The 72,089-nt window shown below is 51.3% G+C and overlaps 2 protein-coding genes across 2 annotated transcripts; both read right to left on the bottom strand.

Annotated features, from left to right (window-relative positions):
• Window positions 1-13,238: 13,238 nt before the first annotated feature.
• LOC133356487 (glycine, alanine and asparagine-rich protein-like) lies at window positions 13,239-24,228 on the bottom strand. The gene is made up of 4 exons (XM_061574018.1): window positions 24,154-24,228; window positions 20,621-23,083; window positions 14,587-14,675; window positions 13,239-13,305 (listed from the first exon to the last, which is right to left on the bottom strand). The coding sequence occupies exons 2-4, from the start codon at window positions 22,661-22,663 to the stop codon at window positions 13,239-13,241; spliced, it is 2,199 nt and encodes a 732-aa protein (XP_061430002.1). The 5' UTR covers window positions 22,664-23,083; window positions 24,154-24,228.
• On the bottom strand, window positions 22,708-41,675 carry LOC133356488 (synaptoporin-like). Its single transcript, XM_061574019.1, has 6 exons — window positions 41,664-41,675; window positions 34,365-34,489; window positions 26,421-26,676; window positions 24,253-24,468; window positions 22,773-23,083; window positions 22,708-22,741 (listed from the first exon to the last, which is right to left on the bottom strand). Exons 1-6 carry the CDS (start codon window positions 41,673-41,675, stop codon window positions 22,708-22,710), a joined length of 954 nt encoding a protein of 317 aa, XP_061430003.1.
• Between the last annotated feature and the right edge of the window lie 30,414 nt (window positions 41,676-72,089).

Raw genomic sequence — 72,089 nt, forward strand, 5'->3', positions numbered from 1 at the left:
CTTTTGAGTTGCTTTGTTAAAATCCGTCTCTCTGACCCATACACCTAAGAGACTACCGCCTCAAACATCCATATCTTAAAACTGACCTCGATGGAACATTTTCCTTATCGAGGGTTGAATAGGACTTTCATATATCGTTTGTTAGTGTCACACACCTCGGTGTTATCCAATAATAATGTGATTTTATTAGGGCTCAAATTTTCTGGTTGACTTGAGTGTGTTAATATTTGAAACAGTGTTGCCAAGTTGAAAATATTCCCCTCCGATACCAGATGAGTGTGGTTATAGTGCAGCTAAGGTGCTTGCAGCGATGGAAAAATATCGTTTGTGGGCCATTTCAAAGTGGTAGGCGCCATGTGGCAGTGGACCGGACGAAACTAAGTCATGGATCATAGGTTCCCCCATCCTGGTATCACCATCATGCGTGTTCAATCCACTGCTGGGTTTTAGGGCTCCAAGTCGCCGCTATCTCTCACGATTCCACGGTGTAATAATCCACGCAGCACCTGCCAATGAGCCGATTTCACCGTTCCATTTCGTTGATGATGTCCTTAGGTTCCATTCCTTTATCTCCACACTAATGACACTTGACCATCCGCCTTCATTCCTACGAGTGACATGTCCTTCCCTAGCTCACTGGACATCTGTGTGAAACTACAAGACATCTGTGAAAGAGCTTTATAATAGCGCATCGGATTCATCCATTATACATATTTTGACTAGGATTCACTTACTGTTCTTAAACGCCTCAACAATGAGGTCATTATTCCCGCATATGTTCTCGAATCCACGTGTCTCTTCATGTATCTCAATTCAATGGATGCTTCTTTGATGTAGATCAAACAAACTTGCACCAATCAGGGTTTTACTTGAAAGATGCTAAGGGATATGTCTCTCCTACGTACAGATCATTAATAATTGCCGACAATGGACCTCTACAACTTGAGTACGTACTCAGTGGTCCCTTTTGCCCAGCCTTGGCCTTTAGCTCCTCCAGTTTCTTCTGCTCCTTTCTTCTTCTGCTTGAATTCAGCATCATTCTGCAAAGGGGTTATAAATTGAACACACAGTGCACATTACACAATTACCTCTCACCAGAAGCCATTATCCATCCACCGCTGGATGATCCACTCCCCCACAAACTACGCCATCCCTCATTGTCGAGCGATGCCACAATCCATCTCGCGACTTCGCACGAGCATATTTCATCGCGACATCTCCATGGTGGTCATCCTCTTGCGAGTGTTCTTTCCCTTGACTGCCATTCTGTAACCGGTCTCGTCATCGACCACCGTCCAGTGAAGTGTCCTGCCCAAGCCCAATTTACTTTCCTCAAGTCAATAAATTGTGTTAGGTTAGCATATGTTCCACGATCAATGTATTCCTCCATCTATCAGTGCAATCTTAACATTAATCTCCCCTTGCTTCTTGCATTCGTCTTAAGCCTGTGCTCCACTAACAGTATCCGTGTTTTGATCTGTACGTTTAAACAGTTAATAAATACACGGATTGAAAACTTTATATTCCAGAATATTATTCCTAAATCTAGTTTTTGGAAAACATCTTAGGTCGCTGTGAATCGTTCTGATCAGAGCATTTCTTTGCCCAACGTTTATATGCAGATCTCAGTCGCAAAACATTACAAATACCCATGGCAACAAACGTCAGACGAAAAGGAGGACATTCTAGACATCATACACTGCCCTTCACAGTATTAAAGCAGGGAAAACGCAAGGCCTCTATGGGATAACTGCGGACATCATCAACGACGTAGGACCGGATTTAATAAACGTTTACAGATAAATGAGAACGTTCAACAGTGGACTGACGCCTCATTCTTCAACGTAACAAAACCGATTTAAGACTTGCAGACCTCGTAGCTTGTCATCACCTAAACAAATTGCTCAAAAGGAATTATTGGACAACAACAAACCACACACGTTGTTCACCACGAGCTACAAATGTAAAACAACAAAATGGCAAAAATAATCTACAGTATCAGTACGTAAAGCTTGCTTTTTGGACAAAGACAAGGGTTTTTTATTAAGGGAAACGGATTAATGATTCAAGTTATCGCAAACATTGTTCATGTTAACAGCTACTTGGCTCTATTACCAAGAAACTGGCAGTGCCTAAACCCGCAGGCCTCAGCTTGCTGGATATTCCATATTCGTATGCCGAGGGAAAAGTCCATCCAAAGGAAACCACTGCTGATAGTCTACGAAACCAATATCCACAGTTGTACTCAGTTACTGAAGAAAATCTTTCATTAAAAAATGTTAAGCCTCTTTATTTGCTACGTACGATGCATCATTCAAGGGGCCTTGCTGCAGAGAAAACATTTCCTAATACGGATAAGAGTCGAAGGCAACAGCCGCCGCACCCCATTGGCCGGATCCCCACGTCACGTGGCCGCAATGCGCCAATCACAAGAGTGGACGGTGCACGTTTCGCCAATGCACCGTACGAAATGTAATCTGTCCCGTGGTACTAGACTGCCATAATCGCGAGTTATCTTCATAATCTTCGACGTCTGAGTACTCGCCTCATCCTCCTCTTTCGCTTGCTTCTTGGGCGCCTTCAGAGGCTTCTTTTTGCCGCCTGTGGGGAACAAAGCGTTAAAAACATTAACCTTCAATGGCCGATTCTATCATCCTTAAAACACCACGTTTCTCCCCCCCCCTCTCTCTCCCCATCTGTTAAACGAATTAAAACAATTAAAATACATTTCACCAACAAACGGCAGGACGCACCCACGGCAAGCGAGTGTTGTAAAACGAATGAAACGCGGTAAACTAAAAGGCATTTAACGCTCATACCTTCTCTTCCAGACATGTCAGAGCAGGGCAGTGCGCGCGAAGAACAGAAGATTATGGCAGAGGCGTGCGAATTAATGACTCCTTATATGGGCAACGTGGGCGGGAACCTTGCGGGACGGTCGCATAAATTATGTTAATTTTCAAAGAGGCGCGGCCTCCCCGCATAAATTATTCCTTATATGGGCAACGTGGGCGGGAACCTTGCGGGACGGTCGCATAAATTATGTTAATTTTTCAAAGAGGCGCGGCCTCCCCGCATAAATTATTCCTTATATGGGCAACGTGGGCGGGAATCTTGCGGGACGGTCGCATAAATTATGTTAATTTTTCAAAGAGGCGCGGCCTCCCCGCATAAATTATTCCTTATATGGGCAACGTGGGCGGGAATCTTGCGGGACGGTCGCATAAATTATGTTAATTTTTCAAAGAGGCGCGGCCTCCCCGCATAAATTATTTCTTATATGGGCAACGTGGGCGGGAATCTTGCGGGACGGTCGCATAAATTATGTTAATTTTTCAAAGAGGCGCGGCTTCAACGGTTTGCGGCTCGAGATCATCCCGCATAAATTATTCCTTATATGGGCAACGTGGGAGGGGAGCGTGCGACACTGGGGCATAAATATGTTAAATTGAAAAGGTGCGCGTGTTCCCACCAATGTGGTTCGAGACCATCGTCGCGTAAATTATGTTAATTTATAAGAGGCGCGTTGTAACAGATACAATTAGTTTAACACGTAGCAGGCTTTCGCCACCAATATTATTCATAATAAACGTTTTTGGGTTAGATCGCGTTATTTATAAATGTGTCGTAACCCTCCACCACCCGACACGGCCAATCAGATCAAATTAATCCGCGTCCGAACGCATTATAAATTATGTTAATGCAGAGGAAAGCCAATTAGCGTCAAGGGGCAGTTGAATGTGGGCTTTTTTGAGCCACAAATTAAGTCTTTAGATCCACAAATCGTCGATTTCGCTCCAGAAATCACGTGACAGTAATCACCATGCTTGATCCGTGCTCGATGAAGCTCGATTTCCGTTTAATCGAGCATTGAATTATTAAAACACGCGGATTCCCGTTCCAGAATTCCTTATATGGTCAAAGCCACGCCCCATGACTTTACCGAAAGACCCAACGAATATTAATTCCTGCAGTCAGGAAAGCTTTAAGATCATTTCATCTTGTTACAGCGCCATATGGCTCGAAGCATCCGCACATGAATTATTCCTAATATGGGCAACGTGGGTGCTTCATGCACGGTTGCATAAATTATGTAATTGTTCTATAAGCTACATCGCTTACGGATTGAGATGATCCGCGCATAAATTATTCCTTATATGGGCAACGTGAGTGCTTCATACACGGTTGCATAAATTATGTCAATTTTCTATAGGCTTCATAGTTATGGATTGAGATCATCCGCGCATTAACTATTCTTTATATGGGGAACGCCGGAAACGTCGTTTTCATACCTGAGGCAGGCTGGGCTTGGTCACGTTGGGAGACTTCATCAGAATATTTATTTATACCGGAGAAATTCAGTAAGGGAAAGGTCAGAATGTTACAACAGCAAACAGTATAAAAACGCGATAGTGCAAAGTATAGGAAATGTCAAACAAATCACTTAAAAATATACAAATAAAACGAAACCATGCTACATCTTACTGGATGAAGCCCAATAAGCTATTAGATTTGTTTTTGTTAGATTGCCGGACCCAGGATATTGAATATTTTTAATGCAAATTTTCTAATTAAGTCCAAAGTAAAAATAGATTTCGATGAACGTTTTTTTTTTAATCAGATAAGGCCCACTGAGCTATTGAGCTCTTTTTCACAAGCGGCCTGGCCACAAATGATAGCTCAATGAAGTGGAAAAGTCACGGAGGTATAAAATGACATAAATTAAATCACGACATAAAGCTTTCGTGACTGCAGGGATTCATCTTCTTGTTTCTTTCGGTAAAGTCACGTAGAAGGGAAGTAATAAAATAATAAAAATAAAACATAATAAAACAATTCTCACGACGTTTCGGCTACAACGCAAGCAGCCGTCTTCAGGTGAAGAATGAGACACTACCAAACTAGGAGCTTATATATAAGCTGCATTGGGGGTTGAAGAGCGCCTTAACAAAAAGAATGTGCATGTGAAGAGGAATTTAGCATATTCATGGAAAATGCGTAGGCGTTGGGCGGGGGGGTGTCAAAGTCATATTATGCCCATGCATTATGCAGGATCAGCAGCAACCAAGGGGGGTGCAGGGATTAGCAGTAACAAAGGAAAGGAATGTTAATGATATGTAGCTGCAGTTACTCAACAACCACGTAGAAAACTAAAGTATAAACTACATAAAAAACTAAAGTATAAACTGCATCGCACCATCAGTATACTTACTATACTCTATAATAAGCTGAGTTACTAACAGCAAGTAATACATTACAATTCTACCTCGTAAAAATTCTATAATATGCTTCCATCTAAACCTTATTCTCTTATATCACACGAGCATATACCGTACTATATACTGCCATAGATAAACCCAACATTAAATTATATACTGTATTGCTGTAAACCAACCTATATCTTATACATTTAATATAACACTATGTATTATTCTACACACCCTAATGTGTATCGAAATGGTTTATTACGTCCTTCCAATGATTGCTGAGCCAGAATCCATCTTCTCGGTTAAAATTGTCTCTGTGTTTGTATATGTGGATCGCCTCATGAACGAATCTCTCATGATAGCCAGATGGCTTGCAGAGAACCTCTGTCTTGGAGAAGTCGATATCATGTGAGCCCACTGAGTTGTAACAGTGATCTGCCACGGCTGAGGTGTTGTCCTACCGTGTTTCAGGTCAGCTTTATGTTCACGGATGCGGTCCGAGACATGTCGTTTGGTTTCCCCAATGTAACTGCTACCACAGAGGCAACTAAGAGGCAACTAAGTTGCCTCTGTGGTAGCAGTTACATTGGGGAAACCAAACGACATGTCTCGGACCGCATCCGTGAACATAAAGCTGACCTGAAACACGGTAGGACAAACACCTCAGCCGTGGCAGATCACTGTTACAACTCAGTGGGCTCACATGATATCGACTTCTCCAATACAGAGGTTCTCTGCAAGCCATCTGGCTATCATGAGAGATTCGTTCATGAGGCGATCCACATATACAAACACAGAGACAATTTTAACCGAGGAAGATGGATTCTGGCTCAGCAATCATTGGAAGGACGTAATAAACCATTTCGATACACATTAGGTGTGTAGAATAATACATAGTGTTATATTAAATGTATAAGATATAGGTTGGTTTACAGCAATACAGTATATAATTTAATGTTGGGTTTATCTATGGCAGTATATAGTACGGTATATGCTCGTGTGATATAAGAGAATAAGGTTTAGATGGAAGCATATTATAGAATTTTTACGAGGTAGAATTGTAATGTATTACTTGCTGTTAGTAACTCAGCTTATTATAGAGTATAGTAAGTATACTGATGGTGCGATGCAGTTTATACTTTAGTTTTTATGTAGTTTATACTTTAGTTTTCTACGTGGTTGTTGAGTAACTGCAGCTACATATCATTAACATTCCTTTCCTTTGTTACTGCTAATCCCTGCACCCCCCTTGGTTGCTGCTGATCCTGCATAATGCATGGGCATAATATGACTTTGACACCCCCCCGCCCAACGCCTACGCATTTCCCATGAATATGCTAAATTCCTCTTCACATGCACATTCTTTTTGTTAAGGCGCTCTTCAACCCCCAATGCAGCTTATATATAAGCTCCTAGTTTGGTAGTGTCTCATTCTTCACCTGAAGACGGCTGCTTGCGTTGTAGCCGAAACGTCGTGAGAATTGTTTTATTATGTTTTATTTTTATTATTTTATTACTTCCCTTCTACGTGACTTTACCGAAAGAAACAAGAAGATAAATCACGACATTTCGGGCGCAACACAAGCGTCCGTCATCAGGTGGGACAACCACAGCAAGAAACAATTGCTGACTTTACCGAAAGAACCAAAGAGTATGGATCCCTGCAGTCACGAAAACTTCAAATTTAAAGTGGCTTATAGTGTGGAAATTTATAGCAGCCAAATACTCTAAACGAGTGTTTCTAAACGTGGAGGGAAAATCAGAGGACCCGGAGAAAAATCCACACGACCGCGGGGGAGAGAGAACAATAAAAACTCCTAATTTGCAGCAGGCGTTAGGGTCGGAAGTGTCATGTCCTGCCCAAGCTCACTGGACATCTGTGAAACTACTAGACATCTTTGAAAAAGAGCTTTATATTTTGATTTAAAGCTTTCGTGACTGCAGGGATTCATATTCTTGGTTCTTTCGGTAAAGTCACGTAGATGGGAAATTCGTTCATGAGGCTACCCACATATACAAACACAGAGACAATTTCAACCGAGAAGATGGATTCTGGCTTAGCAATCATTGGAAGGATTTGATCAACCATTTCGGGTCTTAATTGATTGTGTTCACGCTTACGGTGACTTTCAGACCGCATTCCATTCTCTTCCTCTCCCCCCTCCTCTTTTCCGAACATAGATGGACTCGTCCATCTGACCAACTGCCAAATCGCCAATTTTTTCAAATTTTCTTGCTGTGGATTTCACACCTGATGATGATAGCTTGTGTTGTAGTCGAAACGTCATGATAATTTTATTGTTATATTTTTATTTTATTATTTCCCTTCTACGTGACTTTACCGAAAGAACCAAGAATAAGAACTTTATAGTTAATCGGATTCCTCCAATACAATTACAGATGTTGATTCTAATGTTATAAAAGTGTTATGTATTATGGGTTGACTAAGTACGGTGCAAAAGAAGGTCAAAATACATGCTTTTATTAGGAAGTTCCTGCAAAGTTTTCGAAGTTATGGGGGCGGGGGATTGCTAAGTTTGCCGAGCATAAATATAATCTTATAAAATTCAGAATCAGAATATTTATTTATACTAGAGGAATCCGACGAGTAATGAAGCTCTTTTTTCACAGATGTCCAGTATTTGTACCTTGACGCCCTCAACGTCAACCGTTAATACCGCAGCATTGACCAGGGTGGCCGAATCGAACCGTGAACCGTCCAGGCTCCGAACCCGCGTGGTGTCGCAGGTCTCATGCGGTCGACCTGGCGCGTTCCAGATGCGACATCGGTGGCGGGTTTAACGACGCATTGATATTTACGCGATCTAAGCCAAAACAACCCCCACCATTTCTTATGGATGATATTGGTCGCGAAAGCCTACGAATATGAACGCCTACGTGTTCAACTGGTCATGTACATTATTGATGAATGGGAGTTGTATCTTTCCAGTGACGCACACTCAACAACAACACACTCGCAGGACGCTCTTTCTTCGGCCCGTGAGCTTTCGACAAACACCCCTTATCTCTCTCTCTCTCTCACTCCCCCGCATCTTCTGGAACTTTCCACAAGCGGGTTTCTTGCCATCTCCCTACCTCGTTGTCCGCGCCTTCGTCAACCGCGTCCTCTTTAATTTACTTGCCTTGGTCATGGTCCCGTGTCCCTACGTGGCCCTTACATCATCTTGGCTGTGGTGTCTTGTTCCAACGCCTAACCTCAGCGTGACCCTGCACGACCTTAACACACACGATTTTAGTCGTGTAATCGCTCTACTGCATCTTGAATGAATCGTGTGAAGACTGCAGTTCACACAAGTTTACAGCAGACGGCGCTATTGCCTCAATTATAACGTGGCGATGGTTGTGGTCAAGGAATGCAGAATAATGATTGTTATTCTTTTTACAATTGGAGCTGGGGTATCCAATTATTTCAGCACGTAATTCATTGCTATAATTTCTCCAGAATTGGTAAAAGCATGGGTCGGCAACCAAAATGACAAAAAGAGCCATTTTTTTAAAAATTTGGTTAAACCTCCCCCCTCAATATTGCAAGAGCCGCTCCTGAACAAATCGGGGTCACGACGCAGCCCTTGAGGAGCCGCATGCTACTCCGGAGCGGCAGGTTGCCCCCCCCCCCCCACCTGTGTTAAGGCAATGCTGACGAGGCACTGAATTTCAACACCGGGCGAGCGTTTGCTGGTGTGCCACCAATGCGGCTGGGATTATACACACTTTTTCTGGCATAAGGTATTCCAATGGTTATAATGTAATTTTGGGGTGCTGATTCGAAATCTGGTATCAGTTTTTGTCTATCACATCAGGTTTGTGAGATATCAAATATTGCATTTTCAATAAAAACTGCAGAAAAAAAATATAAAATAAATGTGGATATCTACATAAAATGATATTATAAACACACTATCCTAAAAATACAGCACCATATTTTAACACTAAATCAGTTACGGACTCGCAACAACTTGCAATCATAAGTGACAGAGTTAATTTCGGGTAAAATCAATGAAAATGGGGTATGCCGATAGCATAAAAATGAGATGTGATAGAGCAAATCTGAGATCAGATTTGGAATCAGCACCCTGAAATTAGTCTAAAGCAGCTGCAAAAGTCCAGGCCAGAAAAAAATGTTTTTTTTTTGTTGACCAGTGTTATTTCACGCCTAAAATGCCGCGACGAGTCACTCCCTCTTCCCCAACCAGGAGTTCAACTCGCAGCCTTCCGAATTCAAGCCAGCTCGCTCTCCCCATCGAGCCATCTGGCTGCGGATTATTTTATATTTTGGGCGGTGACGCGGCCTAAGTGAGCAGGCAATTTTCAGCTGGCGTCAAGGTTCACATTTGCCAATTAAAAAAAAAATTACCCACAAATTACTCAAATTGTAATTTATACCCCGACCAATGCTCCGGGCCACTCTTGTAAATGAGTGTCATCCTGGTCTCTTGAGCTCTCACCTGGCGAAACAAAGTAAAATGTAAACCTATACTATTTTTATATTTTTGGGTTCTTTCGGTAAAGTCACGTAGATATAAAAAAAATAAAAAAATGTAAGTGAATAAAAATAATACTGTAGCCTGGTTCTTAATCGAAGTGAGTGTACTGGCAGTCTATAATGTTGACTGTAGCTTGGTTATTAAGTTTGGTGAGTGTTCTTCTGGCAGTCTAAAATGTAGACTGTAGCAATGGTTATTAAGTTGGGTGAGTGTACTGACAGTCTATAATGTGGACTGCAGCCTGAATTTTTTTTTAAACAAAAAAAGCCACGACGTTTCAATCGCAACACAAGCGGTCGTCATCAGGAAAAGGAGGGTTAGCCTCCAAAGGCAAACTGTTTATAAAGGTTTGGAGATGGGCGTGGCCCAAGTGTCTCAGCAGCACCAGCAGCAGCGTGGGTGGCGCAGCCAATGCCAATGCAGGAGACAACATCTTGTGTTTGTTCATAATTTTGGAAATATTTTTGGTTACCCGTGCTATGTATGGAAAGGTGATGGTTTGATTGGATCCTCAGATGGCTCCTTCCTCACGGTTGGGGTGATGGCTTTGCGGATTGTGTAGTCAGAATATCCATTCGCCTTGAGAGCCTGGTGTACGTATTTGAGTTCACTGGTCAGGTGTTCATGGCCGGAGATACATTGAGCTCTAAGGTGTAGCGTTTTCATGAGGGAATTTTTCTGGGACGGATGGTGGTGAGAATCAGGTTTTAGGTAGTCGTCAGTATGGGTTACTTTCCTGTCGACATAATGGTTCATTGAGCCATCTGGTCTCTTTTTGATTAGGATAATTCCCTCATCAAAACGCTACACCATAGAGCTCAATGTATCTTCGACCATGAACACCTAACCAGTGAACTCAAACTTATGAATTCCTGCAGTCACGAACTTTTAAAGTCAAAATTCTACACAATTTATTTCAGCTATTTGTCAACCCACTGTTGAATGAAGGCCTCCTAGTGCCTTGTCACTCATGGGGGAGGGGGGGGGGGTTAACCAATTACTTGGTTAGTGAAGGGGGTGTGCCCAGAAATGGTTGGGATTATCACTCATCGCTGGCATTCAGTGTGACGTGGATTCGGACTCGGGTTACCTTGGGCTCGACGCGTGGCGCGCGAAGGCACTTGTGCCACCTTCCTCCGTATGGGAAACTTCGCTACGGCATACTTTACGTCGTAGCTAGAAGAACTCGAATTGTAGATGTTGTGGGTTTACTCTCCAACACACCGGTGTGCTGAGCTAGCAATGCATTGGCATGTTTAGGTTTACGTGACGAACCTTGCTAATTTGCTCTGTCGGGTGGTGGCGGGTTTAACGACACATAATTTGCGCGATCTAACCCAAAAAACCTCTATTATGTACATACTTGGCATGAAATAATATATTCACGCCGCAAAAGCGTTGAGGTTTTGCCTCGTGGCCTAAAGGTAAAAGCGCAGCCCTGCAATAGCTTGCTCGTGCCAACGGTGGCAGATTATCCTCCACTGCAGGGAGCTCTGGAGAGCCCCCTCGTGAGGGTGCTCAGCCTAATTCCGTGCTGGTCAGAAATCATGGAAGAGATGAGAGTACCTACACTTCATCTCACCACGTGCGGCCCGCTGATCGCCCGTGATGCACCCATTTAAACTGCTGGGTGGACAGAGGTGGTCCGATAGGCCACTGTGCCATAAATTATTTACTATTTGACAAACCGCCACGAGGCCAAAACTCACGGTGATGATCGATGAGTGAGTGAATGAATGACAGCTTGATTTTTTTGTTTCTTATTTTGAATGCTAGCCTCGATTGCGGCCAACTTTCTCCTCCTGACCTATTGATTCAACCCCACTTTTTTGCGCCGAATTTGAGACTACAATCTTGCAAAATGACCTTCCAAGGTTGGAGCCATGAAACTCCCACTTCAAGGCACAATTTTTAAGAACTGTCTTCTTTTTTTTTTAAAGAAAAAACCACCCACGTTGATGATAAGACGCTCCAGATAGTAATATACACCACGAACTGGTGACCAGTGTCTGTTACGCACACACAGATATATTGGATTATAAGACGCATCCCCGTTTCCTTTAACATACAATGGGGGAAAAATATGTTTTATAATTGCAGAATACGGTTTTATTAATTTAGAAATCATAAGAGCCAACACCACGGATATATATTAAAATTTTACAAGCTAATTGCTATGCAGCCCCCAGTATCTCTACGACGTAACAAGGAGGACGGAAACGCAATATTGCCGCACAGTAAACCGGCCTCTCTTTACAAGTAAGCGACAGGAAAAATATAAATGTATATTTTAAAATACAGTACCAAGATTTGCCTTTGACCAAATCACCCGCGTCGGATATCGTCGGCTCTCCGAAAGCTAAGCAAGCTTGAGGCTGGAGTGTGCTTTGATGGGGGTGTTAAAAGCTGACAGGTAGTACGCATGACCCGGCGTTATAGGCAGAGGAGGCACACAGTGGGCAGTGCGGTAAAAATCGATTGTCGTACCATACATATGTGCGCCCACGTCTATGCCAGTGTCTGATTATCCCGGTAGCAAAAGTAGCTACACATGTTGCTACGGGCCCCGCACTTTCAAGGGCCCCGCGCTAAATGCTTTCAAGTTATAAATTCCGGTTCAGTGATTCTGCACTTGCTCAATTACTATAGTACTATACTGCCTTCAACTTTTACGAACGACTGGGTGTTTAAGGTTAGCGATCTGTCGTATTATCTGGCTGTATATCAAATGAACAAATACAGTTGCTTTTCTATGCAAGTAAAAAATGTATGTTTTAATATTTACGTGTTTTAAAAAAATGTATGGCCCCTTTATAAAATATGCTGCAGGCCCCGTACTCGCTTAATCCTTCAAAGGTCTCTGCTCTCCCCACCTTCCGCCTGCACTGACCGGTGCGGCGTAGAACGGTCGTGAAAAAGCCACCAACCGCGACAACACCTGGAGGCCCTCAGCTCGCACCGGACTGACCAAAGAGCTGTACACATGCACACCGTGGCCAGGATAAAACCCTCGGCTGGCGAGACTGCAGAGCCGGATTTAAACACGGATGAATGAGTCTTCCACTTGGTTGAATGCAATGCGTATTGGTGCTGTAGGTTGCCGTATGCCTTGCGTTACAATTGAATAGAAATCTGGATGAGTTATGCAATGTGATGATTCATGCAGTGGCTTACCTTTGCAGCACAGGCATCACCAGTTTCACCATTGCCAAAACTACCCGATAAATATCATCACCATTGCCATAACCATCGCCAACACCACCCCGAGGTACAGCACTAAACCAAGCACGTTGCTGCATGACGTTTGAGGCTTATCCACTTGTTTGCGTGGGTTTTCTCCACGAGCACAGAGCATGAACCATCACCACGCGTTCTCCGCTCATCCTCGCAGCAGCGGCTTTTGGCTGCTGGCCATCGAACAAAGACGGCCACTGCAACGCGTGGCGCTTTCGGATGCGCTTCTGCGGCCGTCTGGAACGCTCTTGCAGCGATGTACTTTTAAATCTAGATTTGAAAACGAATTTCTTCAGAGCTGCTTCTTGAATTTGAGTTTGTTGCCCTTCCCCCCGCACCTCTCGATGAGCACGGCTGTGCTGCATACGTACGGTGCGAAAGAAGTCCAACATAATACGTGTTTTTAAAACAATCAAAACAAGCAATTGAGACCCAGTGAGGCTTTTCCTGAGTCATTAGGATCGCCGCTGTAGAGTTAAACGACAGAGAAGACAGAGACACCGATCACAGTTTTTTTTAGTTTTTTAATCATGACACAAATCCATCGCAGACATTTCCGACTTTCTGAGCGCTTGAAATCCGCGATTTTCGTTGCCACGAGGTTCAGTTGCCGTATGGGAAATTCACACCGAGCTGAACGCACACTGGTACAACGACTGTGCAACATCGTCTTAATCGCTACTACAGCATTGCACGTTTACATTTTTTTAAGACCACAATTTCCACAAGAAACTCATCAATTTCTCACTCGGTTGTACCCGCGACCTATCGGAAAAGCGGTTGTTTGGCTGGTAGCGGCGCTGAGCAGTAGCTAATCCTTCTCACCAGTGTCTGCGGAGTTACCGTCACTACTGGAGACCCATCTTGTCTTTGGTGACGCTATGATTACCCAGGGTCCCACTACCCCGGGGGAGACGCTATGATTACCCAGGGTCTAATTATCGTCGCTGCTGTGGTGAGGTCTCCACTCCACTCAGCTGGCCTTGCGTACACGTACCGCATTCTCTGGATTGTAAGACGTAGCCAAAAACACACTCGTTCCCGGTGTCAACAGAGCTTTACAAATCTGTCAGCGCGCACGCACCCATCAGATTGTGAAACGCAGCCCCAACTGTTTGATTTGAAATATATGGGGGAGGGGGGGTGGGGGAGGGGGGTGCAAACTAATCTGGAGAATGCGGTAGCAGGTTCGACATTCAAGAGTTGGTCCCAAAACACTTAGCCAGAGCCCCTTCAGGCGCACCTATGTGCTGCACTTTGGAATCAGGGGTTGGGGAATCGTGCTAATTCGTGAAACTACCAAACCCACTCGATGTGGGTGGTGGTCAGGAGATCTAAACTATTTTTAATCAACCAGGTAAGGCCCATGAGCTATATGGCTCGTGCTCAGAAACGACCTGGCCACAATGATAGCTCAACGAAGTGACTCATCATGTGGACATTTATAGCAGCCAAATACTCTAAACCAGTGGCTCTTAACCTTTACTGTAGCAGCCTTGCACCCCGTTTGGTTCTCAATCGTTACATTTGTTACAACGTTAACAAATACACGGGGTTCATTAATCCAAAATAGTTGTACTTTCGTGCCCGTGCTTAATTTGTGTTTTCGATGATTTACCTTCGAACAAAAATCTGGCCACGTCTCGGCACCCCCAGCAAGGGCATCCCGCACCTTCAGAGGGTGCAGCGTGCACTCCAAGTGAAGCACCACTGCTCTGCACGCACCTTCCTACGTGTGGATGGACCCAGATAAATTCCCACGCGACCACGGGCAGAGAGAACACGCAGGCGAGGGGAGTGGACGTCTCGCCACCGTGGCAGTACACAGAGCCGATTCTTGAATTCGTCTGTGCGGAGCTTCTTTGAGTATTGTACCCTAGTAGTAGTGGATTGTCTCCAGGTACCGTAGTTTATTCCCACAAGCCAAATCGTTCTGAATGGAATGGGTCAAACAGCCCCACGCAGCACCCTCCTGAAGAAGTTTTGAGACTCAGTAAACTTTTCCTGGATTCATATTTTAATTTCTAGATATTTGATTCTGGGTCCCATTGGCATTGGCCATCACTCAATTAATATACAGAGCAAGAACACTCCTGGGAAAAATATATAGATATTCATAACCCGTATAAGTTATTTCTGCAGAATGTAGACTTTTGCTGCATAGGGGAGATTAAGTGGATGAATCAAGTGAAATATTAAAATGCTTGTTTTGCGGCCAAGTGTGGGAAGATAATTTAATGAAGAAAAAACCCCCTTGCAAAAGTGGATAGTTGTTAAAGTGTTCTAATGAAAAAAAACTCTGCACATTCCTCATTAACACATTGGCCGTAAATTGAAAAATATATCACGTGACATTTCAGGCCATGGCCCATGATATCACTTATTCATAGCACACAAGGGTGTATATATTATGAGCACGTGCTATTATTGATTAGTATTATTATGAAGAACCATTGCTTGTGCACCACTGGCAATGCAACATCGCGAACTAATGCGTCTGGCGACTCTCGCATGGTTGATCTTAAAACACGTGGGTCGTCAGGTCCATGTACACGGTAAGTCCTCGCTTAACGCGTGATGTCCACACTATAACGGGTTGTCGTTGCAACGCGGTTCTTCCATCAGGTAATACTTTTCGCACAACGCGGATTGCGCGCACTGTTTTAACGCGGAGTGCGTGCACCGTAATGAGGTGGAACGTGCGCTCCGTTATAACGCGGTTTCTGAGCGGACGATGACGAACTACTTTCTTGAGCTGGGCGACTGAGCGGTGCGGTGCAGTACGCGGAATGATACAGCAACGCGACGGTGTTCCCTCATGTATTTGTCCCGCCAGCTCACCATGTGTGCGTAGTGGCACATTATAACACGCGGCGCTTTTCAGGAACGCATTTACCGCGTTAAACGAGGACTGTATTCGTGGGTTATCAAGTTGTTTTTTTCCCCCAGGCCACGCCTGATGTCTCTTTTCTGGACGTACTGACAACAATGGATGCAATCACGCAGGGCTGGTGGCTCATCCAGCGAGACTATCAGCCTTGCGGGAGCATGAGATGGCCGTACAGCAATGGCAGGTTGCTGGAGTGACCGCGACGTATTCGTTCGTTTGCTCTGAGGACGTGTTACGGGTTTCTCTGCTCGGTTTCCTCGCACGCAAATGAAACGTGCGCGCCAATGGAACTTTGCCCAAATATTCCGACGAAGGACTCTCCTGCAGAAATAAAAGAGTCCTGAGATTCAGCGAGGCTTTTTCTTTGATTAACAAAAAAAAAACACAATTTTTTTTTTTAGAAACGAACTTAAGATCCAATCCAGACCCCCCTCTGTAGGGAGCAGAGCCTCATTATGTCACCACGCATCGTGCCAGGGCATTCACCGACTCTCTTCGAGGGCCTCTATGGTTACCCAGCCGCAAGATGGCATTCCCTGTAGCCGCAATTTGCTCTGCTCCCCAGCTCGTAAATAAATCATCATAAACGGCCTTAACCAATACGGGCACAAAATCAATGGTTTACTTATTTTAATGACGGTTTTTTTTAAAGCAGTCATTGATAACTGGGCTAAGACCGTCATCAAACCGGCTACACTTGAACTGGTTTAATCACAGATGGGAGCGTGGGATTTGAAAGGATCTACAGCGGGCACTTGCTCGGTGCTCTGACACGGCCATTATGAGTCCCCTGAGCCGTTCACCCATCTCCATCATCAGTTTATTTATTTATTTATAACAATTGTTTTTTTTATTGGCAAAAACGTTACGATCCGAGGCAACGTCATTTTTTTTAAATACAGAACTCTCACGGGCAAGCGGTGCACCGAACTGTTGTTCCCCGTGTCAGAAACTCTCCCCCTGGAAGTAGATGCCACAGAATTACTTCTGAATCCACTTCATGGGGCCTCTTATCCACACTGGCCAGGGCACCCTTAAACCCCCCCTGCATAATATTGCGTTTGTCGCATGGCAATCAAACCGAAAAGAACCGTGCCAAATTAAGCAACAACAAAAAATAATCAAATTTACAGGATTATTGTTAAGTGTGGTCATTGCTAACCGGCTTGAGACATGTGGCGGTATGAAATTGAGCTCACGATCTATCGGCTGTGCGCGCTGACACGGCCATCGTGAGCCCCGAGCCACCAAGACACCTCCCAGTCGCCCGTCTTTTATTTTCAAATTCAAAGCACAAACAGCCATGCACAAATCACAGTTGGGGGGAGGGAGAGCAGGCAAAGTGCCTGCAATGATAATTATTACCTTTCAAAAAATCAAACATTCAATTTAGCCAATCACTGGTGAAAGCTGCATGCGTTTATCTCAAGTAATCAAACAGATATCATTAATAACCAATTACTGACCATGGTAATCAAACACAAACACTACATTTCTTTTTTTTTAGTAATCTTTAAACCAACGTAGATACTAATTATTGGCCAAAAACAATAAAATTTACAGCACTTCACCTGATTAATGGCAGTGGTTTTTATCTTTCATTACGGCCATATTGCCCGGCGTGTCTGTACAACTACTCCCAGAATGCATTGCCGCAAGAATGTTTTAGTTAGATTTGCAATCCTTAACTCAAAGCGGAGCCTGCTTAGATCTTTATCGAGTCCTGGGCCACTTGTGAAGTATTCTACAGTTTTTTTTATGATTAGTGCCAGTTTTTGCCACAGGATGACGATGGATATCTTTGCACAAAGCGATAATCTTGGTAGAGGTGAAAATACACACACTTTGCCCCACCATACGCGACCTGCCGATCAACTGACTGCAGACTACCTATTCATACTGCTGGGAGGGCAGAGGCGAGGGAAGGCAATCTTTTTTTTGGAGTGGATATTATGAATTCAGCTCACAAAACAAATTAGTGTCTGCGTCTTTTCTTTGGACTTTAAATTAAATTCAAAAGGGCAATTTTTTTTATCAGCTATCAAGTATTAGCAGCATGCCTAAAGTGTCCACTAAGCCCCATTCTTTTCAAATGAGGGAAATTGCTCATACCCAGGCGAGCAGATGGGCAACAGCAGGTCAAGACTTAGTGGCACGCTAATCCCGCGGAAACGCCAGGCGGATACAAACTTTTAATAAAGTTGTTGCAACACAGTGTGGCTGACAACAGGGAGGACTAATTTTTTTATTCTTTTCTTTTAAATCTCAATGGTAATGGCATCCTGTGTCGCATCCCTGTTACGATGTCCCTGCATAAAACATTTGCGATTAGCTTTTATAACCCACAGCGAGTGCCTAAGCCTGCCCCGATGCACGTGCATTATCTGCCAATTTGCGAGTCGTAGTAGTATACATTCAACTTCCATGCTAACTAAACTCTACTAGGAATATTGATCCGGCACACATTCCTATGGCGGGTAGCCAGAATGTCCATAGGACAGCCTCCATCGACGTCCCACCAGTCATTGCGTAAGGTGTTGGATCTAAAGGGACAATGGGCCGAGTCACCCCCTGATCGGAAATTGAATTCGCAACCGTCCAATTGTGAGCCTTGTACGTCACGCAGGACAACAACATGACAACAGCGCATGAGGGATGCATGCGATGCCACTGCCCTCGGTTACAAGGGTGATGCTTAACCCTTTCCCGTTCCGCTAACATACGTATGTGTACGTCATCAATTGTTCTTCCAAGGGCGCTACGCCCCTACAAATACAATGAACGCTGAGCCGCTTACGCGTTACGGGATTCAGCGGTGAACGGGATACCACCACCCACCCTGCAATTTGCAGATGTCTCGGAATGCGAAAGGGTTAATGTAAAGAGACACCATTTCTGGGAGGCTCAACATGGACACGCGGTGAGCTGGAAGTCCCCACCTTCCCCTCTTTCGGCCCCACCTACTTTTACATAGCCACGCCCACTCGATCACTCGGCCACTCAGCCACGTGACATGTCTCTGCCAATAGGGTGCACGTGATTTGGATCGCGTGATTGCCTTTTGACTGCCGTTGGGTGATTCTGCAGGTGGCGTGGCTGCAAGCAGGCATTTACGATAAATAAATAAGATTACTATGATTCACTAAGCTACGTAAGTTGCTTATCATCACATATATTATTTGCCTCTCTTATCGAACATTTCCATAGAATAGAGAGAATGCCTTTGTGCCACATGCATGACATTTTTTCCCTTGCCATGTTGGATTTAGCATCGCCACGTGCTGACCACGTGACCACGACCAGCCAATCAGAACGTTGTGTTACGTATGGGGGGGGGGGGGCAACACATTTCAAAGCTTGGTTCCAACAAAGTTGCAGAGCAGCGTGCAACTTCATGTCACAACGGTGTTTCCGTCGATTGTTGGATCGAACAAAAGGTCATCGACATTAGTTTAAGGTAATAACACCTTAAAATCTTGACTTAAAGCTTTCGTGACTGCAGGAATTCCTATTCTTTGGGTCTTTCGGTAAAGTCGCGTAGATAGGTTCAAATAAAAAAAACTACGACGTTTCGATCGCAACACAAGCGGTCGTCATCATGAAAAAGGGGGGGGGGGACCGCTTGTGTTGCGATCGAAACGTCGTAGTTTTTTGGTTATTTTTATTTGAACCTATCTACGTGACTTTACCGAAAGACCCAAAGAATATAATAACAACTTTGTTGTTGTTGTTGTTTTACTGTTGGATTAAGATGCCATCCCGTTTGCAAGCAGGGGAATAAAAAACCGCATGCATTCATTGCGTGCACGTTGTTTCTTTGTCATGCTGTGTCGCAAACGTTCTGCTGTGCCACTTTAAAAACATGTTCAAAGCCTTGTTGCTACGTTATATTGGAAAAAAAATGGAAAAAATAAGGGGATACAAAACTTTTGTTGTTGTAGAGTACTAGCAACAGTATAGTAGTGATTGGATGAAGTCGTGGAGAGTTTTAATTAGACAACTGGATGAGTAAATATTATTTAAGGTAAATAACATGCCCAACTTATTTCTTTTTGACACATTTCCTCGTGTAAACTTGATTATCCTAAATACCTTAACACTGTTTTAGTTTGATGCGCTGAGCAGGCAATATTACCTCGCCTACATTTCTGCCTGGTTCCATTTAGTGTGAAAACAAAAGCGACACAAGTGAGGCGGGTTGTGTGCAATTTAAAAGGATTTTGCATAACATTTGGAAAAAGCAACGGTCCAGAAATATGGCACCATTCGACTTCATCTGAACCAGGCTTTGACATCAAACCACAGGGTCACTGTAACGTAACCCCTGTCGTTACGCGAGGTGAATGCACGCAGCCTCGCTTCCTTTGCGTATTTAAACGTGTTCAAACAAAACATACTTGCAGCGAATGAACCGTGGGAGTTTCATGTGCAAATCCTGACCCCGCCCCCTGACATCGCACCCACACAAGCCAGCACACTCAACTCTGTACACGCGTTGTTTTTTGTTGTTGTTGTTGTTGCCATCTTTACAAATTCTCAATTCTGGTGGACGGCCTCCGTTTGGCAGCGTACACGTATTGTTCATTGCCGACTCTGCCGCCATCGTCGTCGCTGTCGCCCTCGCTGCTGTCATCGCCGTGCCGCTCGCTTTGGACATCGTTCGGCCCGCCGCGCCACCACCCGTGCCGGCGCCACCTCTCGGGGTCGGGCAGCAGCGTGTCGACCCCCCATGTCTCCGTCGCGTCGGCCGCCGCCCGCCGCCACCACCACTGCTTCTCCGCCGCCGTCGCCGCCGCCGTCGCCGTAGCCGTGGCCGCCGTCGACCCCTCCCCCCGCGCCTCTCGGCCGACGGGCCGTGCCGCTTCGTCGTCCTCGGCGTGCCGCGGGGCCCCCTCCACCGTGGCGCTGCGTCGCTTCCTCCGCGGGGCGGCGGTGCGGCCGCGCTCGCGGCTGCGCTCGCGGCTGCGTCTCCGCCGCGCCGGTCCCGTCGTTTCGTCCGAGTCCCTCCTGCTCCACGACGACGCCGTGGCCGACGCCGTGGCCGACGCCGTGGCCGACGTGACCGCACCGCTGGCCATGTTCCTCTGGTCACCCGCGCTGGCCGACGTTCTTATCGCGGCCGTGCCCGCCGTGGCCCACGTGGCGTAGCCGCTGGACGCGGCGTTCCGCGGTCCGCCGCCGCCGCCGCCGTTCGTCACGATCAGGTTCCTGCTCTCGCTGCGTGCCGAGATTCTGCTCGTGCTGTTGCGTCTCTCGAACATGTAGTCACTCGTCCTGTTCAAGTTCAGCCGGTTGCCAAGTTGGTCACCGCCCCTGACTTCGTTGCAACCGCTGCTGTCTTTACCGCGGCCGTCCATCGATCTCCCCCTGTCGACGACGACGTCGACGCTGTTTTTCCTTCTCCCGTCCATCGACCGTCCCCTATCAACGCCGCCGCCGTCGGCGCCGGCGCCGGCGCCGCCCTCTCTTCCCCGCCCGTCTGTCGACCTTCCCCGGCTGCGCACGCCCCCACCCTCGCCCCTGGCGTCCCTGGCGTCCCCGCCGGCCTCGCCTTTAAAACGCTCCGTCCCGGCGCCGGCCGCCGCGTGGTGGTGACGCACGGAGCTTGCCCGACGCTCACCCCAGGCTCGCTCGGGGCTTTTGAGCCTCATGGACCCGCCTGACGAGCCCGCGCACGTGGCCGCGTCCACCCTGAGCGTGTCGGTTGAGTTGCAGCTGCGGCTCTCGGCCCAGCGCGGCCGAGACAGAGTCGCGCTGGACCTCCGCGTCGGAGACGCCGGCCGCACCGCCTTCACGACCGCGACGCCGCCACCGCCGCCACCGATGCCGGAGCCGCCGCCACCGCCGATGCCGGAGCCGCCGCCACCGCCGATGCCGGAGCCGCCGCCGCGCCGTGAGCCCCAACCGCAGGATACCATGATCTCCTCGGCGCTGCTGACGCCGCCCCCGGCGTCGCCCCCGTAGGAGCCGACCTCCCGGCTGCCCTCGTCGTCGAAGTCGACGTCGTTGAGGCTGCGCGCGCCCGTCGAGCGGCGCCGCTGCACGCTCACGTGAATTTTCCTGGCCCGCGCTTCGTGCGGGTCGGCTAGGCCGCCGTCGCCGTCGTCGCAGTAGAACCTGCTGCCGCCGGCGTCCAGGCTCTGGCGGCCCAGCGCGGACCTCTGGCTCCCGCCGCTCGCGTACTTCCTCTTGGCGATGGGGTGCTGTCTCCGCAGGCGGGTTTGGCGACCTCCCGCGCCATCGTCGTCGTCGCCGCCGCTCTTGCCGCACCCGTCGTTTTGCACGATGAGGTAGCCCTTCTTGATGAGGTCGTCGATGATAGCGGCATCGCGTTTGCTCGCCTCCTCCGCGCCGTCCGCCTTCCGGACGGCGCTAGGGTGGACGATCTTCGGTCGGGCGCGTTTTCCGCCGCTGCCACCGCTCCCGTGCCCGTCGACGTCTTCGTCGTCATCGTCATCGTCGTCGTGGCACTCCAGCTTGGGGATGCTCACGTACACCTTCTTGGGGCGCTGCGTGCCGTCGATGTCTTTGCCATCGTCACCGCCGTCGTCCTCGTCGTCTTCGTCTTCGTCGTCGGCCGAGAAGCTGTGTCCCGTTGAGAGGCGCGCGCCCCGAGCCCGCGGGGGGCGCCCGGTGGCCTGCGCCAGCCCGGCCGCCCCCGTGCCCTCCCCCCCCGCCGCCGCCGGCGTCCAGAAAGTCGTCGAGAAGAACGACAGGACGACCGAGGAGGGCGACAGCGAGGCGAGCGTCGCGACCGTCTCTGCCGGCAGAGCCGCCACGCCCAGCCGCCGGTACAGGACCTCCTGCACCTCCTCGGCCAGCATCATCCGCGCGTCGCCCTTGCGTTCCGCCGGGCCCGCCGCCGCCGCCGTCACCGCCGCCCTGGCCTCCGCGAGCGGGGGGTCCTCGCCGTGCGTGTAGCACGGGTTGTCGTACTCGTGGTACGACACCTGCGGCTGCAGGAGCCGCGCCTTGGGGCTCGTGCCCAGCTGCCCGCCCAGGTCGATCAGCACGTGGTCGCCGGCGGCCCGCTCGAAGTCGCGGTCGCCGATCGCCGAGGATGCCGCGGCTCCGCCGCCGCCGCCGCGGTCGCCCCTCCGGGTGGACGCGGCGAGGTCCGGCTCGGAGGCGCAGAACGCGGAGCCGTGGCGCAGCAGGGGCCGCAGGGACGGCGCGCGCCAGCCCGTCTCCTTGTAGACGAACCACACGTTGCCCGTCCAGAGCAGCCAGTTGATGAAGCCGAACACCTGCGGGCGACGGCGGCGGGGGAAGCGTTTCGTTATGGACTCGGCGCGGCGCTTCCCGCGTCTCCGCCACGTGGTCACGATGGTGCCACCCGAAGCCCGGAGCTCCACGACTCGTATTTGCCGATCTCATCGGGAATCTTACAGGCCAAGAGGACTGTCTGTAAAAAACAGCTTCATATAGCTTATTGGATTCCTTCAGTATAAATGTATTAAATGCTTACCCCGAGTCCTCAATACTCTGATAGTGCGCTGTTTTTGAGTTGTACGCCTTTTGGCGTCATCTGGTCCAACACCAATGGAGACTAGGCTCTAAGAAAAGCTGTCTCGGGTGTGGACCAATCAACTTCAAGGACAGTGCATATCATTACCATTATCAGAGTTGTTTCTTTTTTTTGCATTTTGACTGCTTGTGTTGTGGTTGTTGCAAACATGATGCCTTGTATAAAGGTGTCAGTTGTGTACCAGTTGAAAGGGTAAAAACCTACTACTATTACTAAATTGATTATGATTCTTCTGGACTTAAAGCCTCGCGTAGTGCTTGGATGGGTGAACGCCATGGACAAAGCAGGTCGCCTCAATCTTTATTTTATTCAGAATGTTTATTTATCTCTGAGGAATCCGATGAGCTGTGAAGCTCTTTTTCACAGATGTCCAGGAGTCACAGGCCTTACGGGGCTATGTGGTGGGCAGTAATTGTGATAATAATTTATAGCATTTATAAAGTACTGTTCACCACTATAAACAAATAAAACGTTGGCCAATGGGAGGACAAACTAAAAAGTAGCGGAGCGACTTTGAAACCCAAAAGAGAAATTTAGCGAATTTTGAGGAGGGGTTTTAACAAGTGGAGAGCAGTACAGCCAAATCTAGCGTTGTATTGTACTTCTTTGCTTCTACGTCCATGCTCCCCCCTGCCTCCAGCCCGACCCCAGCTGCCCCCACCAAACCGCGGTCAAACGAGCCCCGCCCGGGCCGCTGGCGGCACGGAGAAAGAGAAGGGGGGGGGGCGGAGAGAGAGAGAGGGGGGCCGGGCCCCCCCTGAGGAGGAATCGCCGCGTTGCCCGACTCACCGCCGCCACCACGAGGGAGGAGAGCGTCGGCGCCGACCTCCACTCGCACCGCGAGCGCCCCACGCCTCCCCCTCCTCCCCCTCCTCCTGCCCCCCTCGCCGCCGCCATCCCCGCCGGCAGGGCCTGGGGGAGAGCGGCCGCGCGGGGGTCCCTCCCGGCCGCGGCGGCCGCGGCGGCGGCGGCGGCGCGGCACGCGGGCACCAGCGCCCCGAGGTGTGCCGGCTGCAGGGAGGCGCGCAGCTCAGCCAGGCTGGCGGCCCACAGGCACGAGGCGAGGAGCCAGAGCAGGGAGAGCACCAGCGACACGGACACGTCCTGCGGGGGGAGCGGGGAGCGGGGAGCGGGGAGCGGGGAGCGGGGAGCGGGGGGGAGCGGGGAGCGGGGAGCGGGGGGAGCGGGGGAGAGCGGGGAGCGGGGAGCGGGGGGGAGCGGGGAGCGGGGAGCGAGGGGGAGCGGGGAGCGGGGAGCGGGGGGGAGCGGGGAGCGGGGAGCGGGGAGCGGGGAGCGGGGAGCGGGGAGCGGGGAGCGGGGAGCGGGGAGCGGGGGGGAGCGGGGAGCGGGGAGCGGGGGCGGGGAGCGGGGGAGCGGGAGCGGGGAGCGGGGGAGCGGGAGCGGGGAGCGGGGAGCGGGGGGAGCGGGGAGCGGGGGGAGCGGGGAGCGGGGAGCGGGGAGCGGGGGGGGGGCGGGGAGCGGGGAGCGGGGGGGAGCGGGGAGCGAGGAGCGGGGAGCGGGGGGGAGCGGGGAGCGGGGAGCGGGGGGGAGCGGGGGGGAGCGGGGAGCGGGGAGCGGGGGGGAGCGGGGAGCGGGGAGCGGGGGGGAGCGGGGAGCGGGGAGTTAACGCGGCCGTGCGGCTCACAAATCGGAATGTTAAGAAGATTTATTTGTCCCGGAGGAATCCGATGAGCCATGAAGCTCTTTGTTTTTCCCCTTCCCAGAGACGTGTCCGGTCGCTGTCACGGGTGCGCTTCGAGTTGCAAGCACAAACACCGACGCTCGCCACCGACTCTGCCTGCTGAGTGCCGCGTGTGGACATCGCCGCTGGTGGGACAAAGGCGGCCGGGCGTGGTGCTGGCCACTCGCCCCCTCGTGTGCCGTGCCGGCCTTCATAGGCGCTGCTCGCTACTCGCTGACAGCACTTGCCCCGAACAGTGTGTTCACGGCGATGCGGGTGGACCTTTGCCTTCGCATTCGCGCTGCCTGCGGATGTGTCTGTGTGTGCGCGTCAGTGGCCGTGTTGTTCTCTCCGTCGCATCCTCTCACCGTCTCTCTCGCGCGCTGTCATCGGAGTTGTGTGCCTCTAAGCGTCAGTGCCAGCGCGCATTAAATAATGCAGTCTGTGTCAAATCTGGTAACGGCATTTAAGCCTCTGTCAACACCGATCGCTTGACGTCCCACTTGTATGTATACGTGCGTAGATGTGGCACTACACGCCCGCGGTTATGTCAGATTTGGATGATTGCTTGCCAAGATGTGTATACCGAAAAGTATGTATATATTGAATTAAAATGTGCGATACGCATTTAACGTGAATTAAGAAATATCATCCGTTTACCCTTATAGGGTGGGTGAGGGAGTGGATGGATTGAGGGTGTTTATTGGTGGATCGGTGATTCTGCCATTCACCTACTCTCAGACAAAGCAATTGAATGGCTAAATGACTTGCGACTGAATATCTCAGTTGCTCTCCATGGGCTGCACGAAAGAAGGAGACCACGTTGCACGTTTAATATGCAGAAGAAAACTATTTAAAATGGGGTTTGAACAAAGTTGAGTGCGGTGCAGATCAAAGTGTGTTGTAGTTCAAAATGCTAATTTGATTTCCAGGGCTGGGTGAGCGCTGGGACTTTATAGGCAGCAGCCCGAGGCCTTGGATATTGAGGGCCACTGCCAAGAATATTCGCTGCTTAATAACAGCTGAAATGCAAGACTGGAACACCACGACAAATCCCCGAGCTAATTTGGTCATAAAAGCCTCAGCATCACTTCGTGTCATCGCTCCCAGCTACGTGCCCAACATTTTAATAGTTTTTCTTCACATTTACAAGTTAACGCGTAGATTTTCGCGATCGATATTACGGTTCACGATTGTGTTTTTTTTAGGTTACATTGCACCACCATACAATACACAATTTGGCCTTCGTATCCCTCATTAATTGACTGAAAATATCTTAATACATATCGAGGACGGCAGAGCTTAGGCAATATTTGGCACCGAGGCTTTAAATCAATTTCCGGCCGCGTGGTCACGTGCGCACGCGGGCACGTACGATCTTGGGGCCGCGGTTGTTGCGCAGGTAGTTGCGCTGGTAGAAGATGGTGGCGACGGTGGCGCAGAGGGAGTAGAGGAGCGACACCACCCCCACGGCGACGAGCAGCCGCGCCGACGGCACCACGCCGGCCAGGCCCGCCGGCAGCGCCGACGGCCGCCCGGCGTCCATCGCCACGGTCGCGCCGTCGCTCGCCAGACGCACGTGCAGGCCCGCGGGCACGCAGCCGGAGACCCGCGCCACCACCCCCAGCAGCCTGCGGGCGACCCAAACCGCACGCACGCACGCAACACAGACGTCGCGGTCCCCTGCCGCCCGCTTACGTAGCCCGGGGTGGGCTGGGTGGGTAGGAGCGGTTGAGAGGGCACTCGCCGCCGATGATAGCCGCGGTCAGGGATCCAACCCAGGTGAGCGGAATTGCAGTTGTGACGTGCTAACCGCTAGGCTACCGCTCCCTGCGTTCACACACTAACCGTGCCAACCTCCGATTGGCACGGTTGGCTACGTGCGGTGCAAAAGAAGTTCAACATACATACACACAGACACAAAGATCCCCCGTGTAAGTGCTGTTAGCGTGCGACTACGAAGGCCGATGCCGCGTGCAAGTGGTAGCGCAGTGGGCCACCTTTGTCTCGCCAGTGCTGATGCTTCCACACTGCAGTGGCTACTAATCATACACGAGCACCTGCTGACCTAGGTGAGGCCCAGGACTGGTTTGGATATCGCTCGATACTGATGTTTTAGCCGTGAGCTTGGGGCATCTGGTTCTTCACGGAGCTCGCCAACCACTGCGCCACCATTCCCCCACGCCAGCAGAGGCGAGGCAGCCAGGCGGCTCAAGAGGTCGAGTGCGAAGCCGGAACAGCTGATCTACCCTGGGTTCGAATCGAGGGCAGCCGCTAGAGTCTCAAGCGATGCGAGTTGATAGTCTCAGCCCCGGTCACCCAATGACGACACAAAACAACAAAGATGCTGCACTTAAATTTGGATAAATCCCAGCGCTGATGATGCCTGAAATATCGCTGTGACAGTCGTGCGACGAGTAGGGAAAGTGTTGCTCCCTCGATGTTAACTGCAAAGGATCTCTGATCCTGACAAATCTGCGCTCGACGTTTCGGCTCTTCTCCAGCGTGAAGGAACATTTCACGCGAGTGGTTATTGAAGTCATAAAAAAGTTGGCTCCCGTCTGGTTAAAGGTGAATTTTTTTTCACGCAAAAAAACAAATTTTAAGATGAAAAAAAAAGATGAATTTAAATTGAAGTCAACCTGGTATTTTTAAAAATCAACCAGTGAAATTGGAAGGGGAAAATAAAAATTCTCAGATCTGAAAAGGTTTTGACGTTTTCTGCGCGGCATTTGAAAAAAAAAAGGCATTTTACTTTGGCAGTGGACTCGCGTGTCCCAGCCGGCTACGCGGAGGCAACGAGGAATTGCTTCCAAGTAAAAAAAAAAAAATCCACCGCAAAACATCTCGGAGAACTTGTGAACAAACGAAGGAAAACAAACCCTCCCTCGAATTTCCGATCTCTGACTTTTAGTTAGCACAAAATGAGCCCTCCCCCCCCCCGCTTGGGCTTGCGAAGCTACGGCCTCTGAATCGGCACCCGTTGGTGATTCGTGGTCGGTGACGCGGCCCGCTCGCGCGCCGTGCCAGTCCGCATGGCGCTCTCCAGAATCACTTTGCCACAGCGCTCTGCAAAGATCTCCGCGTGATGCATGCGTCTTGTGTGCACGTGTAACAGTGGTGGGGGTGGCGGTGAGCGCTACGGACCCGGCAGAGACCCGAGTTCGATTCTCGTTCACGGCCAATACCGGTGACGATTATAAGGATGGGTGCTGGGCCTCCCCTAGGTCGACTCAACCTCAAATGAGTACCTGGTGCGGTGTGTAAACATCGCCACTGGGGAGACAAAGGCGGTCGGGCGTGGTGCTGGCCACCCACCCCCTCGTGTGCCGTGCCAGCCTTCATAGGTGCTCACTAACAGCACTTGCCTCGGCAGTCTGTTACAGGCTAGACGGGGGATCTTTGTCTTTGTCTTGGCCTGATTGTGGGGAGCGGTGGTGTAGCGGTTAGCGCGCCGCGCTACAAACCCGGCGACCCGAGTTCGATTCCCGCTCACGGCCAACACCGCTGACTATTATTTGAACCGGTCCTGGGCCTCCCCTGGGTCGACTCAGCCTGAAATGAGTACCTGGTGCGGTGTGTAAACATCGCCAACTGCGGAGATAAAACAGGCGTTATGCAGGGGACCTTCGGCTATGTATTTGTCGATGGTAATGGCAGATATTTTGTAGGTATTTGTTTATAAAAATCTAAACATAGATATTTTAAAAATAATACGCATGCAGTGCAGCAGTGTCTTTCGGAAATACCCTGATCGCTTCAAAATTAAAATATGCATATTGTAAATGCAATTAGTAAATAAATCGCTCAATGAGGTAAAAATGCAATTAGAGCTGGTGAATAGATGTCGTCGTGTGAACGTGGGAGTAAAATAATTAATTGGCTCATAAAAAAACACGCACACACACGCAATGCACTGATGAATAACCCCGCGTATAAATAAGCATATAAATACATGCACATTAATTTTAAGCAGAAATTTATAAAAGAGATGGCGGGACAAATATCCGAGGGAATACCTCCTTGTTGCTGTCTCATTCCGCGGACTGTATCACTCCGCCCAGCCGCGCAGCTCAAGAAAGTAGTCTCTCGTTAACCGCTCAGAAGCCCGCGTTATAACGGTGCACATTCCGCGTTATAACGGTACGGTTCTGGGTTATAATGGGGTACACGTTCTGCGCGCTGTGCGAGAAAGTTGTTCCCTGATGGCAGAAGCACGTCGTGGCGACACCGCTGCCACGCGCTACGCGGCGAGGACTTCGTAAACGAGCGTGGGCACACTATGGGAACCTCATTTGCCAGTGAAAAATATGATAATTGGTTTTTTACCCTTCTATCTGGCAACAAAACTGACACCTTTTTACAAGGAGTCATGTTTGCATAGACCGCAATACCTGCAGTCATAATACAAACAAAAGACATAACTCTGATAATGTGCACTGTCCTTGAAGTTGATTGGTCCACACCCGAGACAGTGAAGTTGATTGGTCCACACCCGAGACAAGTGTGGGCACAGCGAGTGCCGGATGCCATGGTCCACATTACTCGGGAAAAAAAAAACCCGTGCCGGTTGTCAGGAACTCAGAGCAACATTTGCTGTGAAGCAACTGCAGAGTGCCCGTCAATCGCCCCGTTCCCTCGTCACAGCCGTGCGCTACGAGGATCGCACGAAACATATTAAACGTCCTCCACGATTTTGTTCGATGAGCATTTATATATTTTTAATAAACACACCACTGCATGCTACTTACTTAATCGACCCAATATCCAAGCGGACACGCGTTGAGGATGTTATAGGGGATGGTCCGATGTTTCCCCGATTCAATTTCGATTCCACGTGGGCTACGAATGTTTTCATTGATTCACGTCACACACACACCGAGTTCACGCATTGCCCCTGCAGACATCAGAGGCCGCTACATCCACAACCATTTTTAAATATCCGGATTGGTAATTACCAATCGGCAAACTTGGAATTGTGCCGCTTCATAGAATGTCTGTGAGTGGCAAGTGATGTCTGACCTGGTCCTGGGCTTCCCCTAGGTCGACTCAGCCTTAAATTGCCACCTGGTGCGGTGTGTAACTACGGGCAACTGTGGAGACAACGCTGAGGCCGGAGCGTTCTGACCCTGGACGCGCCATCCCTCCTCGTGTACCGTTCCGGCCTCAACGAGGTGTTCGCCAAAAAAAAAAAATCAACCCCAAAAATCTATAAAACTGTTTAAGCTCTTGTTCTTGGTTCTTTCGGTAATGTCACGTAGAAGGGAAATAATAAAATATAACATATAAAATGAAATTCTCACGACGTGTCATGAGAAATAAAACATAATAAAAATAAAACATAATAAAATTCTCACGACGTGCCGTGAGTATGTTTCATTTTATTATTTTATTATTTCCCTTCTACGTGATTTTACCGAAAGAACCAAGAATATGAATCCCTGCAGTCACGAAAGATTTAAATCGAAGTGTTTAAACTCTCTCTATTTTTTATTTTAGCAAGTAAGCCCCACTGAGTTAAATAGCTGTTTTTTTTTCTAGGAGCGACCTGGCTATCACAAATGAAATCTCAACGAAGCAGCTCATCACGTGGACATGTATAGAAGCCAAGTACTCGAAACGCGTGACGTTGATTTTAAATGTGGAGGGAAAATCCCGGAGGACCCGGAGAAAAAACCACACGACCACGGAGAGAGAGAGAGACACGCAAACTACTAATATACAACAGGCGTCAGGGTCGGTATCGGACCAGAGGTCGCAAACGGGTTTTGATTCCTTACCCGTACCCGGCCGCACCAGGGTCGCAAACGGGTAACTGTACCCGGCCGTACCCGTACCCTACTCGTACCCGGCCGGGGAATGAAGCCATGTTGCAGGCGCGGGTGGGTTGATTCTAGGAACTTGAATTGTGAGAAGAGACAAGACGTTGGGAAATGAGTGACAAACAGTTACTCACCAGTGACTCACGGCCTACCCGTACCCGGCCGCACCAGGGTCACAAACGGGTAGCCGGGTATCGGGTAGGGTACGGGTATCGGGTACCCGGTTGCGACCTCTGTATCGGACCCATGACCTCCTGTGTACCAGGCGAGGTAGTTAACATCTCGTCCACGTGGCGCCCAGTCTACGCGTGACCACGTGGGAGACGCGCGCGTTCATCTCGTGACCGCAATCCGCCCTCCTTTCGATGAGTAATTTAAGGAGGAGAAAATTGACACGAGCACTTCGGCTCTCGACCAATCGTCGCTGACCCGGGTCAGCGGAGAGATCCCTCGCCCCGATTTGGTGGCGGCATTCCCACCAAAAAGACAATTTGGATTTTTAAATAAAATCTCTCTCTCTTACTGGATGGTGAGATCGGCACTCCGCCCGGTCACCCGTCTTCTCTACCCCCCCCTCTCCACCAGTGCCAAACACTCGTTTAAGGCTGAATCGACCTAGGAGAAGGCTACAGACGCTAGTTTGAAAATGTCGCGCCACTGATGTTAGCCGCGTCCGAGTATCAATGAGGACGAACGAAGACAAAGATCCCCCGTATGGCCTCTGACAGACTGTGGGGCAAGCGCTGTTAGCGAGTAGCACCTATGAAGGCCGGCACGGCACACGAGGGGGTGGGTGGCCAGCTCCACGCCCGGCCGCCTTTGTCTCCCCAGTGGCGATGTTAACACACCAGGTACTGAGTCGACCTAGGGGAGGCCCGGGACCGGTTCAGATAATCGTCACTGGTGTTGGCCGTGAGCGGGAATCGAACTCGAGTGGCCAGGTTCGTAGCGCAGCGTAGCGCTAACCTCTACACTACCGCTCCCCACAATCTGGCCAAACACACACAGACACACAGACACATACACACACAGACATACACAAACACAGAGAAACACACAGACACACACAACACACACACAAACACACACTCACACACAAACACACACAGACACACACAAACACAAATAAACACACACAGACACACAAACACACACAAACACACAAAGACACACACAAACAGAGAACCACACACAGACACACACAAACAGAGAACCACACACAGACACACACAAACACACACAGAAACACAGAGAAACACAAACACAGACACACACACGTGCCGATGTCCATGTCTCCAGTGGCAATGCGGTGTTATCCCCCTGAGATAACACGCGGCGCCGCTCTGTGTGTTGCAAGTGGCTTAAGCCGTTTTTTGTTTGTCGGGGGGAGGAAGGAGGGCACCCCCCCCCTTCTCTCTCCAGATGTCGGTGAAAATTAAATCGTTGACCATGCGCCTGCCGGCTGGCCACGCCTCCTACCCCTCGCCCACCCTTCTTCGCTCCCCACCCTTCCTCGCTCCCCACCTTCAAGTTACTGGAACCTGGCGACTCTCTGCATCTCAGGAGGGCGATGCGGGGGAATGGGCCGTGCCAGGGCTGCTGAGCCGGGAGGGACCCTGGGGCGTGAATCCGTGGTCTCGGCTCGGTCATCGATGACTTGCACCGAGAACCGGCAGATTCTCACAGAGATCCGCAGACTCCCATCAAGACCCGCAGACTCACGTAGAGACCCGTGGGCTCACGTAGAGGCCCGTGGACTCACACAGAACAAGCTGTGATGAAACTGGGTTCTCAAGTGTAGTCAGGTGATGGTCTCACAACAGTTACCAGTGACTTACGCGGAGACCCACAGACTCACACGGTAACCCATGGATTCACATGGAGTCCCATAGACTCACATGGTGACCCATAGACTCACATGCAGACCCATAGGCTTACATAGAGGCCCCTTGACTCACATAGAGATCCATAGATTCGCATGAAGACCCATATGCTCGCATAGAGAATCACAGACTCACACGGTAACCCATGGATTCGCATGGAGTCCCATAGACTCACATGGTGACCCATAGACTCACATGAAGACCCATAGGCTTACATAGAGGCCCCTTGACTCACATAGAGACCCATATACTCGCATGAGGACCCATATGCTCACATAGAGACGCACAGACTCACACGGAAGACCCATATACTCACATAAAGACCCATAGACTCACATGGTGACCCATAGACTCACAGAGACCAGGTTGTGATGAAACCGGGTTCTCAAGTGTGGGGAGTTGGTGATCACACGAGGGGCACCGTGTAGTGCACACATTCACACATTCACACGTTAAAACAATCCCGCCACCGCTGCTGCTGCACTCCCGCAGAGTCTACAAATCCCTCCCTCTGCTTGTGTGTGAATGTATGTTGAACTTCTTACGCACCGTACGTAGCCAACCGTTGCCAGCGACCCGGAACACATTTCCATACCCAGCACGACAGCACGTAAAGTGGTTCAAACCCTCTCGCAATGGTCCCTCCATGTTGACCTGCGTCCAAGAATATATTGCTGCACCCAGCGCCCCAGAATCGAGTGTTTAAACATCTCACGATGACCGTGGCTATTCCAGTCCACCAGAGACCCAGGACGTATTTCCCTACCCGGCACACCACATTCAGTATGTGGGAGTTAGCATTTCGCCAATGCAGGGGTGTTGCGGTGGCCAGATGTTAACTACCTTGCCTAGTATACAGGAAGGCGTGGGTTCGATCCCGACCCTGACGCCTGTACATTTTAGAGAGTATTTGGCTGCTTTACATTTCCACGTGAAAAGCCACTTCGTTGAGCCATCGTTTATGTTAGCCAGGTCGCTTCTTAACTAAAGAGCTATATAGCTCAGTGGGCCTTACCTGGTAAAATAAAACTAGGTTAAGGTAATGGGTTAGGTTAGTACATAAACCTTTCGTAAACCTGTCAACCCATATGCGCTACCCGTATTCTTGTGCAGGGAAGTTGAGTTTTGAGGTCCATACGGCGTACAGCCGTTTCAGTACGGGCATAAACATTGGTTGTGTCTATTTGTTTGTGTTTTTCCCTTGTGGTGGGACTTTGTGGGATGAACGTTGAGATGTATAAGGGGCACGGGTGACCAATAAGGTCTGACTTGGTCTGTAATGAGGTAGGGCACTGACAAGGGGTTGACAGGGATGTCCTTGCTACGGCCGCTGCGACTGCTACCGGTCAGAGGTCGCAAACGGGTTTTGATTCCTTACCCGTACCCGGCCGCACCAGGGTCGCAAACGGGTACCCGTACCTGGCCGGGTACGGGTAGCCGGGTATAGGGTAGGGTACGGGTATCGGGTACCCGGTTGCGACCTCTGCTACTTGCGTCACGCGCATCTCCTCCTGACGCAGTGTTGCCAGGCAGGGCCCCCACCAGGCGAATCCGGAAGCGAGAGTGACAGCTGAGAGAGTTGAGAGATGAGAGACACACACAGACGGCACCCACCGGAATGGGTACTGGATGGGCACGTGAACATCTCCCAGGCGCTCCGAGCTGTTCCCGCACGGCAGCTGGAAGAGCAGCTCCCCGTGGTAGCCGCAGCATGTCGCGAAGGCGAGGATGGCAAAAATCTGACGGAAGAAGAGGGAGGAGGAGGAAGAAGAAACCAAGAGACAACGATTCGACTTAAATTTTGATTTAAAGCTTTCGTGACTGCAGGGATTCATATTCTTGGTTCTTTCGGTAAAGGCACGTAGAAGGGAAACAATAAAATAATAAAAAATATCTTTTTATTAAATAATAAAAATATATATTTTTTATCAAATAATAAAAATATATATTTTTATTTAATAATAAACAAACATTCTTTATGATTAAATAATAAACACACATTTTTATTAAATAATAAAAATATGTTTTTATGATTTTATTGTTTCCCTTCTACGTGATTTTACCGAAAGAACCAAGAATATGAACGCTTCGACTGTTATTGTTGCAGAGCTACGCGGTCCGGCCCCATTCGGCCGCCCTGGTTATTGACCACACGGCACTTCCTACTCCATTCACCACAACTCCCCCCCCGCAACCTCCGACTGGCACGGCTTGACATGCACCCCCACCCACCCCGCGCTCTCCAGGAACGATGCCGATGCTGATTGGCAGTGAACCTCCAACTGGGATCTGGGGCCCCGGGCGAGCGTCAACAGCCCCCCCCCCCCCCCACGTTCAACCTCTCGTCACAGGTGAGTGGCTAGCGCCTGGAGCGACCCACCACTGCACGCTGACATTGAGATGACACGGAGATGTCGACGATTGTCCGGCTTCCTTAAAATCCATCTGGTTATCGATCCGAATAACTCTAGTTTCTCGTTTGTTGTTGTTGTCACAAGTAATTGAACGTAATCCGATAATAAAAATCAATTCCACTGCTGGATGACGTGCTTCCCCACGCTGCTGCTGTTGTCACAATCAGAATCTTTATTTAGACAGGAGGAGGAATCCGATGAACTATGAAGCTCTTTTTCACAGATGTCTAGTAGGGGGGGGGGGGGTCAGAAAGTAACAAGGACATGTGCCCACTCTGTATATTGGTGCAATTATGTAAAGCTATTAATGCTTATCTGTCTCTGGTGTAGGCCAATCAGTTTCAAAGACAATGCACACATTATCAGAGCGTGTTTGTTTTACGTTTGTTTTTCCCACAAGCACGTGCGTCCATTTGGTGTGTGGACATCAGCATGGTGCTGCTTGAACGCTCACGTCACACCCGTACTCTTGCATTGGCTACCAATCAAATATCGAATTGATTATCAGGCCCTGCTATTGACCTACAACGCTGTCAATGTGTTAGCCCCCGCATTGCTTTCAGGAACTGATCCACTTACATACACCACCAACGAGGTCCTTGAGATCTTCTAATCACCTTCTTTTTAGTATTCCGAGGTCACAGCTTCGTGCCTGGGAGTGATCGGGCTTTTGCCAGTGCAGCCCCGAGACTGTGGAACGCGTTGCCTCTGACACTAAGACGATGAGACTCTCTCTCGTGCTATTTAAATCTATCTTCTCCCCAGAGCTGTGGACGTCTACGCGGCTGGCTCGATCTCACTTCCCTGGGATCCTTGGATGAAATACGCCTTCACAAATGTAAATTATTATCATCATTAACACCTCCTGTTTTATTGGAATGAAGAGTGAAGTCTATTCTCATCCCCCCCTCACCCCACCTGTCATCAACAGGGAATCTGTCTCGCTGCTGCCAAGATGGGGGATACAAATAAAACAACTGAAACCTTTGCAAGGAATCATGTCACTGCATTAGCCAGATATACTTGTGGTGAATATGCAAACAAAACACGCTCTGACAATATGTGCATTGTCTTTGAAACTGATTGGTCCACACCAGAGACAGCTTTCTTTAGAGCCTCGTCTCAAACAGCGTTAGACCAGAGGACGCCAAAAGGCGAACAGCACAAAGACCATGCCACTATCAGGGCATTGAGAGCTCGGGGTGGACCAATCAGTTTCAAAGACATTGCACATACTGTCAGAGCGTGTTGTTTCGTTTGCATGTTCACCACAAGTATATCTGTGGCTAATGCAAACATGATTTCTTGCAAAGGTTTCAGTTTGTTGTTTTAACATCTTAACACAGATATTTTATTGCCAGAAAGTGGAAGAACCGATTATCATAATGTAATACTGGCAAAGGAGGTATCGTGAAATAAAAATAAATGGACAGAAAATTCCCGAGCACCGGTGCTGGGGAACCCATCAGTGAGACGAGGCAGCGGTGAGGAGGTGGCGGGGGGGGGCTCCTGATGTCCATTATCGGGGGGGGGGGGGGCGGGGCAAGATGGGTTCTACCCATAACCTTTCGTTTCCCAGTCAGCCCAGTTAATGATAAAAAACCACAGCGCCGCACCTTGACACGGATACACACACAGCAGACGAAGGTCACGTCCCCGCCGGGGTAGCCTCCAGCAGGCTTGCTGGGGCAAGTGCTGTCACCGAGCGGCAGCTATACGAAGGAGCGGCACGGCACACACGAGGTGTGTGTGGCTGTGTGTGTGTGGCTGTGTGTGTGGCTGTGTGTAGCTGTGTGTGTGTATGTGTGTGTCTGTGTGTGTGGCTGTGTGTGTGTGTCTGTGTGTGTGTCTGTATGTGTCTGTGTGTCTGTGTATGTGTCTGTGTGTCTGTGTGTGTGTCTGTGTGTGTCTGTGTGTGTCTGTGTGTGTGTCTGTCTGTGTGTGTCTGTGTGTGTGTCTGTCTGTGTGTGTGTCTGTGTGTGTGTCTGTGTGTGTGGCTGTGTGTTTGTGTCTGTGTGTGTGTGCCTGTGCGTGTCTGTGTGTGTGTCTGTGTGTGTGTCTGTATGTGGCTGTGTGTGTCTGTGTCTGTGGGTGTTTGTCTGTGTGTGTGTCTGTGTGTGTGGCTGTGTGTTTGTCTGTGTGTGTATCTGTATGTGTGGCTGGCCACCGCCACACCGCCGCCGCCGCCTTTGTGTGCCCAGCGGCGATGTCTTCACATCGCAACAGGCGCTCATTGTGGGGCCCAGTCGACACAGGAGGAGCCGTTTCGATATCACCACGCACTGAAGCCAGTGCACTGCGCAGTGAACCACCGCTCCCCAGTCCTCTAAGCCAATGGTTCTTCTTCTGCTTCACCTGGGGTGGACGCTGAACCCCTGTGGGGGTGCGAGACGCCCTCTCTGTGGGTGCGAGACGTGGCCAGATTCTCTTTTAGGAGGTAAATAATCGAAAACCAAATTAGGCACGGGCACGTAGGTGTGCAACTTACTTTGTTTCATCAAACCCCTGAGTATTTATTGGCATTGTGAAATGTCGTTACGATCGGGAACTTCAAGGGGTGCAAGACTGCAGTAAATGTGAAGAACCGCTGCTCTCCACGAAGACAAAGATGCCAGCTGTGCCAGGACGCCTGGTACTGGGACGCTGCCGTCAACGCAAGATTCACGCGGATTGCCAAGCGCACTCAGGTGACCGACAGCTGCACGAAGGCAAGAAGACATTGTCAAACGTAAATGTGGCGTTTTTTTTATGAAAGGCAGCTTTCAGAGCCCTGAGAGTCAAAACCTCGTGGGCTGATTGGACTGAGTGTCAGCCCCCCCCCCCCCATCGTGCGTGTTGACCGTCTCGTCCTGAGTGACGTCCGGACGACTTCCTCGTGGCCTCTACCTTGTAATGCGAACGAAGTTTAAACAACGGCGCTGCCTTACAATATGTTTTTTTTACCGAGTGAAAAATCTCTGATCGATGTAATGATTCCTGTAACTTGAAATGTGCTGCGTCTCAGGCAGTGGCGTCACTCGGGTTGGTGGTGTCACCCCTCGTGGACCTCCTCCGCCCGTAGCAGACCATGCAGACTCCTTAGTCATGTTTCTTGTACTGATGTTACTCGTACATCGTCATTCCCGTACATCACTGAATGTAATGGCAATAGTAGTGATGTAAGCAACGAGCAAAATTAATATGACACCTTTAAATTACAATATTTCCTTTAATTACTACTTCATTTTCTTGGTTCTTTCGGTAAAGTCACGTAGAAGGGAAGTAATAAAATAATACAAATAAAACATAATAAAATAATTTTATTTTTATTATTTTATTACTTCCCTTCTACGTGACTTTACCGAAAGAGCCAAGAAGATGAATCCCTGCAGTCACGAAAGCTTTAAATCGAAATACTACTTCATTCCCAAGCAAGTCATTGATATAGGTTCACAAATACTAATCACCACGATATCGTCGCTAAATCACCAGAAAACTTGATAAAATCAGCGACTATTAAAACTCGAGCAGCGACGAACACGACAGCGCGTGCAGACGAGACCACGTGACTCGGAGCGTCAGCGGAGTTGGGTAACAATGAGAGCTCTGACCGGAGCGCGTTAGAAGGTTCAACAAGTTAATTAGCAACGAGTTTTAGCCTTGTAGATAAATTGATATAGTACATGTAAGCTGGGCTTACGAATTTTTTTGTTCTTGATATAACTAACTACGGGGATATATATATATATATTTTTATAAAAAAGAATACATTTCTGCTGAAACACTGCACAACAAGTTGCATAGACAGTCATTTTGATGTCACCCCCTCTGATGGTGTCACCCCACGCGGCCCGCACCCCCCGCCCCCGCGTGACGCCACTGCTCTCAGCGAAGCTATTTCACCATTTGCGTTTTTATGCCTTATTTGCAATACGTTCTTTAATCGTAATCCTCACGTCAGTTAAATATTCAAGCGATAATTTTGTAATATGCTCTACATCACGTGATTTGCTGTCATTTTCCCGTTCATTATGTAATCCTTTTTTATTTTTCTTGCGTGTTGTGTTTGAGCAGGGAACCGATGCTTTCGTCGATGAAACCACCCCCGCCCCCCCCCCCGATTCAAGGGCAGCTTCTTAGCTCACAGGGTACTTCAAAATAAACTGAACTAAAACAAAGTGAACCAAGTTTCGCGAGAGAATGACATCGCTAAGAGAATCCGCGCACTGTCAGTCGACCACCGGGTTTCAGCGTAAACAACAAAGTCTGGCCACAACGCTCCTCGTCAGGGCCGGACGAGGCGATCCATTGACCCCTCGGTTCATCGACGCCTGTGAGATGTTGACACAACTAACCTGCTGCCGTGAATGCACGCGGAAGAATGAGTTGGCTGAGAGAGCCGGAATTATGTGGCCACTCTCCTCTGAGTGTGGAGTGGCTCTGCTGGTTTTTTTTCTTAGTTATCGGTGTATCCGTCCACTGGAATCTCGCGGCGTTATTAACTTTTGCAATATTCCCGCAGGGCTCGATACGATGCAGAGAGAGAGCCGCGGAGAGAGAGAGGGAGAGGGGGGACATTGAAGTGGCTATGCGGTCTCATCTCCTGGGGCCGTTCACCCATGCGTGGGTTGTAGGTCAGTGGGGGAGAGATGCTCTTGGCAAAGACAAAGTGGGGGAGCGGTGGTGGAGTGGTTAGCGCTACGCCGTGCTACGAACCCGGCGACCCGAGTCCGAATTCAGATCACGGCCAACACCAGTGACGATTATGGATGGTATTGGTCGCGAATTGGTTCAGCGCCTTCCCTAGGTCTAGGTCGACTCATGCGTGTCATTTTCGACTCGATTTTCCGCGCTTTTGTAAGCGCTGTTCTTCGATGCAGCCCGTGTGATCGCACGGCGAATTCGAGACGCGATTCGTACAAACGATTTTTGCTTTTTAATATAAAATGACAAGAATTGTTGCTACGACGTGACTCGTGATGTAACACGCTAATTATTAGGCAAACAAATAAATTGGGCAGGAGCAACCCCCCCCTCCCCTCTCCCCCATGAAGTTGAAGATAGTGCGGTGCTGTTGATGAGAAAAGTGGTGTTGTGCCTGATAGTGAGAATCATAGTGGTGCTGCTGCTGATGATGATAGTGACGCTAATTATGTACGCACAGCACATTTAACACCTAGGCTTTCGCGACCGATATTATTCATAATAAGGGTGTTTGGGTTATATAGCGTAAATATAAATGTGGCGTAACCCTCCACCATCCGACACAGCCGGCAAGGTTTGTCACGTAAACAACGCGCGCCAATTAGTTACCACTTCAGCCCACCGGTGTGTTGTAATTATAATTTGAGTACTCAATTGTAAATGTTGCAGAGTGAGAGACATGGAGAGAGAGGGAGAGAGAGGGAGCACTGAAGACCTCTATCGGTGGTCACCGTATGCACCACGTACTCCCGTTGTATCGAGTTATCTTCTTCTTCTTCCTAGCGTTGTTCCCGCTGTGGCGCAGGGTCCGCTTTTCGGCATTGTCTTCTCCATTTGGCTCGGTCCAGGGCATCTTCAGGGGATGCGTTGTATCGAGTTATCGACTTCTAATATTGCCCCAAGTGTGTACACGTATCCGACCGTGCTTTGCTGTGTATGCGTGGCTCGGCACAGCGGTGCACGTACTATTATTACTTTAAACTACATATTGTTATTTTATTTTAACAGGTCAGGCCCACTCAGCGATAATGGCTCTTTGTCGGAAGTGAGCTGGCTATCACAAATGATAGCTCAGCGAAGTGGCTTATCGTTGTTTGGAAATTTATAGCAGCCAAATATTCTAAACGCGGAGAAAATACCACGCCACCACGAGGAGAGAGAGACACGCAAACTTCAATTATACAGCAGGCGTTAGGGTTGGGATCGAACCCACGATCTCCTGTATACCAGGCGAGGGAGTTAACATCTCACCACGAGTAGAGAGACACGCAAACTCCAATTATACAGGCGTTAGGGTTGGGATCGAACCCACGATCTCTTGAATACCAGGCGAGGGAGTTAACATCTCACCACGAGTAGAGAGACACGCAAACTCCAATTATACAGGCGTTAGGGCTGGGATCGAAACCACGATCTCCTGTATACCAGGCGAGGGAGTTAACATCTCACCACGAGTAGAGAGACACGCAAACTCCAATTATACAGGCGTTAGGGTTGGGATCGAACCCACGATCTCCTGTATACCAGGCGAGGGAGTTAACATCTCACCACCGTGGCGCAAACGCGTCGTTCCTTTGTCTTTGGTTTCATGTGGGTGATATATTTCAATAAAAAAACCGATAAAAGAGAATAATGACGATGACAATGATGACGAAGCGTTAATAACCACCACGGTGGTGACAGTAACGATGTGAGACGTATACGACTCGTAACAACCACGGTAAAACAACAACAACACAAATATCACACCGGTAAAAACAAACACAAACATCCTCCACGGCTGATTGTCCACACAGCATAAAACCCGCCGCCTTACTCCGCAATCCATCGCGCGACCCTCTCCCCCCCCCCGGCCCCTGCCGCCCGCACCACGGGACGCGAGTCCACAATTAAAAGGGAACACCGCGGGGCACAATTCTCCGTGGCGCAGGTCCGTGGGCCTTGGGCCCTGTTGGGTGTTCGCTCGTGGCGTGGTCGCGGCTGCCTCGAGGGTTCAAACCCGACAAAGCCATCTAACCCCTCACCCCCCACCCCTCACCCCCCACCTCTCACCCCCCCTCCAACACCCCACACCACTTCCCCAGGGGGGCTTCTTGCGACAGAATCCGCCTCCTCCATCCTCCACGCGGTCGAGTAATTGGCCGCGCGTCAACCGATCGCGGCGGGCGGGCTGGGGTTGGGGCTGGGTTTGGGGTTGGGGCTGGGATTGGGGCTGGGGTTGGGGCTGGGGTTGGGGCTGGGTTTGGGGCTGGGGTTGGGGCTGGGGCTGGGGATGGGATTGGGGCTGGGGTTGGGGCTGGGGATGGGGCTGGGGTTGTCTTCGGGAAAGGGGTTGGGGGGGCTGTCTTCGCTCTAACGAGCAAAAAAAAAACTCAGCGGCTATGAAAATTGGTTTAATGGCGACCTTTAATTTAACGAAGTGACAAGAGAGCCGGGATCGTTGGTGGGGCGGTGGGTGTGAAGGAATGTGGGGAGCGAGGGGTGGGGGTGCGTGTGTGTTTGGGGGGGGGGGGGGGTAGTTGTTAGCGCTACGCCGCGCTACGAACCTGGCGACCAGAGTTCGCTTCCCGCTCACGGCCAAAATCAGTGACGATTATCTAAACCGGTCCTGCCCCCCCTAGGTCGACTCAGCCTCAAATGAGTACCTGTTGCGCTGTGTAAACATCGCCACTAAGGAGACAAAGGCGGCCGGGCGTAGTGCTGGTCACCCACCCCCTCGTGTGCCGTTCCGGCATTCATAGGCGCTACTCGCTCACAGCACTTGCCCCTACAGCCTGTCAAGGCTATACGAGGGATCTCAAGGCTATGCCGAGGATCTTCAGGGCGTGTTGAGTATCGGTATAAAGCTCCGAGAGCTGGCTGTGCTGCGTGGCTCTGAGCGGTTGATCCGTGCAGCTCTCTGGCGCGAGCTGCGTTGGCGTGGCGAGATGTGAACTCCCTCGCCCGGTGTGCAGGAGGCCGGGGGTTCGATCCCGACCCTGACAATGCCTGCTGTATATTTGGAGTTTGCGTGTTCTTCCCATGGTCGCGTGGATACGAACCCAAACAGTGGTGTTAACCACCTCGCCCGGTATACGGGAGTTCGTGGGTTCCAGAAACCATACCCTGGCTCGCCAGGTGAAGGCGGCACAGCAAGTGAACGGATCGCCATCAGTTCCCATCTGTACGGGGATATAGCCTTGCCCCCTCACACGCGCCGGTTTTCTTTCGGTTCTCTAGATTTTCCCCCCACGTGTATGAACACTCATCACGAATTGGATTAAGACATCTTAAAATAATAACCCCATGTGACCGGACCCTCCTAAAGGGCACTCGATTGGTTAAATAAAGGATGTACAGTTTAGCCGTATAGTATGGCGAGATGTTAACTACCTCGCCTGGTATGCAGGAGGAGCCTGACGCCTGTATATTTAGAGTTTGCGTGTCTCTCTCCCCCCCCCGTGGTCGCTTGGATGTTTTTCTCTGGCTCCTCCGGTTTTTTCCCCTTCACATTTAGAATCAATATCACGCGTTTTGATTATTTAGATGATTTGGCTGCTGTAAATGTCCGCATGGTAAGCCACTTCGTTGAGCTATCATTTGTGGCCGGGTCGCTTCTGAAAGAAGACGCTAATAGCTCAGTGGGCCTTACTTAGTAAGCCATCTATAGTTTAGTTTTATTTTAAATATTCGTTTTAGTTACGTGATTACATATTCTGTACTTTGTACTGTTTGTTCTTGTGACGTTCTGAACTCGCTCCTACTTGGACATCTATGAAAAAGAGCTTTATAGCTCATCGGATTCCTCCAGTACATAAATATAAATATTCAGATCCCGGTTCGTGCCGCGCGTTGCTCCGGGCTCGACAGGTTCGCAGCGTCGCTTCCGCTTCGGGGAAACAGCGGAGACGCTCACGGCACCCTGAACAGAAGCGGTGTCAGCAACAACAGCAGCAGCCAGCCAGCCAGCCAGCAGCCAGTAACAACACCAAAGTCGTGACAACACAATCGGGGAGAGCTTTTCTGAGCCGGGATCTAAAGGAATTAGATGCAAATCAACAACAACGAAAATAACGGCGTGTTTATAGGAGGCTGGATTTAACGTGTGGCCGCTATGAACTCGTGGCACGCGCGCAGCCTCAGCCGTGCCGGTCCGGCACAGCGGGCACGGCAGTAATGAATCCCCTGGGTCGCCCGGCCAGCTCGTGTTTTGTAAATATTCCGCGTGTATCCTCACGAATTACAATTTGAAATTCATCGACTGCGATACATGCAGTTCAGCCACCCTCCACACTCCCCTCCCCTTCTCAGTTCTGGGATTATAATGAAATCACTGGTGTGGTCTTCATCGATGTCAATTCCCGAAGTTAGTGGTGGAAATTCCACACCCCTATGGCGGGGACTACTGCCAACAGAAGAAGAAGAAAACCCCACTGCTATTCTCGACATTCTGTAAACTGGTACTCGTTTTACGGACCCTGGTGGGGTGCGATGATGGGTTTGGACTGGCTTAGTGCCTCTTCATGCCTCAGTGGGTTCGTTCACCGCACACCGCACGGCCACGCGTCCGTCTATTCGTCTATTGCCGCTGTCCCTTTAACCTGAATACTTGCAGCCTTGCAAAGCCCTTGGCTTCTCAATCGCTGAAAAAAGCAGACGTACAATGTGAACAAATACACAAGGCTTGCTGAAACAAAGTAAGTTGCCCGTGCTTCATTTGTGTTTCGATGATTAACCATAAAACAAAAAGAATCTGGCCACGTCTCGCACCCCCAGGGGATGCGTGATGCACCCCAGGTGAAGAAGAACCGCTGGTCCATTTGAACTTATACAGCGAGTTAGCCATGGCACCACGGCCGCCACCCCAGTGTCCGCTCCCTCTCGTATGTACGTACATATGTTGAACTTCTTTTGCGCCGTACGTGGCCAACCATGATAATCGGAGGTGCGGGGGAAGGACAACAAACTCGATAGAGAGATAACTAGTCAGAGGTGCGAGCGGGAACCACGCAGGTAGCCGCGTGACGAGCCGGTGACAACAATTCACTAAGCTCTGCGGTCCTCTACATATGTTAAGCTGTTACCAGCCTCACACAGAGAGACCCCCCCCCATTCACTTACACAGAGACCCACAGGACTCACGTAGTGACCCACAGCCTCACACTGAGGCCCCGTTGACTCACACAGACACCCACAAGACTCGCGTAGCGACTCACAGCCTCACACTGAGACCCTGTTGACTCACACAGACACCCACTGGACTCACGTAGCGACCCACAGCCTCACACTGAGGCCCCGTTGACTCACACAGACACCCACAGGACTCACATAGCGACCCGCAGCCTCACACTGAGGCCCCGTTGACTCACACAGACACCCACAAGACTCACGTAGCGACCCACAGCCTCACACTGAGACCCCCGTTGACTCACACAGACACCCACAAGACTCACGTAGCGACCCACAGCCTCACACAGACGCCCCGTTGACTCACACAGACACCCACTGGACTCACGTAGCGACCCACAGCCTCACACTGAGACCCCCGTTGACTCACACAGACACCCACAGGACTCACATAGCGACCCACAGCCTCACACAGAGGCCCCGTTGACTCACACAGACACCCACTGGACTCACGTAGCGACCCACAGCCTCACTCGGAGACCCGTAGATGAAAGGGGTCGTGGAGATGCCAACGGCGCAGGGCGCATGGAGCGGAGGGTGAGAGACGGTGGATGTGATGGTAAGATAAAACTAAGTTGTCGTTTTAGTTGCATATATTTTTAAATACGTAATTATTTTACCTTTACTATACGTTGCATTCCTATCATGTTTGTGTAATGTGTCTTGCTGTTGTTGTTGTTGTGAGGTTCTGATCTGACCCTGACTGGACATCTGTGAAAAAAAAGAGGATTTCACCTGCAGGATAAATAAATATTCAGATTTTTCTGACTAGCGAGGAGAAACGCGGAGGAGAATCGAAAACTCGAGCAACCAGAGAATAAAAAAGCAGAAGATGATGATAATGATGATAATGACGGTGACGATATCTATTTATTTTACTTTATACACAACACAGCCGACTCCCCCAACAACACAATCGGCGTGCGAGAGTGAGCGCGCTCGTTGCTGCTGCTGATGTGGTTGTTGAACGCGCGAGGCAAACGCGCTTCGCCCGACAGAGACAACCACGTGGGCCGTGCGGCCGCTTCAACAAGTCCCCTGCACACTCACGAAGTGGTGGGTGAGTGGTGGTGGTGGGTGGAGGCAAAATCCTGCAAATTAGATTTTTGTTGGGCCCGAAACGAGTGTCCTTGGATTTAGAACGCGCGTTAGATGAGAGAGAGAGAGAGGAGTCCAGAATCCCATCCTATTAATGCCAAATCTGCGTTATTATACTCGTGCACCTTCATAAAGGGCAAGACATTTCTATCGTGCGTGTGTGTAGGTGTGTGTGTGTGTGCGTGTGTGTAGGTGCGCGTGTGTGTGTGTGCGTGTGTGTAGGTGCGTGTGTGTGTGTGCGTGTGTGTAGGTGCGTGGGTGTAGGTGTGTGTGTGTGTGCGTGTGTGTAGGTGCGCGTGTGTGTGTGTGCGTGTGTGTAGGTGCGCGTGTGTGTGTGTGCGTGTGTGTAGATGCGTGGGTGTATGGATATTGCATGGCGGGGAGCGGTAGCGCAGCCGGTTTCCCGAGCCGCGCTACGAACCCAGTGACCCGAGTTCGATTCCCGCTCACGGTAAACGCCGGTGACGATTATTATTTGAACCGGTCCTGGGCCTCGCCCTAGGACGACTCGGCCTCAAACGAGTACCTGGAGAAGTGTGTAGTAAACATCGCCATTGGGGAGACAAAGGCGGTCGGCCGCGGGGCTGACTAACCCACCCCCTCGTGCGCCGTGCCGGCCTTCATAGGTGCTGCTTGCTGACAGCACTTGTCCGAACAGTCTGTTAAAGCCTATACGGGGGATCTTTGTCTTTGTATGACTATTGCATTCGGAGCGGTGGCGCGGTCGATGCGCGCGCTGCCTTACGATCCCGGCAACGTGAGTTCGATCCTGACCCTGATGCCTGCTGCATATTTGGAGTTTGCGTGCATGTGGCTGCTGCAGACACCTCCACGTGATAAGCCACCCAACCCCCCCCAGAACCGCCCCCCAGCACCCGCCCCCCAGCACCCAACCCCCCCCCCAGCACCCCCCCCCCCCAGCACCCAACCCCCTAACTCCCCCCCAGCACCCTGACCCCCCCCCCTACTGCACCCCCCCCAGCACCCCCCCCAGCACCCCCCCCAGCACCCAACCCCCCCCCCCCCTACTGCACCCCCCACCTCCCCGGGGGGATCACAAACAGTCGGGCGACCCGAGTTCGATTCCCGCTCACGACACACACCGGTGACGATTATCTGAACCGGCCCTGGGCATCCCCTAGGTCCACTCAGCCTCAAATGAGTACCTGGTGCAATGTGTAAACATCGCCGCTGGGGAGACAAAGGCGGCCGAGCGTGGTGTTGGCCACCCACCCTCTCGTGTGCTGTGCCGGCCTTTATAGGTGCTCGCTAACAGCACTTGCCCCAACAGTCTGTTAAGGCTACACGGGGGATCTTTGTCTTTGTTTTGTACTGGAGAGCAGCGCTGGGGAAACAAAGCCCCCCCCCCCTTCACAACCCCCCCCCCCCCCACATTGTTCCACATCGTGGCAACCTCGACGCGGGCTCGCTCCCCTGCCCCAGCGTCTCCGTGGCTGCGACACGAGAAGACGTGGGGGGTGGGGGGTCTTGTGACGTGGGGCACAGCCATCTTGTTCAAGAACGTGGCACGAAGCGGGGTTGATGTCGACGTCGTCGTCATAAAGGGCCCGGCGGCTAGACCAATCTCGAAGCGATCCCCAAGTCGAGGGTCGTATCTTCTTACCCAGTAGCATATCTTGAAAACTAGAGCCAATCAGCAAATTTAATCATCATTTTCATTCTCAGCGACCCAGAATTAGTAAAGTTGGACTACATTTATTTCGGAAGCATTTTGTCCTGCAGACCGGTGTTATTAATGCGGGGCTGGTACAATAAAACGAACAACGCACACGAGGATAGATGATGTCAAGGCTGGCGTGAGCGAGGGGGCGGGGGGACACTCGCGCCCCGAGACGGCACGAAGCAATTGCGACGATGACAAAGATCGCCCCTCCAACACCGTCTCACGGGTCGAGCTCACGCCGCAGACCCACGCCGCTGTTGCGATGGCCGGCGCGGGACACCATCGGGCGGGCGGGCAGCACCACGCCCCGGCCATGTTTTGCACACCTCGCCAGGTAAACAGAGTTAAGGCTGAGTCGACCTAGGAGAGGCCCAGCACCGGTTTCAGGTAATCGCCACTGGGTGTCAATCGAATTCGGGTCACTGGGTACGAAGCGCAGCGCGCTAACCGCTGAGCCACCGCTCATCCGCTGCCTACGTAACCTATTACGCACGCACACACATGGCCAAATACACACACGCACGCACACACAAGTCCACATACAAAGATCCCCCGTGTAGCCTTAACAGACTGTAGGGGCAAGTGCTGTTAGCGAGCACCTATGAAGGCCGGCACGGCACACACGCACACGCGCGCGTCGTTGAACAGCTGACAACTCTAGTTCACGCGTCGTGTTATCCATTTCCTTTTCCTGGCAAGTACAGCTGCCAAAAATGTCACGCCATACATTACAATTTTGTTCAACCGTGGATAACATCCATTACAATTGCGAGGCACATAAATATGTGCATACACTGGCAGTGTGTGTGTGGGGGGGTTGGGGTGTGTGTGTGGGGTGTCTGTGGAGTTGGGGTGTGTGTGGGTGTGTGTGGGTGTCCTTGTCTTTGTGTGTGGGTGTGTCAGGGTGTGGATGGGGTGTTTGTAGGGTGTATGTGGGGGGTGTGTGTGGGGTGTGTGTGGGTGTGTGTGGGGTGTGTGGGTGTGTGAGGGGTGTGTGTGTAGGGTGTGTGTGGGGTGTGTGTGTGTGTGTGTGTGAGGGTGTGTGTGTGGTGTTATTAGGGTGTGTGGGGTGTGTGTAGGGTGTGTGTGGGGTGTGTGGGGTGTGTGTGTAGGGTGTGTGTGGGGTGTGTGGGGTTAGTGTGTAGGGTGTGTGTGGGGTGTGTGAGGGGTGTGTGTGTAGGGTGTGTGTGGGGTGTGTGTGGATGTGTGAGGGGTGTGTGTGTAGGGTGTGTGTGGGTGTGTGAGGGGTGTGTGTGTAGGGTGTGTGTGGGGTGTGTGAGGGTGTGTGTGGGGTGTTATTAGGGTGTGTGGGGTGTGTGTGTAGGGTGTGTGTGGGGTGTGTGGGGTGTGTGTGGGGTGTGTGTAGGTGTGTATGAGGGTGTGGGGTGTGTAAACATTGCCACTAGGGAGACAAAGGCGGCCGGGCATAGTTGGCCACTCATCCTCTCGTGTACCGTGCAGGCCATCATCGGCGTTTGCTGACAGCACTTGCCGCTCCAGTCTGTTGAAGGCTATACGGGGGATCTTCGTCTTTAGGTAGCGGTGTTAAATTGATTAGCGCACTGCACTGTCAACATCTGAGACTGATTCCCGGCCTTGGCTGACACGAGCGCCGAATCACCTCTGAAATTGATCCTGGTCCTCCCTTAGGTCGACTCAGCCTGAAATGAGCACCTGGAGACAAAGGTGGCCAGGCGCGGTGCTCGTTTAACAACTGCACTGGGGCGGATCTTTGCGTCCACTCATTTGAGGCTGAGTCGATCCGGGGGAGGGCCGGGACCGGCTCAGATAATCGCCACTGGTGTTGCTGGCCGTGAATCACTCGGGTCGCCGGGGGGTGGCAGCGCAGCGATCTGCTCGAGGTCTCTCGCCAACCCCAAGGAACCACTGGACTTGTGTCATCCACCGTCGTCTGATTTCTCTCAGGACGTTGCCGATTGATGCGCCGTGAGAGTCACTGGTGGACGGGACCGGGTCGAGAGGTCACCCGTTAGCGTTGGGAGGCGGACGATCGAGGCGGGAGTAACGTGAGCGGTGCCGGAGCACAGGTCAGAGGAGAGCTCGCCCCCTGGGTGTGGGGAGTGCAACGTGAATGCGGAGTCCGCGGCAGTGCGCTGGGACAGCGGCTTGCACGTTCGGCATTGGAGGTGGCAGGAAATCATTGCCGATGTCGCCAGGAAGGGGAGAATGTGAAGGGTGGGGGCCACGTGGGCAGGGTGGGGGGGGTGGAGGAGGGGGGGATGGGATGGAGGAGGGGGGTGGAGTGGAGGAGGGGGGTGGAGGAGGGGGGTGGAGTGGAGGAGGGGGGTGGAGGAGGGGGGGATGGGATGGAGGAGGGGGGTGGAGTGGAGGAGGGGGGTGGAGGAGGGGGGTGGGGTGGAGGAGGGGGGGATGGGATGGAGGAGGGGGGTGGAGTGGAGGAGGGGGGTGGAGGAGGGGGGGGGGGCAGGCGGGTGTTTGGTAATGGTGGGCACAAGAGGTGCGGGCGATGGGTACCCCCCCCCACCATCCCACCCTCAGCCCTCCAACCCCCCACCAGAGACGCCAAACATCGACAACGGATTGATATTTACCGGAGAAAATACACGGGATATATTTCTTGTTATGAATGCAGGGCACTATTTAAAAAGGCGTGACATTTCGGGACCGTGCTCCCTCTCGCTTGGGGCAAGTCCTGCGTCTCTGGGTGTCAGCGACGACAGTGCTGCTGGCAAAGGGAAGGGAGCGATGGCGAGGTGCCAGGTGGCATCAACGGGGCTTGGACGCGGACAACAAACGAAGGCGCCGTTTTAAACGAACGTCTCGGAACGAGGACTACCGCGGCTGACGCGGTGAAAAATAAATGTCCCGATGCTCTTCCTCTGTTGCCTAACATCGTGCACTCTCGCCGGGTGTCTGGCACGTGCACGCGCACGCACGCGCACGCGCGCGGCACGGCCGTGTCCCCCCTGTGGGCGAGCTTTGACACGATCTCCGGGCGCGGCAGGCAGTCGAAACAGCGACGGCAACGTCTCTGAAATCCTCCGCCACCACCCCACTCACGACGGGATCGCGTGCGGTGGGGGGAGGGGGTGAAATGCGACTACTCTCCCGCCTCCTCCGAGACATCTGGCCGAGACGTGGAAGAGTAGGCCAATTACCCCCCCCCCTCTCGAGGGTCCCTCTCGAAAGGCTCCCCACCACGGAGACGGCGTCACAAGCAGTGGCGTGCGAGTGTGTGTGTAGGGGCGTGAGTGTGTGTGTAGGGGCGTGAGTGTGTGTGTATATATGGGCGCGTGTGTGTGTGTAGGGGCGTGAGTGTGTGTGTGTAGGGGCGTGAGTGTGTGTGTATATAGGGGCGCGTGTGTGTGTGTAGGGGAGTGAGTGTGTGTAGGGGCGAGTGAGTGTATAAGGCCGTGAGTGTGTGTGTAGGGGCGAGTGTGTGTATATAGGGGCAAGTGTGTGTATAGGGCCGTGAATGTGTGTGTGTAGGAGCGTGAGTGTGTGTGTAGGGGCGCGAGTGAGTGTGTGTAGGGGCGTGAATGAGTGTGTAAATAGGGGCGCGAGTGAGTGTGTGTAGGGGCGTGAGTGTGTGTATATAGGGGCGTGAGTGTGTGTGTGTGTGTAGGGGTGTGAGTGTGTGTGTGTAGGGGCGAGTGTGTGTATATAGGGGCGAGTGTGTGTGTATAGGGGCGAGTGTGTGTGTGTGTAGGGGCGTGAGTGTGTGTATAGGGGCGTGAGTGAGTGTATAGGGGAGCGAGTGTGTGTATAGGGGCGTGAGTGAGTGTGTTGGGGCATGAGTGAGTGTATAGGGGCGTGAGTGTGTGTGTATAGGGGCGTGAGTGTATGTGTGTAGGGGCGTGAGTGTGTGTATAGGGGCGTGAGTGTGTGTGTTGGGGCGTGAGTGAGTGTATAGGGGCGTGAGTGTGAGTGTATAGGGGAGCGAGTGCGTGTGTAGGGGCGCGGTAGTGTAGTGGTTAGCGCTACGCTACGAATCTGGCGACCCGAGTTCGATTCTCGCACACGGCCAACGCCGGCGACGATTATGCAAACCGGTCCTGGGCCTCCTCCCCTAGGTCGACTCGGCCTCAAATGAGTACCTGCTGCGGTGTGAAAGCATCGCCACCGGGGAGACAAAGGCGGCCGGGCGTGGTCCTGGCCAGCTACCCCCTCGTGTGCTGTGTCGGCTTTCATAGGTTCTCGCCAACAGCACTTGCTTCAACAGTCTGTGAAGGCTATCGGGGAATTTTTATCTTTGCATATGAATGTGTCTTCCCCACAAAGTGATACTTGTTTTACCGACCCCAAAGCGATGATGTGCTTAGTAAATCCCAAAACTAGGATTTGTAGGCATATACAAATACAACCCTCCGTATAGCCTTAACAGACTGTTGGTGAGCGAGCACCTGTGAAGGCCGGCACGGCACACGAGGTGGTGGGTTGCCAACACCACGCCCGACCGCCTTTGTCTCCCCAGCGGCGATGTTTACACACCGCACCAGGTACTCATTAGAAGCTGAGTCGACCTAGGGGAGGCCCAGGACCGGTTCAGATAAATCGTCGCCGGTGTTGGCCGTGAGCGAGAATTGAACTCGGGTGGCCGGATTCGTAGCGCAGCGCTAACCGCTACTACACTACCGCTCCCCACACACACAGACACAATCTGGCGCACACTCATGGACCTACCCACCCACACAGACACACGGGCGCACGAACACACACTCATATTTAAATAGACGAACGTACGCACACACACACACACGGAAACACATGCACACACACACACACATGCGCACACTCACGCACGTACCCAGCCACACACACAGACACACACACAGACACACACACAGACACACACACAGATACACACACAGCCACACAATCTCTCAGGGGCGGCTGTCACCGTGCAATTAGCGACAGGGCGTTGCACGCGTTTGGGGAGCGAGAGGGAGAGGGAGGAAAAATATATAACGCGTCCGCTTGGGAAGGGGAGGGTTTGTGTGGGTGCGTGTGGGGTGCGGTGGTGCAGCGGTTAGCGCGCTGCGCTATGAACCCGGCCACCCGAGTTCGATTCCCACTCACGGCCAACACCAGTTACGATTATCTGAAACGGTTCTGGGCCTCCCCTATGTCGACTCAGCCTCTAACGAGTACCTGGTGCGGTGTGTAAACATCGCCGCTGGGGAGACAAAGGCGGTCGGGCGTGGTTCTGGACACCCACCTCCTCGTGCCGTTCCGGCCTTCATAGGTGCTCGCTAATATCACTTGCCCCAACAGTTTGTTAAGGCTACACGGGGGATCTTTGTCTTTGTGTGTTGGTGTGCAATTTTTGTCACCATGGCACCTGCGCAGTGAAGCTGTGATCCCTGGCGAGATGAGCGTGGGGGGTGTGGGGGGGTGTGGGGGGGAGGTGTAGGGGGGGAGTGGAAGAGGTGTGTGGGGGTGTGTGTGTGGGGGGTGTGTGTGGGGGGTGTGTGTGGGGGGTGTGTGTGGGGGGTGTGTGTGGGGGGTGTGTGTGGGGGGTGTGTGTGGGGGGTGTGTGTGTGTGGGGGGGGGGGGGGGTGTAGGGGGGGGGGTGTGGTGTGTGTGTGGGGTGTGTGGGGGGGTGTGTGGGGGGTGTGTGGGGGGTTAATGTTGTCACACGGTGATGCCTTCCTACCCATTCTGGCCTACCGCACAGCAGCGCGCGTGTCACCCCCCCCCCCTCGTTATCTCCAGGATTGCCGAGAATTAAAGAGCTCGCATCGCCACTGCACCTGCAACGCCACCAGCAGCCGCTCGGCCACGCGCCACGTGTCCAGGCACACTCCAAGCCACCCACCGCCACCATCGCTGGCACCAACATTCACATGGTCATTGTCATCACCGCAACCCCCGGCACCACCACAGACATGGGCCATGCTTGCCATTGCCACCTCACACCCCCCCCCGCCCCGTGAACAAAACGCGTACGCTAACCGCAGCAACATAATGTTCATCATAATTGCCACCATTTTCACCATTATCATCATTATACCACCGCCGCCATCGTCATTATCAACCCCACCGTCATTATCACCCGTGCGCATGTCACCGCCACCACAATAAACAACAATAATCGCCACTAAGTGGCGGGGACGTCACCACTGCGCTTGTGCCAGGCTACGTGCACTTCGAGGCCACGTGAAGTGTCGAAACGCCGCGTTGCTGGCAAGGAGGTCACGGAACAGACCCAGCAGGTGCCGTGGGTTGACCGACCGAGATGACCCCCTGGCAGATGCACCACCTGTGCCCCCCCACTGTGCCAATTTGCTGCGTTTTAGTCGCCCGGCGCTCCGCTCGTTGTTGTGAGCGTCGCTTCTAAGTATCATCACCACCACCACCACCACCACCAAAGAGACCATCACCATCAGCACCACTGCTGCCATAATGATAATACTTGTTTATTGTTTCGCTTGGTTATCCAGGGGAGGCTCACTCTGTCTCATTATTTTCAGGTCCCTGCCAATTTGTAGCCCGGGGAGCGATGATTGCTACGTACAGTGGATTCAAAATAAATAATTTGCGGTGATTTTTTTTGGCCAATTGTTTGTTTTTTACAATGATGCTCGCACTCAATGGATTACTGTTGGGAATGGTGTCACGCGATCTTTAAGGTCGACACTGAACAGGGTGTTAAACCCGTCGGCCGTGAACCACTGCTTCCTTAGTTTAGACACCTGATGGGTGTCCACGCAATTTTAACAAAGACCACCCGTCTAGCCTCAGCAGACTGCTGGGGCAAGTGCCGTTAGCGAGCACCGATGAAGGCTGGAACGGCACACGAGGGGGTGGGTGGCAAACACCACGCCCGGCCGCCTTTGTCTCCCCGGTGGCGATGCTTTTACGTTTACACATCGCACCGGGTACAGCCATGTGAATACTCTCTGCAAAACTACCATTACATGGGGCTTCATTTAGAAGAAAATAATATTCTAAATAAACGTTTTAGGTAATTACTTATCAACAACCTGCCATCTCTAATGTTTCTCTTTATTAAGCACGGGGGTTGCTGAGCACAGTCGGGGTGCTGTGCTCAAAACGCCAAGGGGCCAGCAGCAAACCGCGCTCTCGAAGGCGCAACAGATGGGAGAGTCGGAGGTTTCTTGAACTCGCGCCCACACCCACGGGGCCACCACGGCTCCTGTTCCCCGTGGACTCTCAGTGATCGATTGCGCCGCTCGTTTTGGGGATTCGGCCAACCAGACACTCACCGTTTTGTCTCATCCATCACGCTGTGCTCAGCCGCTGCAGGTCACAACAACACTCACACTCACCCACTCACCCACCCACTCACCACCCACTCACTCACTCACCCACTCACCACACTGCAGGTAACAACAACACTCCCACTCACTCACCCACTCACGACCCGCTCACCCACTCACTCACCCACTCACCACACTGCAGGTCACAGCAACACTCTCACTCACCCACTCACTCACCCACTCACCACACTGCAGGTCACAACAACACTCTCACTCACCCACTCACTCACCCACTCACCAAACTGCAGGTCACAACAACACACTCACTCAACCACTCACTCACCCACTCACCACACTGCAGGTCACAACAACACTCTCACTCACCCACTCACTCACCCACTCACCACACTGCAGGTCACAACAACACTCCCACTCACCCACCCACTCACCACCCGCTCACCCACTCACTCACCCACTCACCAAACTGCAGGTCACAACAACACACTCACTCAACCACTCACTCACCCACTCACCACACTGCAGGTCACAACAACACTCTCACTCACCCACTCACTCACCCACTCACCACACTGCAGGTCACAACAACACTCCCACTCACCCACCCACTCACCACCCGCTCACCCACTCACCCCCCCACTCAGCACACTGCAGGTCACAGCAACACACCCACTCACCCACTCACTCACCACCCGCTCACCCACTCACTCACCCACTCACCACACTGCAGGTCACAACAACACTCTCACTAACCCACCCACTCACCACCCGTTCACCCACTCACTCACCACACTGCAGGTAACAACAACACTCCCACTCACCCACTCACTCACCAAACTGCAGATTACAGCAACACTCACACTCACCCACCCACTCACCACCCGCTCACCCACTCACTCACCCACCCACACACCACATCTGCATGTATCTCTCTGCACGCCCCCTCGCACCACTCCACTTTGGACCCCCCCCACGCAGCTGACAATCAACAACCTCGCTCCAGTCACAGACACGTAATTCACTCGTTATCCAGCACGACTTCAACGGTGCTGCTTGTTATTGACCGCTTGGTGTTTTGGGCCATTGGTGGGGGGGGGGGGGGGGGGGCGTTTATTGCCTTTCCCCTCGCACCTCCAAATCAGAACGGTTGGCTACGTACGGTGCGAAAGAATATCAACATTGTCCACACACAGAGGCCAAGGCTAATGATGGTGATCAACATAACGACAAGTAATCATGACCGTGATTCTGTTCTGCGTCTGTTCACTCCAGCGTTCACCTTGGCTACCCAACTCCCCGTGGGTGCATTCATACAAATCAAAATCCAACGCCACCAACTCAACTCCCCCGAGCACTCCATCAGGCCGAGTTGCAACGCTCAGAATTTCTCCGGGGTTTAAACACAAGAAATCTTCAACGAAGCTGTTTGTGGTGCACCCTGAACCGCATTCACTGCGCACACCGCGGCAGCAGCGGGTGCGGAGAGCCTGGTGCACGAACGTGAACACGAGCCACGCTCCAGTCCTAGAGGTGCGACTGTGGGTCTTCCGCTACAGAGGCCGCTACGGAGGCCGAACACATCGCGAAACCAGCGACGCGATGCCAGCATCCCTCCTCCCCGGATCCACAAATACGAAGAAGGGGACATCACGGCGTTGATGATGCTGCTGCTGATGATGTTGATGATGCTGTTGCTGATGATGATGATGCTGTTGCTGATGATGATGATGATGATGTTGCTGCTGCTGATGATGATGCTGTTGCTGATGATGATGATGCTGCTGCTGCCGATGATGATGCTGCTGTTGCTGATGATGATGCTGTTGCTGCTGATGATGATGCTGTTGCTGATGATGATGATGCTGTTGCTGCTGCTGCTGCTGATGATGATGATTATCCTGCTGCTGCTGTTGATGATGATGCTGATGATGCTGCTGATGATGATGCTGATGATGCTGCTGCTGATGATGATGATGCTGCTGCTGCTGCTGATGATGTTGCTGCTGCTGATGATGCTGCTGATGATGATGCTGTTGCTGATGATGATGTTGCTGCTGCTGCTGATAATGCTGCTGCTGCTGATAATGCTGCTGCTGCTGATGATGCTGCTGCTGATGATGCTGCTGCTGATGCTGTTGCTGCTGATGATGATGATGATGATGCTGTTGCTGATGATGATGCACTACGCTACTCCGCGGCTGCCCCTCTCGGGCTTCACCAGCGGAGCGTGCGATCGCCGCTGTCGCTCTGCACCTGCACCTGCAGCCATGCGCACGGAGAAGAAGAGCGGCCTGGGTTTGTCGAGACCCCCCCTCCCCCCCTGCCACGTCGCGAGAGAAACACCGCCACCCCCCCCCCAGTGGCAGCGGCGCCGCTGGTGGGGGGGGGGGGCGACCGACGCGGCTGCTCTGGCCCCACGGGGGGAGCGGTGAAGACGTCAGGGATGGACAGAGGGGGACTGGGGTGGGGGGGGGGCACGGGGGGGGGGGGGGGTACGCTTGGGGGGGGGGGGGGGGGCGCGAGACGCAGCCCAAATCAGCGGTGTTTACGTTCAGTGCACACATGACAGCGGCCGCATTTGCATTCGCATCGTCACGCACAGCTTCGGCTGCCCTTTTGCCAGTGATCAGGGGATCAGCGGAGGGGGCGGGGGGCTCAATCCGTGCGCACCGCACTCTCCCGAGTAAACAAAACATCATCACATCGACTGGGAGCCTGCCCCGCCAAGAGAGAGAGAGAGGAGCGAGCCATGGAGCAAGCCGGAGATGACCAATTTACGGAGGCCTGTGGCCCTGCTAATTTCCCAGCCTGCTCGGCCTCTCCTACATGCGTAAACAACGAATGACAACCTTTATATATAGAGGATTGCAGAGCGTGGTGCCGGCGTAGCGTGCAGCTGCTGCCTCCCCGCTCGTCTGTGGTTGCTCCTCGCGCCTCTGAGTCGTGCCCCCCCCTCTCTCTCCCTCTACGAGAGCGTTACAAGTGTAGATTATTATAATAGTTATATTATTAAAGGGCCAAGTGCCTCTTGCTAAGTCGACGGCCAACGCTGTTTCCACCTCAACAGTCGTCTCGGTGGGGTGGGGGGGGAACAAAACTAAAAGAATAATCCATATCTCCGCGACGAGCGGCGGTACATCCGAGAACAGCCGCTGGCAAATCCGTTAAAGTGGGAAGTGAAAGCAGCAAGTGAAACCTGCGCCATGAAACCCACGGAGAATTCCGCATTGCGAGTTAATGCCCCACATCCCTTCAAGCACCCCGCGGCATTTAAATTAATTTGTCGACCGGCAGTTAAAAAGAAACCACACGATATGAATGCCAGCATGCGAAACGGCTGTGATACGATTCCATCTTAAACTCTCAGCTGCTACCTGTTCGACAAGGATTTACAATAATCCCATTCTGGTTGTGAGCGCGGGATAAATTAAAATGATGACAGGCTGGAGCCTCCTGCCTTTTCTCACCATCTTTGCTCCTTCCGCGGCTTAACTCTCAACCAGCCAGGGAACACTCGGAAGGTTGACGCCTCCGCGTTTTGCAGCAGGCCACGTGTTTCAAAGCTGCACGCTGCAATTTACATTTGCCGTATACTTTTTTCTATTTTTGGGGGTGGAAATGCCTGGCATAGTGGGTCAGCGCACTGCGACGTGCACCCGGCGAGATGAGTTTGATCCTTGGCCACGAAAAATATCAGTTTCTGAGTGAAATCTGTCGTGATTCTTGTCACCCCCGCCCCCACTCTTACAGTCTCACCACCACCATCTGACATGAGTTATTCCCCTCGATGATCGACTCATGTGCACCACTCCACTGCCTTCGTGGGTGACTGTCCTCCCCCATCCTTGCGCACTCGTCCGCCCCACAACAGGCCTCGTATCTACACGCACAGCACTCTCACGAGGCGCGTGCCAATCCTGGACTTTAAAAGCCGCCTACTCCGATGAATTTACGCCTCCACGTGCGCGTGAACACGGCTCCTTTTGAGTCGCTCAGTGAGCCATCGAGTAAAGCGCACACGTCCTCGATTCTCTTGCAAGAAGATCACTGCCCTCCCCCCTCTCTCTCCTCCCTCGCTCTCTACAATCTGTGCGACCAAGTTTCACGGCAGTGTGTTTGCACACACAGACACAACAACAACAAAACCCCCCACCATTCGTATGAATTCGATAGGCTTTGATGGCGAGGGAAGTTCGATTTTGAAGCAGTTCCTTTGGGGTTTTTATGGGGGGGGGGGTTGATAAAATGTTTTATTGTTCTCCTCTCTGCAAAAATCCCGTAAGCGCTGAGCAAACATACCCGCTCACGACGCAGGCGTCGGGGAAATATGTTCATGTGCACATTCACTTAGAGACCTATAGAAACGTGCAGTAGAAGCAGATCCAACCCCAATCACTCCCCGCAAGAGGACGTCAGGATTTTAATGAGATCAGACAGCCGACATAAATGAAGGTGCCATAATTGTGAAAACCATTTTTTTTTGCTTTGAATTTTAGTCTCCGCGTATCCTGCGTTTAGACCTTGTGGACCATAACGTCAAGAGCCATTAGCGAGCACCTATTAAGGGCAGAAGAGAGCAGCACCACACCTGGCCAATTTTGCATGCACACTGCTGATGTTCCTAGCTTGTGCCAGATACTCATTTTAGGCTGAGTAAACCTTAGGGAGGCCCATGACAGTTTCAGATACCATTTGCCACTGATGTGGATGGCAGAGAATCAAGCACAACTTTTGCAGGGTTTGTAGCAGATGTGGTGAACCACTTAGCTACTGCTCCCGACACAAAGTCAACACGCACTACACACGCACTAACACTGGCAAATGACCTCAACCCCTTAAACCAATGACTGCACACAACACAAATGAACTCATGACTATGAAACTTGATTATGCACATAATTTACATAAGTTCCATCTCCGAGAATTAAACAAAATATCGGGTTGCCTGTCATTAATTTCAGTGGCAGGGTGAGTAGAGGTGGGGCAGGGGAGGGGGAACTTCTGGAACGGGGATTTCGATGGTAGATTTATGACATCCACTTCGGCGGGTCATTCTCCAACTTTGGGCCACAACGTTGGTCCAACAGTTCTAACCACATGCCAACATTTCCCCAACGTGTCCCCAGCGTTGGCATGTTTTTTAGGGGGGGGGTAGGGGTGTTAAAGGACCTCCAGCAGAAACTCGCATTGTGCCAAACTCGTTATAGCAGTGGCACTTGGGCTTGACATTCAATTAAAACAAAATAAAGTTGCTGGAAAACTTTGACGGGCTCAAGTCGTGCCCGACTCACTGACAACGCCTCGCGTAATCACCCGAATTACGCGCGATATTTTAAAGACAGTCTGAGAGAATATTTTAGCCATAACAAAAAAAATCAATATTTTATAGAGTAAATTTAAAGAAAAAAAAAGTGTTGACATTTTCCGCAGACGCAATTCAGGACAGCCTTTTCACCGTCACGATTACAACCATGTGTCTCTCTCTCTATCGAAAAACAGGAATCCTTACCGAGTCTCACATGTCTCCCTTTTTTGTGTTACTGAGGGATCCCTGGCGCTGGGTTGTTTGCTAAAAAGACAACAACAACAACAGCCCCACTACGAATGGTTGCGCTAGGCCTGGCCGTGGGAGGAGAGCCGAGCTCAAGCTCTAAACTAATGTTTTGTATGTCGATTTAAAGCTTTCGTGACTGCAGGGATTCATCTTCTTGGTTCTTTCGGAAAAGTCACGTAGAATGGAAATAATAAAATAATAAAATAAAACATTATAAAATAATTCTCACGACGTTTCGGCCACAACGCAAGCAGCCGTCTTCAGGTGGAGAACAGGTCTGTCGAGAAGGCAGAGTCTGCAGACCTGTTCTCCACCTGAAGACGGCTGCTTGCGTTGTGGCCGAAACGTCGTGAGAATTATTTTATTATGTTTTATTTTTATTATTTTATTATTTTACTTCTACGTGACTTTACTGAAAGAACCAAGAAGATAATGTTTTGTAATCTTGCCAGGTAAGGCCCACTGAGCTGCTGGATAGCTCTTTTTCAGATAGCGACCTGGTGATCGCAAACGATCTGGCTCCAACGGCGTGGCCTATCATGGACATTTATAGCAGCCAAATGCTCTCTAAACGCGTGATGTTCATTCTGAATGTGGAGGGAAAATAAAAACAACAGCAGGACCAGGAGACAGATCCACGCGACCACGGGGTGGGGGGGGGGGGGGAGACACGCAAACTCCAATCACACAGCAGCAGGCGTCAGGGCCGGCATTGAACTTGCACGACCTCCTGCATAGCAGGCGAGGGAGTTAACATCTCACAGCCACCGAGCTACGCGGGCAGACAAAGACTCATCGCGCGCACGACGGAAGGGAGAGGGAGGGGGCGGTGGAGCGGGGCGGGATTGTGGGGGGTTGTGGGGGGGGGAGTTGTGGGGGGGGGGTTGTGGGGGGGTTGTGGGGCGGGGGATTGTGGGGGTGAGAGATTGTGGGGGGGTTGTGGGGGAGGTTGTGGGGGTGGGTTGTGGGGGGGGGATTGTGGGGGTGGGGGATTGTGGGGGGGGGTTGTGGGGGGGATTGTGGGGTGGGGGATTGTGGGGGGGGGGTTGTGAGGGGGGTTGTGGGGGGGATTGTGGGGGGGGGGTTGTGGGGGGGGGATTGTGGGGTTGGGGGATTGTGGGGGGGGGGGGGTTGTGGGGGGGGATTGTGGGGGTGGGGGATTGTGGGGGGGGGGGATTGTGGGGGGGGGGGGGAGATTCAAGCCGTGGGACGTTCATGCCCCTCTAGCCTCCCCGTCGCCCCCCAGTCGTCCCCCGCCCCCGCCCCCCAGAGGAGTGCATGGCACTTCAATGGGTGGACCCGCGTGGAACAGCATCGCGGCCCGCTGTTCATTGCCATGAGATTATTGAAATCTATTTTGCCGCTATAAATTTAGACACGATAACAGCCGCCTTGTGAGAGCTATCATTTGTGGCCAGGTCACTTCTCAAAAACAAGTTAATACCTCAGCGGGATTGACCTGGTAAGATAACAAAAAATTGCCTCGCTTTCATAATCAAGGTTTTTGGGTCAGATCGCGTTATTTACAAATGTGTCGTAACCCTTCACCACCCGACACGGCCAATCAGTAAAAATTGTGTCACGTTGACAAAAGACAAATAGTTCACTACTTTAGCCCACCGGTGTGTTGAAATCCACAACATTTACCACTTGAGTAGTACGACGTTTCGCTGGTAATTACATCCAGCATCATCGGGCAATTTACTCAAAAATTGTAAATGTTGTGGATTCTTTCACTCTTCAACACACCGGTGTGGGGCTAAAGTAGTGAACTATTTGTCTTTGTCAACGTAACACAATCTTTGCTGATTGGCCGTGTCGGGTGGTGGAGGGTTACGACACATTTATAAATAACGCGATCTAACCCAAAAACCTTTATTATGAATAACATTGGTCGCGAAAGGCCTACGTGTCAAATTGCTTCGTTTTGTTTGCATTTATATTAAGTGATTAGTTTACCTTTCCTATACTTTGCACTCGTATCGTTTTTTTCTTTCGTATTGTTTCTTGCTATCACGATCTGACCCGCCCCTACTGGGACATCTGTGAGAAAGAGAGCTTTATACTGTAGCTCACCAGAACTCTTCCTGTATGAACACAAATCTGCTGCGTCTGCTGCGTCAGATCGCAGACTTCGGCTGCACGGACGCCGAGGCTGCCGCACCGAGAGAGGGATCCACCGACAGCTGTTACCCGCGCCATCAGAGAGCCACGCTTCCCACCCCGCCCAAAGACCAAGGTCCCCCGTGTAGCCTCGACAGACTGTTCGGGTCAAGTGCTTTGAGCGAGCAGCACCTACGAAGGCCGGCACGGCGCACGAGAAGGGGTGGGTGGCCAGCACCCCGCCGGGCCGCCTTTGTCTCCCTAGCGGCGACGTTTAAACACCGCACCAGGTACTCATTGGAGGCGTTTCGTCGACACGTTAATGTTGCTTTGCTTAATAAAGCGGCAACGTTTCCCTGGCAGTCAACACTAGCATCGTTAGTATCATCAGCATTACTAAAATCGTCATTATCATGATCATTACTACAATTGCAGCAATCTATGCACGGTTTATTTATTTTTAATTGCGCCCATGTGGTAATTGCCATCTCCCTGTTGGGACCTGCCACGTTAATGAGTGACTGTCCGTGACTTGAACCCTTTAGCTCACAACATTCACCCCTGCTTCCTTCACGGGCGGCAACGTCACCCCCATTCAGCGCTTCTCTACGCTTTGTCGCTCCATCCTTGAACTTGACCGCCCCCCCCCTATATAGATCAGCGCATAAAGCAGTGAGTGGGGCTGGTGTTGATCCCCTGTCTGCAACCTTTAGTCGATGGCGACAAGTCCACGTTCGTGTGCCGGGAAAGCGCCTTTTCAGAAAAAATCAAGGTGCTTTAGAACAAACGATCTCGAATCACCACAAGGTAGTTCCTTATTTTACCCACCACAGAAGCGTTAGATGATGATGAGTCTATAAACTCAGGCGTGTAATGATCTGACGGACTGTCACGGACTCATGGCCGCAGTCCGATTCAAGTATCGATTATTTTTCCATCTCGTTTCCACCGTGTCCACCTTTCCATGCATCGCCACATGCCTTCTGTGTAAAAACGCAAAGGGGCAGCCCCTGCAATTGCCCGCTCACGCCACTGCTGGTAGAAGAGCCTCCACCGTCGGGTGCTGTAGAGAGACAGCCCCTGTGAAGGGCGTATTGGCCCTTCTCCTCCACGCTGACCAGACGTCTTGGAAGAAAGGGTGTGGAGTGCCCACACTTTACCCCACCGAAGACGCGACCCGCTTACACCGCTGGGCGGAGAGAGGCGGGGGTGGGACCGCGGTGCGGGATGTCAACACACGCGTGCCGTCGTTTCCACTGCGGTGCCGGGACATCGAACGGGTGGCCACTGGATTGCAAGTCCATTGCGCCACTGACTATCGCACCGCCCAGCAAACGCCACAGTTAGACAAGCCTCAGCTCACACGCGGTGGGGTGAAGTGTGAGTATGTACTCCAGCCTCTAGCAAGACGTCTGAGCAGTGTGGAAGAGTAGGCCAAATTTCTGAGCTCTATTTAAGTGGGGGGGGGGGGTGGCATTTCCCAGCAGCGGCGTGATCAGGCAGTTGCAGGGCAGCGCCTTTATCGACCTTTTATTCGTGGTTGGTAACTGTCAATTTTGACAGTGAATGAATAATGATTTTAAAAAAAATATTATTGCAATTGTGATTTTTTTCAATTTTTGTGGCCATTACTGAAATATCACGAGGGCAGGCATTTGAATGAAAAAAAAATCCCCAACCCATTTGCATTTTGATTGCGTTTGAGTAATTACTTGTGCCTGGGTAAGAACAGATTCGTTTGACTAAATCCACAATCTCGGCATAAGAACAACAACATGAAGGGCGAACTACATCCTAGAGACGTCTCTCTTGCCCTGCGTTGTTGTTTGTTGTTGTTCCTCCTTTCGTTTCACACACACCAAGAATATTCAATCACCGCACTACGTTTGATCACCGATAGCAAAATAAAAATTTCTCGTGATCTTAACTTCATTTGAAACGTTAGCATCATCTTTTTTTTTGTATTTTTTTCTTCACGAAACGTTCTGTTCGGATGGCTTTGGAAGCTCGTGAAACGGTTGCCCACGACGACCGGCTGGCTGTCTCGGCATCACCACGGAGAGCCAAGTGATCAAGCCCAGTGGGTCAGGGCGTCTCTCTTGAGAGAGGAAGGCTCATCATGGGCACGCCATGGCAACGGAGCCACGCCATGGCAACGGTTCCTGAAGAAGCTCTCTGCACGTGGCGCGAAACGTCGGGCTGGAGGAGGAATTCGATGAGCTACAATGCTCTTTTATTTTAAAATCACAGATGTCCAGTTGGGGCACGGGGGGGGGGTACAATTAACGGGGTGTTTCACTTTGAACCGCACAGAAGGTAGCAGCAGCACCAGTCGTGGTGGTGGGGGACGTGTTGAGCGTTGTCTGTTGAATTTGCACCACTGCCAAAGCAGTTTCACTTGCAACCGTTGTTGTTGCTGCAAGTGAAACAACTGCCTTGTCACCCCATGGCAAGGTTGTTTCAACGGTGGCACCAACAAGTGGAGTCAGAATTCGCACGGTTGGCTAGGTACGGTGCGAAAGAAGTTCAACATACATACATAATCTTCACTTAGACTGGAGGAATCCGATGGAGATTTGAAGTTCTCTTTCACAGACGCACAGTTGTGCAGAGGTAACCTCTGGACGGTGAGCCCCGTAGCGCGACAGCTCTCACCCCTGGGCAGTATAATTCTTATTTGGCTGCACGGGGGGAATTAACTACGCAATTCTTTGTTTAATAATCTGTAATTCTATAAACGTAATCGTGGGGAAATTATTAATATCATTAATATGTTTGGGGGTAAAAAAACGTAAGGGTTTATATATATGTCAGCTAAAATTTCAGAGCAATGTAGATTTTTTCCCCGTCTTTCTCATAGAGCATTAGTGTGCTTGGGTCTTTCGGGAAAGTCGATTACAACACAAGCGCTCGACCGCTTGTGTTGCGATCGAAACGTCGTAGTTTTTTGCTATTTTCTCTAAACCTATCTACGTGACTTTACCAAAAGAATATGAATTCCTGCAGTCACGAAAGCTTTAAATCAAGAGCATTAGTGCTTTAATGGTTATAAAATGATTGGAATGTGTTATTAAAAAGCGTATAGATTTAAAGTGATGATTAAAGCACACGCATTTCTATACTGTGCGTGTGCAGGGTTTTTTTTTTGTCACAGAATGCCACTTGAAAATGATGCAATTAATGGCAAGGCACGTTCCGGTAATGTAGTTATGATCGGAGAATTTCGCATCGTGAAAATAATGAGAAATAACATGCCACTTAAGAGATTATGTATAAAAATTAAATACACACACATATATATAATCTAATTAACATTGTTTTTCAATTTATTTATTTTACAGCCGGCAATGGAGACCTGGGTTTTCACAAAAATACATTTGAAATGTAATTAACGTCATTTTAATCGAGCGATAAATTGTAAGATGTAGTGTGGATAGGGCCACATGTTGTTGTAATCGGATGACTGTAAATCAGTATCCGTGGCAGGTACCATCATCTGAATGTCGTGGCTTGGCTCTCCAACACACAACCGGTGTGTTGTACTAGTGACGAATTGGCACGTTCTGTTCACATGACAAACCCCTTACGAGTTGGCTGTGTCGGGTGGTGGCGGGTTTAACGACACATTTATATATTTACGCGATCTCACCCAAACCCCCCCCCCCCTATTGTGGCGTCTCAAGAGTTGACGGTCACGAGGCAGGACGGAGCGACGATATTAATTGTCGCGCGCGTGCGCCAAGTTGCGGACTCACTCTGGCATTGCGGTGGCTAGGGGAGGCATTCATCCAGCAGTGGATTTACCTCGCCGCTGATCCTCGTCAAGGGGCACGAGCCATCACGTGAACTCCGGTCATCCTCGCAGCAACAGCAGCAACAGCAGCAGCAACAGCAGCAGCAGCAGCGGCAGCAGCAACAGCAGCAGCAGCAACAGCAGCAACAGCAGCAGCAACAGCAGCAGCAACAGCAGCAACAGCAGCAACAGCAGCGGCAGCAGCAACAGCAGCAGCAGCAACAGCAGCAACAGCAGCAGCAACAGCAGCAGCAACAGCAGCAGCAGCAACAGCAGCAGCAGCAACAGCAACAGCAGCAGCAACAGCAGCAACAGCAGCAGCAACAGCAGCAGCAACAGCAGCAACAGCAGCAGCAGCAACAGCAACAGCAGCAGCAACAGCAGCAACAGCAGCAGCAACAGCAGCAGCAACAGCAGCAACAGCAACAGCAGCAGCAACAGCAACAGCAGCAGCAGCAGCAACAGCAGCAGCAGCAACAGCAACAGCAGCAGCACAGCAACAGCAGCAGCAACAGCAGCAACAGCAGCAGCAACAGCAGCAGCAACAGCAGCAACAGCAGCAACAGCAGCAGCAACAGCAGCAACAGCAGCAGCAACAGCAGCAGCAACAGCAACAACAGCAGCAACAGCAACAGCAGCAGCAACAGCAGCAACAACAGCAGCAGCAACAGCAGCAACAGCAACAGCAGCAGCAACAGCAATAGCAGCGGCGACTTTTGGCAACCGATCGGCCTAAGACGTTGGTTACCGTGTCGCGCGGCGCCTTTGGGTGCGCTTCTGCGGGCGTCTGGAACGCTCTTCCTGCCGATAATAGGAAGCCACTGGAGCTACGCGCATTTTTTAAAAATGCAAATGCTTAAAAACAAAAATTATTGAGCATGTGCGGGCCCGATACATCACGTTGTAACGCACATGAACACACGTGAACACACCGTCAACATGAGCCAGACCGGTTATGAAAAGCAGGGGAGGGAGCGATGCACTTTGAAATAATCTACATTGAAAAACTCCTGAAGAAGGACGCTTGTGTTGCGCCCGAAACGTCGTGATTTAATTTAGTTTTCATTCATTAATTATTTTTACCTACGTGACTTTACCGAAAAAACCAAAGAGTACGCATCCTTGCAGTCACGAAAGCATCAAATCTAGAATTGAAAAACTAATTTCTTTAGAACCGCTTATTTGTGTTTAGTTTCTTGTCATTCCCCCCGCTCCGCTCCCCCCCCCCTCCCCGCACCTCCGATATAGCGCCGTTGGCTACGTGCGGTGGTGCGAAGGAGCAAACTCGGCACTGCACACGCAACGAAACGTTCTGTTCGGATGGCTTTGGAGGCTCGTGAAACGGTTGCCCACGACGACCGGCTGGCTGTCTCGGCATCACCACGGAGAGCCAAGTGATCAAGCCCAGTGGGTCAGGGCGTCTCTCTTGAGAGAGGGAGGCTCATCATGGGCACGCCATGGCAACGGAGCCACGCCATGGCAACGGTTCCTGAAGAAGCTCTCGGCACGTGGCGCGAAACGTCGGGCTGGAGGAGGAATCCGATGAGCTACAATGCTCTTTTATTTTAAAATCACAGATGTCCAGTTGGGGCACGGGGGGGGGGGGTGTAGTGAGGTACAATTAACCGGGTGTTTCACTTTGAACCGCACAGAAGGTAGCAGCAGCAGCACCAGTCGTGGTGGTGGTGGACGTGCACACTCAGCGCGTAGCAGCGGGCAAAAACGTGCGCTGCGCGTGCGGCCGCCGTGGATCGACGCGCCGAGGCTACGGCACTTGAATGCGCTAAGAGGCTGACACACGAAGGGCCCAGACAAGAAACCGCAGCTCTTGGCGCGGGAGGGAGGGGAGGGGGGGTTGTGGACGCATGATTATTGAGGAGTGACCCACGGGGGTCAGGAAAACAACACCATTAGCGAAGTGCTGATAGGTGGAGGCTGCCCTTCCTGGGTTTGAAATGACCAAGAGGAGATAATTTATCAAATCTGACAGGGGGCGTGGGTGGGGGAGACGGTGCCAAGATGGAGCAACAACATGTCTGCACTCTTTGTCGCGACACCTTTATTCTGCGGAGTAGAGATTTAATTAGTCAGCTTTCACTACGGATGTTCAGATGGGGGCTGTCGTAACCACGGCAATGATTGGGTTGAGGGGGGGGAGATGGTGGGGTATCTCATCTCTCCGTTTTTTTGTTTGTGTGTGTGGGTGTTTTTTTTAAATAAGAATGTTTTCTTATCGAGGGAGAGCTGACGCATTTATCTGAAAACTCAAGAGCCCAACGCTGAGGAGGTCCTCTGGGGTTGAGATCTGGGTCTCGGCCGCAAGTTGATGAAGCCGGCTTCTCAAGGAGTCGGATGGTCTCAGCCGAGAGCACCAATTACTGCACCAAACGTACGCACGCCTGGAGAGTCTGTGGCGCGTGAGGGCTCATCATGGCCGGGCGTCGGAGACACTCTAAGCCAGTTCAACGCCGGGAGGCCTGGGTTCGAACCCCGCTTCTCAAGCGGCGAGGGTTAACGCACGTGACGTGTGCACGTGACGTGTGCACGTTGGACTTCTTTGCACCGTGCGTAGCAAACCGCGCTAATCGGAGGTGCCCGGGGAAGGACAGAAAAACTAAAGGCAAAAAAGCAGTTTTAAAGAAATGAGTTTTCAATCTTGATATAACGTGCGTCGGCCAGGTCACCGCTGGGCTCCGCAGATAATATGAATCGATCAAGGTAGGTGTTCGATTGATACAGCCGAGCCCATCTTTGTGAGCTATACACATTTACTGCATGCCTTGAATGGTGGTGGCTCGGAGCTGACAGTGCAGCCAACAGGCTAACGGCCTTCACAAAATACACGCGGTGAGTGTGACGTGTCTCTGTTATTCCGACTGTGCCGTTGCCGTTACGTCGCGAGACGGAGTGTCCATTTAAATCTCTCGCATAGAACGGCGCGTTGGCCCCGTGCTAGAGAACGGCGCGCGGAAGTGGACACCTCAGAAGCGCATCTGAGGTCCTATCAAGTGAAATATATTACTGGTAGGAACCTCCTGGTTCCACCAGCCCACAGGGGATTATTGTGTCCGTCCGTCCGTCGTGCATTCAAAAATGGGAGGGGTGGGGCTGGGTGGAGAGGGGAGGGTGGGGAGGGAGGGGCTGGGTGGGGAGGGGAGGGTGGGGAGGGGCTGTGTGGGGAGGGTGGGGCTGGGTGGGGAGGGGAGGAGCTGGGTGGGGAGTGTGGGGAGGGGCTGGGTGGGGAGGGTGGGGCTAGGTGGGGAGGGGCTGGTCACCCCGTGGTGCCCTTATAAAACTCAACGTTTAACCTACTCACGCCGGCTTGTGCCCGCCTTCACAGTCGGGCATATTTGCGGAATACACCACGCCGCCGTTGACCCTGGCCATTGACCGAGCAACCCGACGTTCCTACCAGCTCCCTCCGCAGGAATGTTTTCTCCACACGAATGGTGCGTGTGTGGTGTGTGTGGGCGACACAAGAGAAATGTTTACCGCGTGGCAGTCAAACTGACTTTGAAATTGTCGGAGAGCTGCTGGAATTTAAATGAAGAGCGAAATCGAATTTAACGTGAAGGGTTTATTTTGTTTGTTGTGTGTCGTCATTGGTGACTGGGCTGGGACACTCGAGACCCGGTGTAATCATGGGAGGATAAACCCTGGATGTGGATATGCGATTTTCGGTAGTTTAAGCAAATATTATAGTCCTCTGTTTTGTATCTCCAACTAAAAATAAAACATTTCGTCCATGAGTCTCTTGGCTTTCCAGATAAACATTATAAAGCTCACAACTATTGTCTTTCCCAGGTAAGAACCACTGCGCTATGAGCGATTTCTCAGAGGCGGCGTGGCCACACGTAATGATAGCTCATCGTCGAAGTGGCTGATACGAGAATCAGAATCTGTATTAAGACTGGGGAAATCTGATGAGCTGTGAAGCTCCTTCTCGCAGTATGTCCAGTAGGGACGGCTCAGCAAGTTACAGCAAATAACAATACAATAACAAAAACGTCAGGAATAGAAAAAAATGTCATCATCACTCATGGGAATTCATAGTAGGGTTCAAACAATTTAAATTACACGCACGCAACATTCTACACGTGGAGGGGAGCAACAACCGGAGGACTATTACGGTGAGAGAGGAAGAGGATACGTGAACTCAACAACAGTCATCGCCAGGGTCGGGGATCGAACCCACGAAAACCTCCTCATCTAACCCCCGGCAGCCAGCCTCTTTAAGCAAAGGAAACTCTGGACGGGGTTTTGACCTGCAGGGTCTCATCAGTAGAATACTGCTGGGCTTCTTCAACACGTGTATTGGCGGGAGACAACTCCATGGTCAGCAGTTGGTCGCTCTCGTACTCTGAGCCCTGCGCCACGTGGCCATGCAGTGCAAGTCCAACGCGGTCACTCGCTTTATGAAGCTGCACAGACATCCCACTTGTAGAGCCGTGCTGCAAAGGAAGAGGGCCACGGGAACAACCTTACTCGGGCAACAGACTTGAGCACTATCGTTGTGAATAACTATATCCATGTGTGCCGTAACATCAATAGCAGAGTTGAATAATACATCAATTGCTACAAAAAAAATCTATACGAAATTAAAATCGGATTACGAGTGTACCGGTAAAAGGAACGCGATCCCTCTCTGCCCCTCGGCCGTCTTAATGTATACGTTAAACCGACGAGAATGAAATGTTGGTGACCTGGCCTAATTTCTCATTACAGGGCGCCTAATTGCTTTCCTGCCCTAAGGAAACCTCGGAAGATAATCGCGCATTCAGCGGGGCGAGCGTACAAACGCGCTATGCAGTTTTATTCTTGAACAATGTTTTGAAAAGAAATATATATATAATTGTCTGTCTGTCCGGGCGCGCACACGTGCACGCGCACTCTTTGGATTGGCTGCTGACGAACGCGTGTGTGTGTGTGGCGTGTTGGATTGGCTGCTGAAGCATGCGTGTGTGTGTGGCGCCTTGGATTGGCTGTTGAAGCACGTGTGTGTGTGGCGCCTTGGATTGGCTGTTGAAGCACGTGTGTGTGTGTGTGGCGCCTTGGATTGGCTGTTGAAGCACGCGTGTGTGTGTGTGGCGCCTTGGATTGGCTGTTGAAGCACGCGTGTGTGTGTGTGGCCCATTGGATTGGCCTTTGAAGCACGCGTGTGTGTGTGTGACGCCTTGGATTGGCTGTTGAAGCACGCGTGTGTGTGTGTGTGTGGCGCCTTGGATTGGCTGCTGAAGCACGTGTGTGTGGCCCCTTGGATTGGCTGTTGAAGCACGCGTGTGTGTGTGACGCCTTGGATTGGCTGTTGAAGCACGCGTGTGTGTGTGGCGCCTTGGATTGGCTGCTGACACACGCGTGCGTTTGTGACGCGCGGCTCTAAAGTTTCTCGAAAACTTTGGGGGTGGAGGGGGGGCAGCCACCGTTTGACCATCACGGCGACCCCCACAGATCAGCAGTTGTTCTTCACTAATTTTCGGAAGGGGGGGTATGGGGGGCCCCACTTTCGGTGATACATTTGAAGACCATTGGGGGTTTGACATCAGCACGATGATGATGAGGGGGAGGGGGGGGGCATGTCAGGGGGCCGCAACTAAAGGCCACCAGGAGGGCCGCTCCGTGGC

Source organism: Lethenteron reissneri, chromosome 54 (assembly GCF_015708825.2).
Source record: "Lethenteron reissneri isolate LAM-NWPU_2019-01 chromosome 54, ASM1570882v1, whole genome shotgun sequence".
NCBI classification, from domain to species: domain Eukaryota; kingdom Metazoa; phylum Chordata; class Hyperoartia; order Petromyzontiformes; family Petromyzontidae; genus Lethenteron; species Lethenteron reissneri.

Coding starts and splice junctions, on each gene's coding strand:
- LOC133356487 (XM_061574018.1), bottom strand. CDS start 22,663: ATGATGCTGGCCGAGGAGGTGCAGGAGGTCCTGTACCGGCGGCTGGGC. Junction 14,676..20,620: donor CGGCGACGGCGGCGGCGACG/GCGGCGGAGAAG, acceptor ATCCACACGTAG/GAAGGTGCGTGCAGAGCAGT. Junction 13,306..14,586: donor CTTGCTGGGGGTGCCGAGAC/GTGGCCAGATTT, acceptor GTACGTATGCAG/CACAGCCGTGCTCATCGAGA.
- LOC133356488 (XM_061574019.1), bottom strand. Junction 23,084..24,252: donor TGCCGGCGGGGATGGCGGCG/GCGAGGGGGGCA, acceptor CGTCGCCCGCAG/GTGTTCGGCTTCATCAACTG. Junction 22,742..22,772: donor CCGCAGGTGTCGTACCACGA/GTACGACAACCC, acceptor ACGCACGGCGAG/GACCCCCCGCTCGCGGAGGC.